We start from the raw sequence: 60948 nt of genomic DNA on the forward strand, positions 1-60948 counted from the left end.
AACAGCAGCCAGATTAGTCTATGCGAAATCTTGGAAAGATAAAACTATACCACCAGAGGGAATATTAATAAACAAAATTCTAGAATGTGCAGAAATGTCTAAATTAATGAGTGAGTTAAATAACGATGAGAAATCTAAACATCACGAAGTATGGGGAAAGTGGTATGAATGGTTAAGTAACAGGATAAAAGCATGATGTCAGGATACGGTTACCTTTAGTAATGTAAGATTGAACTACATCTGATGTATAATGTGGAAGCACAATAAGGAAGTTAAGTCGAAGTATATCTGACGTATATTTTGTAAATATGTATAAACACCACACCTCCGAATGTTGTAATGATTTGTTATATTTTGTAAAGGAAAAAAAATAATAAAGTAATAATAAAAAAAAAGAGAAGTGAAACATCTTCAAAAAAACAAACAAACACCAGAAAGTCCAGTTGCCTCTTGAAAACACATCTTTGGGACAACCATGACCTGGATGACTGAAAATCTCCATAACATCTAATTGTATTAGAAATCAAGTAAGGGATGTCCATTATAGGGTTTTTTTTTTAATTTCTAAGTTTAGGGGTCTCCTTATAGAAACACAATTTGAATGTAACATACATAAAACTATAAAAAGATCTAAAATATTTACCAATATTGTAATCTGTGAGTTCAGGTCTTTCGTGAACTGCGAATGTGCTTGTTTTACTACAGGCTAGTATTGGTGTTGTTGGAGGTAGAACACAATAGAAAGAATGGCTGGTGAAAGAATGGCTGGTTTCACACACACACACACACACACAAACTCAACACAAACTCACATCATACAAACATTTCACAAGATAACAGTATTTTTCCAAAGAATTTCTTGTCCAGCATGAGGATTATAAATTTATGAATTTATTTTATAGTTATACATTAATCAAACCAGAAATTATTTCTTCATTTACTTCATACTTTTTATCCATCATTCCATTTACATTGAAATCATTTTAGAGAGAAATTATCTGAAAATGCACAAACTAAACAAATGCACAAGAATTGCTAAAGACAATAACCACATACCTAGCTTAGGTCATGTTTGATCTATGACCATATATTTTAATAAACAGAACTAACTTGGGTTATGCTTCCACCCTTTCAGTACAATTCAATACAAATTATATCACATCACAATTTCCCAATGTTCTGAGTGCAGTAAAATGGCTAAGAGCTAAGATCTGAGCTATTGTTCAGTAAATGAATATCTTGATTCTCTCATATATAAAATCTATGCAACAAGGAGAAATGATGACTGCTTCCATTCTACACTTATTTGAAAGCATGTGTTTGGCAATACTTTTAAAACAAGAACAACTATAATGATTAAATAGCTTATGCTTTTCAACAATTTCCTCTTAAGAGAGCTAATCCCAAACTCATTTCTTAGAGGCTAGTACACATTTATACAACTGTTTATCTCATGGTGGCTGGCTTATAAATATTTTTCATTACTGGCAGCTCTGTTTGATGATATTTTTCCTCTCATACAATTCTATTATTAAAGACACTAAATTTAGCATGTTTGTATTGGAATTGTCCAAATCTGAAATTCTGCATGTGAGCCAATACTGAAACACTGTTTAATATGGTCTCATGTGTCTATAAGCTCATTGATTATATTAAATGTGGGTAATGATTATAACCTAATGATCATTATTATAGCAAATATATGAAAGCTGTAAACATTTGATTCAGAAAGTCAACTGCATGTTGATTTTAACAAAGTGCCAACTCTAATCAGCTTGTCAAATCATTTGTAAACAACAAATTAAGTTGAATTCTCATTCATCTAATTCAGAGTGATTTGAATCAATTTGACAGCTCATAGCTGAGTAGGGCAGGTTTTGTTGTATCATGGTTATTTTGTAAGGCATGATGATCTTCTAGCCAATGAATTGGATTTACTTGTTAAATTCTATACCTAGTAGAGCTCTCTGGAGTTGGAAAGTGATAATTTTTGTTTTCTATATGCAGAGTTTGACCTCACACTCCAATTGCTTTATATAGGCAGCACGAGAAGAAGTGAGAGTAGTCAGTGGTTCTCTCCGCCTTGTAAACATGTCTGTTCATGGGTATACCCCTGTCTACCTTTCCCCCAAATAGGTCTTTGATTGACCTATTTACCTATCAGTTTTTCTGTCTCTATGCAGAGTATCTCAAACATTCATTCATTCCCATTTATTTTCCTCATTCCTCCCTATTTTTCTTTTAAACTTTATGCTTCATTATTTTATTTATTTATGCAGTGCTGTATTCCAACTAATTCCAGGCTATTTGTAAGAATAATACATACAACAAACAGAATAAAAGCCATTAAAAAATCTCACCAATTCACATTCATTTATACCTACTGTAGTGACTAAAAACTGGAAACAGATCTGACTCCCCCCCACCCCCATCTCTCTCTAGATTTTGCCTTTTTATATGGAAGGAAGACTTCTATTTGTCCTGGTGTGCTAATAAGCTTTTGTACATACATGGCTACCTTCCAGAAAGAGAAGAAATATGACAGTAAGTTCTCATACACAGTTTGATGCTCTTTGGCACTGACTAATATAACAGCACCTAATGCTCCATGCAGATTATTCCAAAGTTATCTTGAAATTGCTGTAGAACCTGCCATTCTTCTAATTTGCAGAAGAATCAGTTCTTTGGCTTCTCTTTTCCTAAGTCATGTCTCTTTTTTTAATTGACAGGGTAAAGGTAAAGGTTCCTCTCGCACATACAGTATGTGCTAGTCGTTCCCAACTCTAGGGGATGGTGCTCATCTCTGTTTCTAAGCCAAAGAGCCAGCGCTGTCTGATGACAATTCTGTGGTCATGTGGCCGGCATTACTAAATGCTGAAGGTGCATGGAACGCTGTTACCTTCCCACCAAGGTGGTCCCTATTTTCCTACTTTATATATTTTTACATGCTTTCGAACTGCTAGGTTGGCAGAAGCTGGGGCAAGTAACGGGAGCTCAGTTGATTCGAACCACTGAACTGCCAACCTTTCTGATTGACAAGCTCAGCATCTTAGCCACTGAGCCACCACATCCCCTTATAGGCAGAGTATTTTTCCTATAAAAGAAGCCATATACAAACCTGTTTCTTTTTTAGTTCTTTTAAAACATTCTTGAAACCTAGGCAGCTGTAGCTGATCAGACCTGGATGTTGCCAGTTAGAAAGCTCGCTAGGCATATTTAATAGGAATTCTGGGATTTGTAATCACAACACATCTTGAGATACTTTTTGAAGTCTGACTATAATCACCAATCATTAAAATGCCCATTACCAACTGCTGTTCCTGGAGGATGAAAACTGCTGGAACCTTTTGTGGGCTTGGCTTGGGGACTATTATAATAAGGAGCACCCCCATTTCAAAATTTATCATTTCATGGGGTGATTGCAGTAATAGAAGGGAAAGCAGCTTAATGAGAATAAATAAAAAAGGGGGAGCACAATAGTTTATTCCTAAAGAGGCTGACGCTAAGCTAGCTGGCTTGGAGAGAGAATATTTTAGACTGTTACATTTGTGTTTCTTTTAAAGAAGTTTAGAAGACATCAGTAGCAGTTCCAAAGTTAGTGATGAAATTATTATTATCTTCCCATACTTTCTTGATCCAGGCAGTTATTGTATTATACATTTTATTCAGCAAAGTAGCACAATTTTAACAGTTCTATATAGATTGACTTGGAATTCACAGAAAAGTCCAGAGTTACCTGACCAGGGTTAACAGTTAACAATAAATGCCTGGCAGATATACTGTATGATAATAGTTTTATGGATTTATTGTCTTCTCAGAATCATTATACTATTAATGCTTCAGGTACAATGGACTGAATCCAAAACTTCTATTAAATGTGGAACAGAAATGTTAAGGGGGAAAATAACCAATTTACAATTTAGTCACACAATTTACAATCTTATATGTATCTACTTAGTATTATAAGAACTACAACTTTTATGTTACATTAAATTCAGTGTTTAGTTAGTCCTTTAGAAAAATCGAATAAACAAAAATTAATATGGTTGCCTGACCCAATTCAGCAAGAATTCCACAGGTAATAGAATATCCATTATTCTATTTATGTTATTTTAAATACGCTAACAAATACCGCTGTTTCCTATTTATTTAAAAATATTTCTCATGAAACCATGAAAAGTCAAAGTCTTGCAAGAAATGTCATGATGATTTTACAAAAGTCATATGGAATTCATGTCCTCACAAGATTTTAGATGCTGGGAACAGGTCATTTAAACCATTGAAAAAAAATGATAGGCTCCATATCCAGAAAAAGTTGTGATCTGTTGTCTATTTGAATTATAACCGCAGTTCAAGAGGAAAGGCATTTCATTCTTTCTTTCTTTCTCTGTTGCAATATCACATTCCAGCACATCACAAGAAATTTTCCTTTTTTCCTTTGCCCTTCTTATTTCATAAGTGCAGACCTTCATCGAGATTTCAGAAAGGGACAAAAATATTAAAAGTCTTCTTTTTTTCCCTGTTTATTTTTAGATTAAAAATACATATTACCATCACACAAGGCTGGCCACTCTATGTTTAATGAAATATGAGCTCCCAAGTGACTGAATCATTCTGGGGCCTTTCTTTCTTTTTGGGTATTGCTTTATGAGCCTGTAATATTTCTTAAGAAGCTGGGGAATAAAATATTTTGCTTAATTTTGTAGTTTATTTCAGCTCTGGCATTTTCTTGCATGGGCATACATAATTCCTTTTCATCATTCTTCCCCTAGTTAGTTTGTAACAGTTTGCAAATTGTAGATGACTTTTAGTTTGGCTAGAGAAATTTTGTATTTCTTCAGTATCCTGGAATGTACAGTATCATTGAACAAATCATTTTTTCTTAAATATCTTTGTTCTTCTTTGGCAGTAAAAAAAAAATGGATGTGTGGGAGGTAGATGAAAGAAGGTTCTCCAAGCTTCTAACCTGGCTGCACCCTTTCTTCTCACTTTGGTCAGCTTTGTTTTTAGCACCGAGATTCTCCTTCCAAGCTTCTCTTCTTTCCCAGCCTTTTTGTGCATTCAATACATAAACTGGTTTCATGGTATTCTACTATGTTTGTCTTTTCTTTGTTTTCCTAACTCTGTTGTTAGACAACGTTGCTGAATGAGCTGCTTCAGTGATGATGTGGAACTTCTCGCTCCTTAAATATGTTGCTTTTTTTTCACTGCTGTTTTTTGCAAAAAAAAGAAAAGAAAAGAAATCTTATCCTTGGCTGGGCGCAGTCTGTGTGTGGGCCTCAATGGATTTCCATAGTTTGTATGGCTGTCAAGATACTAGAGACACCAATAATATATGTTAAACTGGGCAAGAGCTTTCCAAGTTCCTTATGAGTTTAGTGTAGATCAGGAGCTTCAGAACATGACAGCTCCAAGATCCAAATGAGTTCTGAACAGTAAATTGATTTTATGAACTGAAACTAATCACCAATGCATGAATCATTCACCCATTATGGCTTAACTAACAACACATCTGCATTTGCCATGATTTAATTATATTTGTCCATTGAATTGCCAGCCACCAATGTATGAACTAGCTCAATGTGGTCAGGCCCCAATCCAGACAGCTACTTTACATATGCATTAATATGGCAGTTCTAATTTTATTACCTTGGTCTCTGTGCCATGTTGCCAGTCCAAACTTATGTGAATTTCAAAAGTATTTTACTAGACAGTGGGCCATTGTTCAATAAACTAATGTGACATGTGGAAGGAATTGTGCATGGAGACATCACTAAATTGGTTGCTGGTTTCTCTGTATTGTTCTCTTCTGCCTGGGTTTATTTTTAGCAAAAATGATGGAAAACCTCCATTTATCAATCCCTATTTCTATTATGTGCAACTGTCTTTAATATAAAGGAGTTTTATATTCTGCTATCCCTGATATGCAGAAGATAATCCACAACTGTTCCCTATGTACAATTCAAAAAAATAAATCTATATCTAACATGCAGTTTCTAAAAACAGAATTTATCAAAGATCAACTTTTATCAAAAATAATTATAACCTTCTCTCTCCCCCCTCAGGTTAGTTAAGCGGCTAATCTAAAAAGCAAGAGATCAAGAGTTCAAGTTCACCTTAGGCATGAAAGCTGGCTGGGTGACTTTGGGCTAGTCACTCTCTCTGCCCAACCCACCTGCCAGAATTGTTGTGAGGAAAAGAGGCGGAGGGAGGACTGTTATCACTTCGATTTGACCAAGTTTTGTTTTTAAAAATGGGACAAAAAGTATCATCATCTATCTGGTGACTAGGAGTTGAAAATGACTTGATTGCATATCATAATCATTATCATACAACTTTTTTGAGATCACTAGCTTGATTAACTGAAAACTGAGTCATCCAACATTTCATTATTTTTGTTTTGCTTTCTGGTTTGTTGCTCCTATCTTTTGCTTGTGTCTAGATACGTATATTACATATACTGTATTTTTCAGAATATAGGACGCACCTTAGTTTTTGGGGAGGAAAATAAGAAAAATGCTGATTGGTGGGTAGATCAGCCTCCTGGAATATCCCCAATCAGCTGTTTCCAGAGGTGAATTTTAGCAACAGGTTCATTGCTTTGTGAGCTCTGTGCCTTGCTTTTTTTTCTGCCTCTGAAACTTCTGAAACTCTGTTTCAGAAAAAACTTTTTTTTCTGCCTCTGAAACTTCTGAAACTGTTTCAGAAAAAACTTTTTTTTCTGCCTCTGAAAGCCTCCGAAACAGAGCTTCAGAAAAAAAGGCTTTTTTTTCTAAAGCTTCTTTCAGAGGCTTTTATTCTGAAGGACTATCTGTACTCTGTTGAATCTCCTTTCTTTGGTACTGGTATGTAGATTAACATCTTCTGATCTGTTGGGTTTTGTGTCATTCTCCAGATTTGTTAACATAGTTTGGTTAGAACCTTTACTGATTCCTCTTTTGTTGCTTGCCATATTATTTTAAATAAAAGCCTTTCAGAGGCTTTTTTTTCTGAAGCTTCTTTTAGAGGCTTCTTTCAGCCTCTGAAATCTCCATTTGCGAGCTGGGTGGGGCTACATTCGGAGTATAAGATGCATCCAGATTTTCACTCTCTTTTTGGGGGGAAAAAGGTCTGTTTTATACTCTGAAAAATACGGTAATTGCATGGATTATATTTCAGTTTTACCATGGATGCTTATTGCTATTGTTATATAGAAAATAAATAAAATAACATAAATTTCTACTTATCTGTGGCAAAGTTGCATCTGTTTCAGTAAAGCATGTTAATTTAGTCCACTGAAGGTTGTGATGGATTTCTTTGAGATCCCTAGGTTTGTACTGATGTGTATTAACAGCTCTTATGCAATTGTAAAAAATTCTCATTAAATCCTTTTTGACATCATCTCAATTAGTGTTACAGGCCTATTTCTAGATTTTCCTATCTCTATTTTTAGCTTTTCCTACCCATTCATAAAATATAAATAATGTAATCTTACCTGCTTCATTTTATACCACTGACTGCAATGGGACTAAAACAGGAGACATTATCCATTCTGTGCAGTTTTTAGAACTGACATTCAGCTCTGTTGAACATATTTCATAATGGTTTCTAATTCTTTTTTGAGAAAAGAGCATGTGAAGCAGCCTTGGCTACCTAATAGGTGCAATAAGCAAGAAATATTGACATATGGAGGCCAATGAAAAATTAGCATAAAGGTATATTATAGAGGAAAACTGAAGGAAAATTCTTCTGATCCCATAATCTGCCAAATATGATTAGAAAAAAATGAAACCAAAGTTTGGGTTTCTAACAAAACATAATCCCAGTTAAACTGAAAACATCATAGTTTCACCTAAAATAACATTTGAGCAAAGAGGCAATTTCAACTATACATCCATGACTTTTTGCTAAGAGTGAAAGTTGTAAAGGAAGTGATGATACATGAAATGATACACAATGGAGAAATCCAACTGGCTTGTCTTTCTCTTCTAATATCTTATTATTATTTATTCTTTCTTTAATTATTATTCTAATAATTAAAGGAATTCCATATAGAGCTTTACCTTTCAACATAAACCTCATTTTAATGAATGAACTGGGAAATCTCTCCAGGTTTTCCTCCTTTTCAAAGAACTATCCATTGGGAGAATGTGTGCTATACCTGTATATTTTTATTACATATAAAAAGAAATATATATATTCATACCGATTCAAAGCTCCAGTTTTGTTATTGGAAAAAATCTTGGCCTTTACAAATTTTAGACATGCAGCTTTTCCCAAAGTGATGCCCTTCAAGTATGTTATACTGCAAGTCCTACAATTTCAAGTATATTTTGACATGCTAGTTGGTAATTTTAGCATTTGTGATCTAACACATCTGGACAGCACCTGGTTGGGGAAAGGAAAGTTATACCATTGTTGCAAAATGTTCTGAAAGAAAGAATCAATGGATAAATTTTCAAAATTGGCATCTTCAATTCAAGAGCCACATAATAAGAATGAATTGTTGGGATTAGAAATCTGGATAATTGCTGCTAGTCAGAGCAGATAATACTAAGGCTCACAGGATCTATTCTGTATAGCACTCAAAATTCAAGGTCCACTAATCATAGTGACTACAAAATAATGGCTTACTTTTGCTGATTGATTCAGAGTGCAACTTACATTCTAGAATATAAAGTATGTAATACCTTTTTCTTGTGATCCCAGAGCAGGATGGAGCCCATTAAATGGCTTGTGAGATCTGCTGTCCCTAGGGCAGGTGGTGGGAGGTGGAGGGTTATTTTGTTATATTGTGCTATATTAATTTATTTGATTCTTTCTGTTAGTTTTTACTGTTTTAAATGTGGTTTTATATTGTGTAAGCCGCCACGGGCGAATAGGCGGCAATATAAATTCAATAACTAAATAAATAAAGGTAAAGGTAAAAGTTCCCCTTGCACATATGTGCTAGTCTTTCCCAACTCTAGGGGTGGTGCTCATCTCCATTTCAAAGCCGAAGAGCCAATGCTGTCTGAAGACGTCTCCGTGGTCATGTGGCCAGCATGACTAAATGCCAAAGGCGCACAGAATGCTGTTACCTTCCCACCAAAGGTGGTCCCTATTTTCCTACTTGCATTTTTAACGTGCTTTCGAACTGCTAGGTTGGCAGAAGCTAGGACAAGTAACGGGAGCTCACCCCATTATGCGGCACTAGGGATTCGAACTACTGACCTTTAAATCAACAAACTCAGCATCTTAGCCATTGAGCCACCACATCCCTTAAATAAATACATGTTGGCTTTTTCAAATATTTGGACATAAATGACTTGATTGTACTGCTAATTCCATCCGGATTGGAGTTAAACATTCCTTGGAGATTTGGAGTCAGAAACATAAAATACATAAGGAGTTGCAGATTTGTAGATGGTATGGTTAGCAGAAAATTTAGAAATTGGAGAACTGAGAACCTCAGGATTTACTGTTACATGTATTTTATTTTATAGGAAGGAGACTGAAATTCCACTATTTAAAGCATGTGTTTCAGATTCCAGGCTAAATTCTCCAGTTACTTAAACATGAGTTGCTGTGTTTATTTGCTTGTATTTACATTGAAATCAGATATGCATATACATGTGCAAAACAATATGTTAATATGTTATCAGATACAGGTTCTCTCTGGGGGCATACAGTTTTGTGCATAACACAACTGTACAACACATCAGCTATGCTCATTTTTCAATGGACAGATTGTTGGGGTTTTTTGTATCATTCCAAGTGGATTCTCTTAAACTCAAAATATCCAAAGTTTTCTGCAATAAAGATCTGTACAATCCAACCACAATATATTTATTTGAACATTCCAGATTTAAACCAGAGTGTTAAAATAAAATGTAGTTTTAAAAATGTGAAAGGAAAATAGATGCGGGATTGCAGCAGAGGATTTTCAGTATCCTGTCATTCAGTATGCATTTGGCAGAAAATGTAACTCCTTAAAGGATAAAATATTTTTGCCCTGTTAACTTTCCAATGTTAGGGAAAAAGAGGAAAAGAGAGAAAGAATATGAATTTCAACTATATTCAAATGATAAAGCGTTCAAAAATTAGATGACCAAAATGTATGTGGAGTAGTCACATTCTTCTATGTGCATGGATAACTTTTCCACCGCCACCCAAAAACAAGTTATCAGAAAATTGGTATTTTTCATTAGTGCAGTCCTAAATATTAATGGCTTATTTCTCTCTTATCAATTGCATGTATTTTTCCTCAGCCAATGAAGCCGTTCCCTATCAAATAAATAAAATTAAACCAAGAGATTTTTTATTATTTTCAGAATGCAGTTATTTAAGGAAGACATTTTTAATTTTGTTTCCAAAATATTGCACCTGTCTATTTTGTAAATCAGGTCAGAGTCTCCATTCTTGGTAGAATAATTTATAGAAAGCCAAGCAAAGGTTGATTGGGAACAGAGCAAACAAAAGGAAATTATGTGTGTGGGAGGGAGGGGATAGCTGAACTGTGCATGCACAATGCAATTATTCTGGCAGTGGTGCACATGTTCATTAATTTATAACAACATTAGACCAATGGGTGATCATAGAATTACAGAGTTGGAAAGGTCTATTAAGGATTCTGATTCTAACTACTTGTTTTATGAAAAAAAAAATCCAAATTAAAGACCTAATGCAGGTAATGATTGACTTATGACAGCAATTCAGGCCAGAATTTCCATTGCTAAGCAATGTAATCATAAAGTGTGACTGTATCCAGGGCCGGATTTTCCTATAGGCTAACTGGGCTTCAGCCTAGGGCCTCAAGATCAAGAGGGGCCTACACAGTGGTGGGATTCTGGGGGCGGGGGGGGGCGGGGGAGCCAGCAATTTAACAAAGGGTTCAGTGGTTGTTTTTTTTTGTAATTTTATTGGCCCCCGGAGCTTCAGCATAGGCTAATTGGCCTCCCGGCTTTCAGCTGATTTGTCTCGGCTGTTTTGCTCAGGGCTCTTCTGCTTCCTTGCAAAGAAACGAAACTGAAACTGCTTTGCTGTTGCTGCAAGGTTGGAAAATTAGGCAGGCAGAATTCTTTTCTTTTTCCTCACCAAAAAAGGTACGTGCAAACAATGGGAAATTTAGGGAAAAAGAGGAGAGTTCAGGATTTTAAAACACAAAAGAAAAAAAGGAATTGTAATAATTGAGATACTATTAATTGTATATTGTGTTGAAAGCAGAAATAGTTAAGTTGTGGTTTGGAGGAATATCTGGGGGAAATTATTTGGTTTATTATTATTGGTAAATATAATTAATTGATTTGTAAGAAATTGGATTGCATGGAAATAATTGGAATATTCATGTTCATATTGATTAATATACAAAAAAGGTAGTTATATAACTAATTGATTTATATTAAAATGTTGAATTTATATTAAACAACTAATATTACATAATTAACCAATGTGAGGATGGATATAAAAATAGATGACAATGGGAAGGGGTATAATATAGAATAGAAGGGAAAAATTGAATTTGATTAAGATTAGAGATGAGGATGAAGGGTAATATTGGTTTTTTACAAAAATAGATGAGGAATAAATATGGCAAAAAGGAAATATAGAAATTGTAAATTTAATTGAAATGACTAAAAACTGTTTAAATTTGTGAACCGGCCAAATACTCTGTTCAAAGAAAATACATTGTATGTTTGTATGTGTGTTTCTAATTATTGTTATTTATTCATATTTGTTCTCTTGTATTCTTTAAAGTTTAACAATTCATTCTTTATCTTAATATCTTTATATTTGTTTGGGGTTGGCTTTCTTCCCTTTCATCTTTTTTATTGTACAGCAATCTTTCTCCTCAAACCTACCACCTCTCTCTTTTCTTTCCTTCTTACTTTCTCTTCCCCCCACCCTCTTCTTCTCCTCCCTATTTCCTCTTCCTTTCTCCTTCTCCTCCTCTCTTCCTCCCTCTCTTACCCTCACTCCTACTCTAATTTCCCTTCCCTTCCTTCATCCCTCTCTATTGTTGTATCCTTTTATGCATATGGACTACTCAGAGGGCTGAAAAAGTTATTTCTGACTGGTCCTCGCACTTTTGACTAGTCCTCGAACTTACGACTGTCCTCACATTTTACGTTTTTGCCCTATCTTGTCACCATGGTGAAGAGAAGCAGTTGTGAAATGAGTGACATGGTTGTTAAGAAAGCTGCACGGGCATAAATGTGAGGATGGTCATAAGTGTGAGGACCGGTCAAAAGTGCGAGGCCCAGTCAGAAATGACTTTTTTCAGCCCTCTGAGTAGTCCCTATGCACATAGCCACGCCCACCCAGTCACATGACGAGCTACCCACGCCTACACAGTCATGTGACCAGCTAGCCACGCCCACCCAGTCACATGATTGCCAAGCCACACCCCCAACTAAGCCACGCCCACAGAACCTGTTGTTAAAAAAATTGAATCCCACCACTGGTGAAAGGGCCTCATAAGTGGAATAGCCTAGGGCCTCTTTTCATCTAAATCTGGCCCTGACTGTATCACTTAGCAACAGCAGTCCTTGCAGTCATGGTTGCTGTCATTAACTGAATACCATAGTTGTTAGCTGATGCAAATTCTTTTGTGGCTTCCCATAACTAAAGTAAGTGAGGAAGCTGGCAAATCCCAGGGCCACAGGCAGAGAAATGGCTACACCAGGCAGGGAATGTTGCAAAGGGATGTGTGGGAATGCAAAAGGTCAGGGAAGGTGTATGAGAGTGAGGGTGTACAAGCAATGATGCATAGGTATGGGAGGTGTGCATGAAGGTTTCATGTGAGTTGGGAGGATGTGAGGAGGTGTGCAAGAGGTGCCATGGAATTGGCAATGGTGTGCAGTGGTGTATAAGCGGGCAATGTGGCACAAGCGCAGAGGGTCTGGGAAGAGTGCATGGGTGGGGAAGACTCATCCCAGCAACTTGCAATCTTCCCTGCCAGCTTTCCCTTGACTTCCTGGGAAGTTGCCTGGCACTTGGAAAGTGGATGTAACTGTGAATGAGTTGTCAAGCACCCAGCATGTGATCACATGACTTCAGGGATGCTGGGACAGCTGGAGCTCCAAACAATAGTCATAACCATCCTTTGTTCAGCACTGTCATAATTTGGAATGGTTACTACGCTGACTATTGGGGATGAGATCTTACCCCCCTCAGAGAGGGCTCGCAACTTGGGCGTCCTCCTGGACTCATGGCTGTCTTTGGATGATCATATGACGGCTGTGGCCAGGGGAGCCTTTTATCAGGTTTGCATGATTTCCCAGTTGCGCCCCTTTCTGGATCGGGACGCCTTGCGCACAGTCACTCATGCCCTCGTCACTTCCCGTCTGGACTATTGTAACGCTCTCTACATGGGGCTCCCCTTGAGGAGCACCCGGAGGCTCCAACTGGTCCAGAATGCGGCCGCGCAAATAATAATGGGGGTGACCTGTCGCTCCCATGTAACACCCCTCTTGCGTGAGCTGCACTAGCTCCCGGTGGTCTTCCAGGTGCACTTCAAGGTGTTGGTTGCCATCTTTAAAGCACTCCATGGCTTAGGACCTAGCTATCTACAAGACCACATTCTGCCGATTGCCTCCCGACCGGTACGCTCACACAGAGAGGGCCTCCTCAGGGTGCCGTCAGCCAAACAATGTAGACTGGCGACCCCCAGGGGGAAAGGCCTTCTCTGTGGGGGGCCCTGCCCTCTGGAATGAATTACCCCCGGACATACGAAGGATCCCGGACCTCCGCGCCTTCCGTCATACAGTGAAGACCCTGTTATTCCAGCAAGCCGCTCTGATGGGATAAATGATTTTAATTTCATTTTAATGGGGTTTTAAAATTGGTTTTAAAATGAGAGTTTTAAATTCGGCCTATGATTTAATTATTTTAATCTGCTTTTAAATTCTATTTTGTACATTGTTTTTATTATGGCTGTTCACCACCCTGAGTCCTTCGGTAGAAGGGCGGTATATAAATTAAATTAAATAAATAAATAAATAAATAAATAAATAAATGGTCATAAGTTGACTTAAATTTATTCAACCTTTGTTTAAAAACATCTATCTTAAAAATGCTGAGCAAAGAAATTTTCCCATATCACTTATTGCTATCCTTGACATAGAAAGTACTGCTTACTTTCTATGTCAAGGATAAACTTACTTTCAAATATGGTACTTTTCTACTACTACATACACTGGTTCTTCATATTGCCTCTAAATTTTGAGCACACATGTTTGATTCTGATATGTAATGATACGTAGAAATGGCTTTGTGTGGCAGGGGAAAGAGCTGTAGCCATGGGATGGTCAGATAAGAATCAGCTTAGCCCACAAAAGAAATGTGGATATGGCAAACGTCTCAGAAGGGATTCTCCATAGTTTCTGACTGAGGCTGTAAAGGCCACATGGAAGAAATGTACTTTCATATTTTCAAGAGTCTATTAATGTAACTTTACAATAAGGTATGGAATTAGTTCATACAGGTCTGCTTCATACAGCTCATAAGGCTGGCACGATGGGACCAGGAACAGAGTAATGAGTTTGATTCTAAATGCTCTAAAGAAGGAATTCATACTTATTTCCCTTCTGAAATGAAGATTTAAAATTTCTTGAACAAAGGGATAAGTCTGATAGGACTTTCCTTTTTTGGAACAGCTGTGAGTCATCCTAACTAACCTTTGTTTCAGAAAAAAGGGATACTTGGGTGGGAGACCACCAGCAAATTTCAGAGCTGTAGGGTAGATTGGGAATCTAGCAAAATAATTTTGGAACCAAGGGTACCATGGTTTAAAAAAATTATTATGCAGCTTTGGAGATGAACATGCCAAAACAATACAACATCACCATTATATATTACCACCATTATATTGTTACTTGACTCAGGCAAGTTGTATAAATTGCATTTGCTCCCAATTTGGCTATGAACCACCAAAAAGCCCTCAGTTCTCAAAAGCCTGCATGATGCAGATGAACATCCATAAACACTGGTATTTACTGTTGCATATAATAATCAACATTTGTTGCAACCATAAATATCATGAATGTAAAGAGCAGATGCATTTAAATTACCTCTATTTTCAACCTCAGCAATGTCTTCTCACCGTTAAATCTGATTGAACACAGTGGTGCTCAATTCTGAGTAAATATGCTTTGGATTGCTATGAATATTATATTATTCAGTATATGATCATTGATATGGTGGAATTGTTTATGTCACTATTTCCAGAAGTATGAAGAGACAAAATAAGAAACATTCTCAGGACTGATAAAATGTTTACATATCCACATCAATGTTACTCCCTAATATTGTTACTTTTTAGTCCCCAAAACAAGAAAATTTAAAAATATTTGTACATTTCTAATTTAAATACACTATTTAAAATTCTAATTCTTCCCACCAGACATTTTGTTCATGATTTGTTTTCAACATATGTCCAGACATTATTATTCTTCAGCTATAAAATTATAATTTGTCACATTATTATTATTACTATTATGACAGTATACACAGCAAACGAGATGACCATGCTGGATTTCGTATCCCAAATCACTAGTCAAACACTTCCCAAGCGTTTAGGACTGCATGATGTATTGGCAGATTATGTGACCAGATCTCAGTAAGGTGGCCTTCTGCAGCTGACCAATGGTGATCTTGTCATCACCAATTGTTTTTAAGTGCTTGCCTAGGTCTTTAGGCACAGCATCCAGTGTGCCGAGTACCACTGGAACCACCTGCACTGGTTTATGCCAGAGTCTCTGCAGTTCGATTCTCAAATCCTGATATCTGGTGACTTTTTCAAGTTGTTTCTCATCAATTCTGCTGTCACCAGGTATGGCAATGTCACCGATCCACACTTTTTTCTTCTCCATAATCATAATATCCAATTGTTATTACTATTTTTTACTATTTACTATATTATTATTATTATTATTATTATTATTATTATTATTATTATTAGTTAATCTTTTTTATTAATATTATTATTATTATCTTTTATTCTCTTTTATTCATTAAAAATGAAACTCAGTCAACTGGACATTTAAAAATGTGTCACAAATACCATTGACTGGTGCTAATGGTTGATACGGGTTGCTACCAGCATCCTAGGTATCAACCAAGTACCTTCTTAAAATTATTATTGTTGTTGTTGTTGTTGTTGTACTTTTATGATTTTTCACCTTTCAGTCACACATATGTTTTCCCTGGTGAAAATTATAATACCCAATTTGCTTTAAAAGTATCCATCTTGTCTATTAGTAGTTGAAATATTTTGTAACTTCATTTACATTGCTAGATCAGTGCCTTATTTGTCTGATATATTTTGCTTCTACCCAAGAATCTAGTTCAAATATCATGCCATATTGATTTTTTTTAATTGTAAGAAGCATCCAAAGATAAAAAGGGCTAAAAAGAGAAATGAAACTTTTAAAAGCATAATTGAATGTTTTTAACTTTAGCTAGATAGCATCAAGTGAGATTCATCTCCTGATGAGGGCAATTGTCTTCCATTTCTCTTTGTCCCAGTGCACAATCCAAAGCTCTTCTAGCAACTTTCTGTGAAATTCATCATTCTGTCCTTATCTCTTGACTTCCTCTTTTTTCTACCCTCAATCACACAAAACATAATTTATTAATTTTTTCTAGTCACATGCCCGTTCAATTACATGCACTTCTGTTTGCTAATCCCTTCAAGAGAAGGGCTATTTTTCTTCTAAAACTGACCAATCCTTTTCCAATCCATGGTCATTTTAGTAACCATCTCCAATCCATCATTTTAAGGCAGGTATCTTCTTTTTCTGTCTCTTTCTTAATTTATTAAATAATTGGGAATGCCATGATTTTAAGAATCCTAACCTTGTTGTCAAAGGCATATGTTTATCTTTTGTGATCTTGTTTGTGTATGTCATTGTCTTTGTCTCCAGAATTAATCTCCTTTTATCTCATGGTCCAAGACAGCAAAACTGTCTACCATCTGTGTCATTAGTTTCACTAAGCATGCTGCTTGACATTATCTCATTAGCTCAATTTTTTTAATTTTAATTTTTTTCTTTTTATAATGAGTTCTTTGAATTCTTTACTTTCAGCCAACAAATTGACTTGTTTAACTAAGTCAACTTCTTTATTTTCAATTAACAAAGTGTGTCATATACATGCATTAAATTATTAGCATTCTGAACTGCAATTGTTATTTTCATTGTTATTTCTTGCAGTTCTGCCATTCTTATTATTTGCATACCAGATATGGAAACAGTATGTATTGTTATCTCATTTCCTTCCCTATTTTGAACCACTTTGTTGCTCCAACATCAGATCTTACATCAATTTCTTATTATTTTTTTAAATAATATTTATTCCAAAAATCAAGAAAGGAGAACTATACATTAGAATATGTTGTACGTATCTTCTAAAAAGTATTAATATTTCTTCTATGCAACAAGAAAAGACTAAAAGGGGGAATAAATAATGGGGGGAAAGAGAAATAGGCATATATTATTCAGCTAACTTTTGTATTAAATCATTAAACCTGGACTACTTGAAATCATATTGATAAGTCTTTTCATTTTATCAATAGAGTTCCAGTTCAAAGAAAGTTAGCAAATGGTTATATTCCTCTATATAATTCTGTCTTCCCAATACTTTTTGCTATGCTTCATGCATGATATAATTCTAATTCTTTGTATGATGATATTCCATTTATTGACCACATCATTTAGGAGTTTTTTTGAACAACAATATAGTAATCTTGCAACACTTTTAATTATTTTGTGAATGTTTTACCAAAATGAAAGATTAACCAGTCTTGGACTGGATAAGTAAGTGTTACCTCATCCATACTGCACTTGCAAAACTTCTTTTGTTTGCAACAGCTTGTCCCCGCCACCCACCCAAAAAAACCGGAAATGTTCTGGCATGGCACAGGACGTTATCTGAGAAACCTTCTGTCTTGATTTTGCTCATCTTTATAATCAGACAGAGTTGGCGTAGTCTATGTCCCATAAATTAAATGATAATATCTGATGGGACCCTGGAAGTGGCCTTCTCTATCATAGTCCTGGAACAACTTCCTCTCAAAGATTTATATGGCCCCTATGGAACCTTGTCCAAACAATCCTTTAAAAGATGGGTTTTCTTCCAGACTTTAGACTAATGTATGTTCAGGTTTCTTATGGGAATATGAATGTTAAGATGTATGTTTTTTTCCCTTTGTCTAGGTGTTATTGTTCTTTTTCTTCATTATACTATTTTGATACTGTTTTTAATGTTGCATGTTATCCAGGATTACTATGAAATAAATAAATAAATACCTAAGTTTTATAAATAAATAAATCTTTATATGTTCCACATTCTGGTATTCTGATCTACAAAGAATTTATGTAGTCAATTAAAATAACTCTTAAAATTCTCTTATTTTTTATATGGGCTGTTTGATATTGTGTCCCTTTGCCTTTTCCAAAACTGCCTATTAATTTGACATTTTTCTTTCTATATTCAGCTCTATTGTTTGTAAGATTTTAAACATAACTTTGCTGCTCTAAAGAATTAATTTAATAGTTTAGTAATTGACACATTCTTTATATGTTCATTCTTCAACATGGAAAGAAAGAGAGAAAAAAATAAGGACACATATATCACGTATATCAATCACTAGACCTGTTCTATAGACTTGTTCTATATTTGTTGTCGCGCAGCTGTTAGCACTATAATTTCCTTTTATCTGCAACTTAAACAGTTAAATTAGTATTTCATCTGTGCTTGATATATGTATAATTGGGGGTGGTGGTGTGATGGCTGGCTTACTGTCTCCCGTGTCTCACTTTCTGGTGAGATTGGCTCCTTAAAACAATCAGATTTTTCTGCCTTTCCATGTTTTTATTTATAAGGTTTTGGTATGGCCTTTTCATCTTCTGTGTACTTCATTGGCTTCATTTATGTGTCCCATCATCACCCTTGAAATGTTATAATTTAGCTCTAAATTGTCCTGTGATTTATATGATCATCTGACAATACATTTGTTATTTTTCTTTTCTTATTATTTTTATCCATTAACATTTTAATAGAGATATCTTATCATATTCTTTTTCAACTGACAATGGAATTCCGCCTTTAGTTGTCATATATTCTTTTTTATTGTCCAAAGCTTCCCAGCCCCTGTGTCTTGCTGCATATCATCATAGTTTGTTGAGAAAAGTCAATTGGTTTTGCTTTTCTATTTTCTTTTTTTGAAAGTTAGGGAGTATTCTTTATATATCAGTTTTATTTATTTATTATTAATTTTGTATGCCACTTGGCACCCTAAACCAACACTTCCCAATGCATTAAAAAGAAAACAACCACAATCACTAGGTTTCAGCTTCACCTTATCCCAGTTCCTGGAGGCAAAATCAAATTTTTAACATATTCTGGAAAACTAGACTATTTCTTATTTCATCCCACAGCTCTTCATATTCTTTTTTCATATAAATTAGGCATTCTGTTTCTTCAGTTAATCTTAGAGCCTGACTGTATGTCTTCCAGACCAAATTTTGCTCACAAACCTATTGTCTTTAATTTTCTAAATTTAATCCACACATTTGACACCAATAATTCATGGTCTGTTCCACAATCTGCATATGGAAGAGCCCTTCTAACTGGATTGTATTTTCCATCTTCTATTCATTATTATGTAGCCAATCTGATTCCATTTTTTTCCATCTGGTAATGTCCAGGTGCAGAGTCTGCATGGTTTATATTGCTTGACAAGTGTTGACAATGAGCAAAGAATTTTCATTGTTCTTCACAAAACTCTATTAATCTATCTCTTGCATTATTGAATTTATTCAGTCCAATTTATTTACGTTTCTTTATTTTTCTAACTGGCATGCTAATCACCCACTATAAGTATTATACCCTATATAGATATTATGGTGATAAGTAAATAGTTTGCTATTGTGTTCTTTCAGTTTTAATTTTGAAGTTCCTTGTCCTGGATACATTGGTTTTCCTCTTGCCTGCGAAATAGCATAGGCCTTACCCTGCTTCAATTATTCTAAACATCACCCCTTCCCTTTTGACCTTTGGGCAAGTGTAAGATGATCACAAGGCTACTGGCATTTTCCTTCAACCCAATGCAACTACTGAGGTTAATAGAATTATAAATCAAGTTCTAATCATCTTGAATGTAAGAATAGTAGTATAATCCAGCAAAGAATCCCAAATATTTGTAAGAACATCAGAAGCAAGCAGACTTTTACTACATCTATTAAATCTGGGCTGGGTCAGATAACTACTAGATAGAGAGAGAGATACCAATTTCTGCCAGTTTGTGGTAATTTAGATTTGTGCGACCTAAATCCTGTTTTGTCTGTCTGTCTGTCTGTCGGTCTATCTTTCATTTAATTTCATTTAATTATATACAGTATATATATAATCTACATTGGGAAGTTATCTTAGTCTTCTTCTTGATTTGTTGAAGTTTTTATTGTAGATTGGAGAGTCTAGAAAGAGACTTTTTGCAATAATCTAGGATGGTTTTAACCATCTTAATAATTGCTTCAAAATAATATCATGGTTGATGGTATCGAAAACCACTGCTAAATCCAGAAGAAACAACCAGATTGCATTTCTCTGTGGCTCTCCCAGTGTAAGCCTTTTCACTAGATTTAGGAAAAATATAAAACTATCCTCTTTATACATTTAACCCTACATTTAGAAGCTTGCTTACAACAGAACATGCCAAGATTAATTCATTTATTACAGACAAGTATGAAATAATAACCAGAAGACTGCTACTGCAGTACACACAAAAAACACAAATGGTAGGTCTTCTCCGGAATTTCACGTCTAATGTTTTTCTTCTTTCCTTCATGTCAATGGAAATTCTTTCCACATATTCCAGATTAAAGGACATATATTCATTGATTATATAACACCAACATCTCATTTAGGAATTGCTGGTTCCATTCATATTAGCTTCAATTCTTATACTTGAGAAAGATCATCCAACAGAGCAAAAAAAAAAAAAAATTAAGTGCAGAAACCGGGCTTAAATGTGGATTGAAATGTATCTAGAAAATTGTTTCATCCATGAGTACCTGGATCTGATTAGCTACCACATTGTCAAGTGCCATGCCCAATAATTATAACATAAAATGATGATAGATGGAGAGGAGAATCAATAGGATTGCTGTGTATGAACAGAGTCTTCTGCATAGGTATCTTATATAAAATCAAATATTTCATATATCTATTGTACGGTAGTTCTGTTCTGTTTACAATGACAGAATAACATTTTCAGTTCATCTCTTCCTGACCTATCTGGAAATGCCAGAAATTGAACTTGCAGCCTTGTTTCTGAACCCTAGCCCTCAGAATAGTGACGATGTAGTGAAGCTCAGAGAAAAACAGCAAGTTCAGGGCATTTTATTCCACCCTACAGTGCAATAAATCTGTATCACCATTTTTCAGATTCAAAGGATAAGTTCTCAGCTTTATGAAAGCCTCGGATGGAACAATCAACAAGAGCCTTTTAACAAACCAATCAAATTCTTCATGAGGACTGATAGGACTAACTCCAAATGGTCTTTAAACGACCTGCTGCAAGTGAAGGATTGCCTGGATGGGTTCTTGTATGGTTGTTCTGTTCACGATCAACAAGAAACCTGTTTTTAAAAACCCTATACCTAAATGGTATATTTAAGAAATGAAAAACATAATGGATTGCTTTGTCCCCACGTGCAATGATCTAGATCCAGATCAGGACCCTAAATTATTACAAGTATGTAACTCAAATCAAAAATAAGAGGATGACTCACAATTTATGGACCATTCACCAAGCCTTCAGTTAACATCATATGTTTTCCGTTTTCACCACTTCTCAGAATTGATACATACTGTAAGAAAAATAGCATGGATAGCCAAATATCTGTTATTTTCTCTACAGCAGCTTCCACTGTCAACAACATAAGCCACTATTTAATTTTAAAATGTCTTTGTCTTTGACAGGGAAAACTGAAGCAAGGGAAATAAGACATTTTTTAGAGATGGAAAAATCTTTTGTGAGATGGAAGAACTGGGTTGGTTGACACAAGCTTCCTCATAACGATTTAGGGAAACTACTTCTCTATTTTAGACAATTTTTCTTTTTGTTCTTAGGTCCTCATGCAGTCCTGTACTCATGTACAATGACAACCTGATTATCTGGTGTCATCAGACTTTTATTTAATGAAACACTTTAGCTCTTCTTGAAACACTTCAGATCTATTTGAAAGATCTGTCCACCTTCCATCCCAAAAGCAAGACAGGTTATGACATATGACTTGTTATCCCTAATCTCCATTTGGCAGTTTCAAGATTCCAACACACATATATACAGAACCAATCTAAGGTTGTTTGTCAAAAGTGGTGGTAGGCTAATTATATACATCCCATTAAACAATGAGTGTTTATTGATTAGCCTTGTCATTTGCATTTTTCCATTCAAAGTCATATTAGAAGTTCTCTAAAGCCAAGGCATTAATAATATATCACTTTGGTGTGAAATATAACAGAATTACAGAGTTTGAAGGTCCTTTGAGGATCCCCCTGCTCAGGCAGGAAATCTAATACCATTTCAGACAAATGATTGAATCTCTTTTTAAAAACATCCAGTGTTGGAGCACCTACAACTTCTGGAGGCAAGTTGGTCCACTTATTAATTGTTCTGTCAGTAATTTTTTTCTTAGTTCTAGGTTGATTTTCTCCTTGATTAGTTTCTATCCATTGCTTCTTGTCCTGCCTTCAGGTGCTTTGACCTTCACTTAGCTCTAAGAACTAAGTTGTGACAATGCACCAAGTTGATTATTCATCCTAGCAATATGAGTTAAGTTGATCAGATTACGGTAATTTAGTAAAATTAAATAAGATCATTACTGATTTAAGGAGCATCATTAATATATGCATTAAATTTACATTGTGGCTTTTTCATGAAGAGTTCAAGACTTTATATTTTCTTCTCTAATTTACTCTACAGCAACTTATTGTGATAGATAAAGCTGAAAAATGGTGAGAATGAGCTAGAAATAACAACCTACCATTTCCAATCACTGAAGTCTTGAGATTGGCAACTATATAAATTGCAAAACTAAATAAATAACTTGCTGAGAATTGACTTGAGTTGACATCATGCCTAATCTAGTCCAATGGCATAACTAATAAATTATGTTGCCCTTGCCTCAGTTTTGGAGCCTGTCTGGACTCCTGGGACCCTACCCCATCCTTTTTATTGGGCAGTTTAACCAATTTACATTCTGGATCAGTTACAGGATAAGAGAATCCACTGTGAATATTGTAGATAGAAACGCTGGAGTTTAGTGTTACAAGATTAGCTGCGGTTAGATAAAAGATGGATTGGAGTGAAAGTGTTCCTTTGGGTTTTGTAAATAGAAATGATGGTAGTATAGAGGCAGACTCTGTTGTTTGCATAAAAGAAATCAATGTGTAGCAAGCTTCATCTACTTAGTATGTACGGGTTTTTTCCCCCCGTAACTAATATTAAAACACCGAACATTTATATTTCCCTTTATTTTTCTAGCCAGTGTAAAGTACAGAATAAACATTTAGAAGGAAAAGCTTATTTTTTAAAAAAGCCTGTTTTATCTGCAGAAGCAGGTTTAGCAATCATCATCATCATCCTTTTCTCTCTCTCTCTCTTTCTCTCCCCTACAGAGATGCATCCCCCCTCCCTTCCAGCCAATTTAATATTAAAGGAGAAGATATTTAAATGCCCCTTTTTTGACATCAGATTACTCTGGAATTTGCCCTACCCTGGGAGAACCATTTGTATACATTTTAAAGATCTTCACCATATCCAGAAAGTCACAATGCATGAAATATTTGTGTGAATTTAGTTATGGAGACCACGCACCCACTGAAATAAACAACACTTCAGCAAGAGCATCAAAGTAACTAATTTGAAACTTTCAGCTTGGCATTGTAGTCCCAATCCAGATGGATGAGACAATCCACAAGTGGTTTGGCAACCTGGCCATGTGCATTAGCATGTACTAAAGCCAGAAGTCTTTTTCCTTGCTAATACCAAACACAGATGTTTCTCTACTTCTTTGCCATGTGCTTTGGCTCGTATAAAAGTGACATTCAGAAAGTTAGAAAAGTGCAGAGAGGGAAATTAGCCTTCCTAGCAAAACATGTCATCTAATTAAGGATGATATTTGAGGATGTCTCATATAAAGGCAACTTCTGCACCTCTGGAACTTTTTTCTTCCTTTTTTGCACATAGTTCAGAGAAATATCTCAAATCAAGTATGCTCCATTGGCGCATCAAGGTATATATTAGTAAGATTCTCATCAGCCTTCTGTGCCATTGAAGGGAAACTAGTACCTACTCGTCAAAAAAAATAATATATTATTTTAATAAAATTAAAAATCTCAAATATGTATTTCTAGAGGCTAAAATCCAATTTCTACTATTTATTAAGATGTGGCATATGTCATTTCTTTCAAGACTATATTAGGTTTCCTAATATTTGAAGCACAGGAGTAGCATTTTAATAGTTCTTTGTTTCAAGCAGTAAATTCACTCATAAACCACATATGACAGAGCAGAATGGATTTATTTATTTAAGTGACTGAGAAGCTCACAGAATGATGGTGAAGGAAATTATATTTTACTTGCATGGGCTATCAAGATGGTTGACACAATTACCTTTGACTATACCTTTCATTAGAACACTTCTGTTGTCTGGTTTATCTTTCAATTGTTTTATTATCTTCACACATTTTTGTTGCTATTATTTTTCTCTGTGTTGTATTTCCTTCCTATTAATTGGCTTTTTGTTTCCTTTTGTTTTGCTCTGTTGTTTTAATAATTGTTGGACTGTTTGGTTTCTTCCAAGCATACACATTCTTTAACAACAAATGCCACATTCCCACTGAGCAATATCGTTTATGAGCTCTAAAATGTTTATTTCTTCAGCATTGTTTTAATAGCATAGATTTATCTGAGGAGCTTTATGGGCACAATTGGCTTTAGAATAAACCAGAGGAGATTACACTTTTTCCCAATCTTATTTATTTATTTTTTCTTTAATGTTCCAAGTCAACAAGTTAATTCCACTCGGCTATATTTCTTTGACACTAGCCATATAAAACACAATTTAAATAAGGATACTTTCATCATTTTCAAAAAAAAAAAAAATCAAAGCTCAGGTTTTGAGTTGTCCAACAAAACCAAATGCCAAATTAATAGGCAGGCATTCCCACCCACCCACCCCCATTGGTCTTTGTAAACCAATACAGAGTCATTTCACATGTGATGAATGTTCTAAATCCACATGTGTCAATTTTGCAATGCTTTGATTTGTTTAAAAAATCTTGCATGTTAAATTCAAACGTATGTTAAACATAGCACAATTTATTAGCAGGATTCTTAAATCTTGTTCCAAGACAGCAGCAATAACTATACAGAAAATACAGCATATTAGCAATAGTTCTGAAATGTCTTTCCTCTTTCACCATGGTAATGGTAGAAAAGTTTTAAACAAGTTTATTGAATTGAACTGAACGTTAAATGGGTGCAATCTGCATGCATGCTTATGTCATGAACCAGAAGTCACCAACTAGAAATCAGCTCAGAATAAAATGGAAAATGTTACACTTTAAAAGGAAACATGGTCTACTGGAGACTATTGGAAAGAACTTGGCCTCGTCGTCATCCTATTTCCACTGAAACTAACAGAAACGTTTAGCTAGAATTGAAGCATGGTTCTATTATTATTATAGCTGAAGCCTAATGTCAAATACATTTCATAATCTGTGTTCCATTAGTAAGGTTAGATGAATATCAGGTGAAAAATTGTTCTCTAGAATCTCATCTCCTATATTGTGCTAGAAGGGGTGGGGGACAACTGTATTTTATTGTATCTGGATCTCGTTCATTTTAAAGGTGATACTGAGTCTGCCTGCACAATCACACCACGGGAAACAGAATGGCTTTTATAATTATGGTTGTTCTTCAAAAGCATTGTACTATTTCCTCCTCTTCTAAATGTTTGCACCAAAGCTCTGTAAGGTAATTCACATTTACTGAGAAAATAACCTGTCTCCTAAATGTTATATGTTCTCTTGCTTTTGCTTTAGAGATGAATTCTGCTTCTAAGACAATATGTCTAACAACCAGCTCATTAATTAATGCTATTAACATAAACTATTAGTACAGTGAAGTTACATAATTTTTCAACTGTAGTATAATTAACAGATTTTATAGCATGGTTTAAATATACTGTATTTACCCAAATGTATAAATTAGTTTTATCATTGAGAATTATACATGACATCAGATAACATAATTTTAAAATCTATAAATATATGTTTTCAAAGGTGATGGTGAGATTACTGATTGATTGATTAACTGAGTGATTGATTGATTGATTATATGCCATCAACTCATTTTCAACTTCTAGTGATCACATAAATAGATTTTCTCCATGATGATCTATGATCCTTAACCTATTCTTAGGTGTCTTTTCAAACAACAAAGTTCAACAGCATCAATATTCTTCCTATTCTATTTCTTTAAAGTCCAACTTTCTCTTCCATAGGGTGTTTCAGGGAATACCATGGGTTACATGCAGGGGTGCTATTCAGTAGGTTTTGACAGGTTCTGGAGAATCGGTAGCGGAAATTTTGAGTAGTTTGGAGAACTGGCAAATACCACCTCTGGCTGGCCCCAGAGTGGGGTGGAAATGGAGATTTTGCAGTATCCTTCCCCTGAAGTAGGGAGGGAATGGAGATTTTTGCAGTATCCTTCTCCTGCCACGCCCACCAAGCCAGAACCAGTAGTAAAAAAAAGTAGTAAAAAAAAATTGAATTCCACCACTGGCTGCATGATTCTGATTTTTGTAAATATACTGTAGGCAGAAGGTACCCAGCACTTCAATAGCTTCGATACCTTCACTGTCTAGTTTAAGTCTGGTTGTTCTTCCGGTAATTGTTAGTTTGTTCTCACTGGTGATCTTTGACTTTTAGCACCAGCACTGCAGATCCTTTGCTTTGTCAGCTATCAGGTTAGCGTCATAAATATAGCAAAAGTTATTGAAGTTTCTTCCTCCAGTTTTAAAACATGCTCATCTTTTTCCAATCCAGGTTTCCTTATTATAAATTCAGCCTGTAGATTGAATAAATAAGGGGTGAGTATGCAATCTTATCACGTTCCTTGGTCCACCTGGAGTCAGTTGCTTTGCCATGTTCTAACCATAGCGTGTCTTCTTGACCTATATATAAATTTCTCATAAGGTCAATAAGATGTTCTGGGATTTCTATGTTTCCAAGCAGCTTCCATAGCTTGACCTGATCAGCACAATTACATTTTTTTTCTTTTTTTCTTTTTTTGTAGGGGGGAAAATCCTTTGTATTTATGCTCCCCAATTTCTGTTCTTTCAGCTGGAGCTCAAATACTTGTGGCTTACAAAATTGCTTTTGGTTCCTTTGCACTTTATACAAGGAGGGGCAAATGTAAGCACGGGTTGCTAAGTTAGCATTTTGAACTCACTGGTCTGTGCACTCCAGAGAACTGTTTGCATTAGTTGCTGATGCTTTGAAGTTGAATGATGTGATTTATTCTGAGTTGCATTCAAGAAGATTTCCTTTGTGAAGCGATTCCAAATTAACAAGCACGCGAGTCAGAAACGCATCCTTTTCTCGTGTTCTTCAAAGGAGGTTATGATGTGTTTGTTTTTCATTTTCAAATGTTAGCATCTAAAGTTCATATGGAATGACTTTTCCTGTCTTTCTCCTGCCACTCTCTGCTTCGTGCTATCAAGCAATGTGGATGTCTCATTACTTACTTGCTGTCTTAGTCCGGAAGTAAGCATTTATGAGTAACATGAGGCAGCTGCCAAAAGCTGCTGGTTCCATTCTTTCTACTTCTGCCTCTGGTAATGCTTAAAGAAAGCAAAGCTGTGCTTAGGAAGTGAGAGAAAGATTTTTCTTTATTAAATATTGCCAGAACCAAGACTAGCTGAACATACAGGGAAAACAACCTTTATCCATATCTGGACTTCATATTGTTGAGGAAAAACTCTATTGATAGGTCTTGCTCCATTGTGGTAACAAGAAGAGATTGTTTTTCTTTAGGAACTCTGGATTGGCAATATATGGTCATTGTTAGGTTTCCAAAACTTTGATTTGAATCCTGCTTGAAATGATCATTTTGTGTTTCATATTTTTCTTGACAGATTTAATTTAAAATCTAGCCACCAGTAAATGCAGATATTGTCATTTCCCTGATCAAAAAAGTCCATCTTGGCAAGTTCCACCATTTTTATCAGCCATTTCTCCACTGACACTGTTAACATTTCTGAAGATAAAGCTTTCATTTTATTGTTATTAAAAATAGTGAATTTTAATCTAACAGAAGGGAGAAAAGACAGTAAATTTCTGACAAAGAGATTACTGTCTGGATTCCTTGGTACTCTCTGAGTTTGACTGTCAGAGAATATCAAGGATTCCACAGTTTAACTCAGAGCTACATATAAGTAAAAATCAGAATAAGCTTTATTTCCATTTTATTGATGTCATCAAAACAATATCTCAAATTTACAGAAACTTTAAAACAGACCTTTATCATCATTCTTTGTTGTGCTTCCCAAATGATGGGGCCAATCAACTCTAATAGTAATAAATATTGCAAAGATTCCATTTAAAGGCAAGAATAAAGTGTTGTTGTTGTTACTTAAATTTAATATAGGTGCCCACACCAGTGGATTCTGAATGTTTTATAAAATATACAGGTAGTAGTTGAAAAAAACAATTAAAACATAAACAAAATAAAACAGTCTATATTAAAAACAACCATTAAAACAAACAGCCTCCTTCCTCCCTTCTCCTGCAAAATGCATTAACCCCAGACCTGGGATCAAAGCCAGATCTTAAGGGCTTTCTGGAAGCTCTGGAGAAAGGGTACCATCCATATCTCTGGGGAAATGCTGTTCCAGACGATGGTGGCAATGACAGAAAATGCTTCTTCCATGATGACTATCTTAAATAGAAGTGACTCAAAACATACCCACTCTGCCCAGCATACCAGGCCAAAAAAAAAAAAAAAAGTCCCTTCGGTAACCAGATCCTATGTCACCAGATTTTAAATTAAATCAGCCAAGTAAAATCTGAAACAAAAACATGATCATTTCAAGCAGGATTCAAATCAAAGATTTGGAAACCTAACAAGGATTATCAATGGTGTTAATATGTTAATAATATACAGAGAAGGGTTTTAAAAAGTGAAAATGGCAGCCATGACCACACAGTCAAAACTTCATCTCTTTTTTTATGTGTGCCACACATGCAAGGTATGTGTGTGTGTGAGAGAGAGGGGGGGAGAGGGAGAGGGAGAGAGGGTTTCAATAATGAAGTTATGACCATTACCTTAATTTATTTGAATCCCTTCTCTATAGATATCCTATTCATATTTTTCTAGGCATCCTGGCTTTCTCTTTGGAAAAACTCTCAAGGCAGTACTGATGGCTAAAACCACACACAGTTGCAAAAGAATGTGGAGGCCTGTGGAGCAAGCATTTTGCAGATGAACTTCACTTTTATTTTATTTATTCGCTCAGAAAATATATATGCCACGCAGTCCCTTTGGCTCTGGGTAGCTTTCAAAGATCAGTAAAAATGACTTTTAAAAACTATACCATAACAGAGTAAACCTACTAAAATAAGTACTTTAAAACATAATACACTAACAGTGCAGTGGTGGGTTGGCCCCGGTTAGGACCGGTTTGCAAGAACCGGTAGTAAAACCGGTTGGAGGCTCTGCCCACTGACCCAGACGTCATCATAGCAGTGCAATTATAATTACTGTTAACATGAACATGGACTGGAAGTTTCATGGAATGTAACTTGAAAATATAAGACCTGCAGAAGGCATCTTTGAATAGAAAGGTAGAAACAGATAGACAGGAAACTTAGAAAATAGAGAGATAGAAAGCCAGAGAGATAGAAAGATACTTTTTCTAAGTTCTCTTGTCTCCTCCTTGCTTATTATCAGGTTCCCCAACAGCAGACCTTGTTAATCCAGGTGACATGACTTTCTCATTTATGTCTTGGTTCTCGATTTTCTTATTGATAGGCCCCAATATGTGTGAGTTGGGACTAATATTTCTAACACCATTTTCTGAGTGCAGATTCACCTCAGGTCTGTTTCCTAAGTCGACTGTTGTTCACCCTACATGTTCAACATGTAGACCCATGACTGTTGTGCTGGGTTTACCATCAACCATATTGTGAAGCATGATAATGATACAACAATAGTGGGCCTTATTTAAGATGACAGTGAGGATACTTACCACAAACAGGTTTAGTGAACTGGTGTAACAAAAACAGCCTCATTTTCAATGTAGGAAAAACTAAAGAGATCACTGTTGATTTCAGAAAAGGCAGGCACAGCCACACACCTCTACATATTAATGATTCACCTGTGGAGATGTTAGCATCATCACGTTTCTGGGTGTGCAGCTAACAAGTAGGCTAGCTTGATCACTCAACAGTGAGACACTGGTCAAGCTGGCACAGCAGTGCCAGCATTTTCTGTGTTGCATTAGAAAAGTTCACCTTTCTTTCCTGTCCTTACCACTTTCTATAGAAGGATGATCGAGAGCATCCTGTCATATTGCATGACTATCTGGTTTTGAAGCATTATTGCTTTAGACAGGGAGACGGTACAGAGAGTGGTGAGGATGGCAGAAAAGTTCATTGGAAGTTCACTTCCTTCTATCCAGGACATAGCATATAAGCAATGCTTGAGCAGAGTCCACAGGATTGTCTGGGACACTACATATCCTTTTCATGACCTGTTTGCTTTATTACCTTCTGGGGAGAAGCTTTGTGGTATCTGAAGCAGAACATCTAGATTCAGTCACAATTTTGTTCCATATAGCATCAACCTAGTGAACTCTCAAGTTTCCTCTTTCCGCTACACATTCAAAATGGACAGTGATTAATGTGTGTGTGTGTGTGTATATATATATGATGTATATGTATATGTATATATGTATATGTATGTATATATATATATATATATATATATATATATATATATATATATGCGATATTTTTGCAATCAGGGTTTTTTCCTATGTTGAAAGATGTTAAAATGGCCATGGTGGGATGAAATCTCTATTCATCACTTTCAGACCTGTCAGAAATTTTATGTTGTTTCTTCTGTGACTTATGGGAGACTGGGATAGCACTATTTCGGCCTTCTTGGACCTCTTCAGCCAGACACACCCATATTTTGTGACTCCTCCCTGTAGAGGTCAAATATTTATTTCTTTTGATTCATAGGTATAAATGTGCGATATTTTTGCAATCAGGGTTTTTTCCTATGTTGAAAGATGTTAAAATGGCCATGGTGGGATGAAATCTCTATTCATCACTTTCAGACCTGTCAGAAATTTTATGTTGTTTCTTCTGTGACTTATGGGAGACTGGGATAGCACTATTTCGGCCTTTTTAGGCCTCTTCAGCCAGACACACCCATATTTTGTGACTCCTCCCTGTGTGTGGGAGTGTGTCTGGCTGAAGAGGTCTAAAAAGGCCGAAATAGTGCTATCCCAGTCTCCCATAAGTCACAGAAGAAACAACATAAAATTTCTGACAGGTCTGAAAGTGATGAATAGAGATTTCATCCCACCATGGCCATTTTAACATCTTTCAACATAGGAAAAAACCCTGATTGCAAAAATATCGCACATTTATACCTATGAATCAAAACAAATATATATATATATATATATATATATATATATATATATATATATATATATATATATATTGTCAGATGTAAATGCCTTATTCTCTAATGTGTAAATAGTATATGAACGGGGTATCAGGGGTTAACTTATTCTTCACTTGTTAATGTATTCATAATTCACCACTCCCACATATAGCTCCACCCATTGTATATATAAGGAGCTACATGCACCCTTTTCCTTGCTTCTATCTGTGAATATTCAGTGAATATAGAATGCCTATTGTAAATAAAAGGAAATATATTTAAACCTTTAATTCTTACTAATCTTATTGAGTCTGATCCTGAAAATATTGCAACAAGCTGGTAGCAGAGGATGGTTAATTGACTCAATAAAAACTTAAAAATGTCTAAGAAAGATAGGCCCAACACCAGGGCCTACAGCAAAGAAATGGAAACAGAACAAGAAATAATCAACGAATCCACAAACGCAATTTCGAGAGAATCCGAAGAATACACCACTGAAGACGAAGAAATAATAGATGAAAATGATGACCAGGAGGAAATCAAGATAGAGAATAACGAACTCAGGTCAGAGATATTAAAATTATTAAAGAGCCAGAAGAATGATGAAAGCCTCATCGCGAACCTCCAAGATATGCTGAAGAACAGCGGAGCAGCGAGAGAGAAAAACATCACTAATGAAAAGTCTAAAGACCCGAAAATAGTGAATGATATGACTGCAGAGAAAATCATTGCGAAGAAGAAAAACGGTGATCCTGCGCGAAATTTTGAATGGCAGCCATCTTGGTTTCAACAGGCCTCTAAGATGAGCGAAGCAGAGCCAATCAAAAAGCTCAATTCAAAATTTCTGGCGCGAAAAACATTACCAGACAACGAAAATGAAAAAGAAGATTCAAACACCTCAGAAGAATCAGAATCAGAAAGTGAAGGTGATTCAACAAACTACCAAATAAAATCAGCAATGAAAACGCTTTTTGCCGCATTTGGGCCAAAACTAAAAATTACTAAAAAGCTAACGAAGAAGCGAGCGAGCAAGCCAATGCCTCAAGACCTGCCCGCTCCCATCCTGACTACGAGAGCGCTGACGCCCGAACCCAGAGAGCCCTGCCGATACCGCCCTACGCCACAGACCGAAGCAAGCACCAACGCCCTCAAAAGAAGAGGAAGAACAGCCGCCGTCGTCAGGACTCCCAAAATCGAACCAGAGACTGATTCGTCCGAGGAGGAGCAGAACGAGCGAGCCGCAATGGGGAGAACCTTCCACGATGACTCCAAAGAAGAAATGGACAACGCGCATGCGCAAGACTACACAGACGGCCCGGGAAGACATGAACTGACGAGAAGACCGCGCAGACTCGTTGCGAGCATCCCCACGCCGTTTTGCAATTTTCTGCATTTACGAGACCACGGACTACCTCAGGTTGTAAGTAATGGACCCAATAATGTCGGAAATTTACCCAGTGACTTCCCAAAGCTAAGGGTTGATGGCATTAATTTGCAAGAATGGTATCAACAGCTCCAGGTTGTCTTTATGAAGGAAAGCTTACTGTTTTTTATCACTAGTCCCCCAAAAAGACCTTGGACTCTAAAAATAGATTGTTTACACCATAGAGCATTTTTCTTAATAATATCTAGTGTGTCTCCTGCAATGTATCACAGCATTAAGCCAAATCTGACTGTTTCAGAAATTATTCAATGCATGTTTAATTTGTTTTACAGTGATAGTGTAGCTACCACCACAAGGATGTCTAAAGATTTCTTTTCATCTAGGATAAAACCAGGGGTTTCCATAAGTGAGCATTTAATATCTTTAAACAAAATAAGAGCTGAGCTGCATTTGAGGGGGGAGGTGATTTCAGACCAAACAATGAAAAGTGTTATTATCAACTCACTTGATCCATCATGGGACAATTTTATGTCACATTTAGACACAATCAATCTAGGATACTTATCCATAGAAAGTCTATCCAATAAATTGATAGCAGAAGACAATTCAAGAAGAAATCGTTCTAACAATCACACAGAACACAAATCATATAGGAAAGTAGCTTTCCAAGAAAAATATAATGAAACATTTAAATGTCACAATTGTGGATCCAGGGAACACAATAGAAGAGATTGCCCCAAAATTTCAAAGGAAAGACATAGGTCAGAATATAGAAACAAATACAATTATAGACAGTCTTCCATAGATAGACATAGATATAGAAGCCCACCAAATTACAAAGAGAATAGAGGGGGCAGAGATAATTCAAAGGATAGAAAATCTGGCTCACTGAATGGGTTAAATAAACAAGACAACACTAACATACAGCAAAATGAGAACAATAATTGGCTTATTGATTCTGGAGCAACTAATCACACCACTAATAACAAAAATATATTGTCTTCATTTACAGAAGATAAATTTGTAATAAAGGTAGCTAACCAAGAAAAGGTTCAAGTATTAGGTAGAGGGAATGTAACCCTGCCTAGTCTAGGAAAAATAGAGGGGGTATTGCTAATACCTGAAATACCTCATAACATACTAAGTGCCATAAAACTAAGTAGAGATTCTGACATTAACATTGTTTTTTCAAAAGGAAAAGCGACTTTGGAGAAGAATAAAATAAATATAGGCACTGTGATGATTAAAGGAGGCCTACCTTATCTGATAACAAAGGAAAAATGGTTGCATAACATTGATTCAAATATGGGAGATTGTATTGAAGTAGATGATGAAAATATTAGCAACAGTGATAATGATGAATGTAAAATATCTCATGATCACATAGATGCACACAATGAAAAAAAACCAAAAATAGGTAAGCCAATTCATGATGAGTGTGCTCACATCTTACATAGGAAGTTAGGACATGCCAGTTTTCCTGTAGTACAAAAAATGACTGAACACGCAGAAGGTGTTAAAATAAAAAATTGTGAAAACTATTTGGAATGCTCAGTATGTAAATCTACAAAACTAAAAACTAGTCCCAGGCCAAGAAAATCTACTAGATCAACTAACAAAATTTTTGATTTAGTACACATGGACTTAGTTGGTCCATTAACTCCATCAATCACTTATAGAAAACGTTACTTCTTGACAATAGTAGACGATTATAGCCGCTATGGATTTGTTTATACATTAAAACACAAAGATGAAACCTTTCAAAAATTTAAAGAATTTTACAAACGCATAGAAACACAACACAATATCAAAATAAAACAAATCATGACAGATAGGGGATGTGAATTCATGTCTAAAGAATTCTCCCAATGGTTAAAAGACAAAGGAATGTTACATTACACATCTAGTCCATTTTCTGCGTTCCAGAACGGGATTGTAGAGAGGAAGAATTCAACATTACAAACCATGATTAGATGCACATTGGAAGATGCTGGCTTAAGCAAACAATTCTGGTCAGAAGCCTTACATTATTCAAATTACACACAAAATAGAACCTGGTCCAGCATTGTAAATAAGACACCATATGAAGTGATGTATAATAGGAAACCAAAATTAGCACACATGCACATATTCGGAGTCACTGCAGACGTACACATACCTAAGCAATTAAGAAGAAAGGGAGAAAACGTATCCAGAAGACTCAGATTTATGGGATATGAGACTGGCACTAAAGGGTACAGATTCATTGATAATAATAACAAATTTATAGTCTCCAGAACAGCTGTGTTCCATGAACAGGCCAACTGGTCTAAATTACATCTTAATGAAATATTTCCAAATAAATACAAAGATACAAAATCTCATGAGAAAGGGACCATAGAAAAGCAAAATATCAACAAATATAAAAACAAAACCAAAACTTGGACAAATAGCCAACACAAAATAAAGACAGACACACTAACAAAAAAGGAAGCAAGATATTTGCATGATAACGATAGTAAACCTGAAAAAACTATTAGAAACACCAGAAATCAAATGCCAAATAAATACAAGGATTATATAATGCACATGGATGGTGAGCCAACAACACCTAATACATATGAGGAAGTGTTAAAACTCCCTCGTGAAGAAAAAGAAAAATGGGAATTAGCGATGAAAAAGGAGATGGAAAGTTTACAAGGATTAAATGTATTTACACCTGCAATTGCACCTAAAGATAAAACAATTATTGGTACCAGGTGGATATATAAAATTAAGAACTTAGAGGGAGGCAATACTCTATACAAAGCTAGACTAGTTGCACAAGGTTATGCACAGAAATATCCGGAGGACTATACTGACACGTATTCCCCCACAGTAAGAACAGAGAGTGTCAAAACAGCTCTAGTGGTAGCATCAGCACTCAATCTTGATGTATTTCAATATGACATACAGACTGCGTATCTACACGCAAAACTAGATAAGGAAATATACGTAAGAGCACCTCACAGTCAATACACAAACAAAAATGAGATTTGGTTGTTAAACAAGAGTTTATACGGGTTAAAACAATCTGGTAAACGATGGTATGATTGTTTAGTAAAAGTACTTAAAACCATGGACTTCAACGCTACCACTGCTGATAACTGTTTCTTTGTCAAAAAGGGTGATGATTACATTGAATTTGTATTGATTTATGTGGATGACATTTTATACATAGGAAAACATAAAGAGAGAAGAGAAACTTTTGTAACTAAGCTAAATGAACATTTCTCGTTAAAATCCCTAGGCAAAGTAAACAAATATCTTGGTGTTCAAATTAATAAGACTAGAAGGGGATTCAAACTTACTCAGAGAGATAAGATCATAGAACTTTTAAATAAATGCAATTTAAACAATGCCAAACCTTGTGATACTCCTATGCAAACTGATTTTCTAAGAAATACTGATGAATCTTCCCCCGAATTCAAGGATAACACATTTTATAGATCAATCATAGGTTCACTTCTTTATATATCTAATTGGACAAGGCCAGATATCGCCTTACCACTCAATTTATTATCCAGACATGTCAGCAAACCGACAATGTATCACTGGGAAGCTGTTAAAAGAATTTTAAGATATCTGAAAAGTACACTAGACTTTTGTTTAATGTTAGAACCTAATGACAATAAAGAACCAAAGCTTACATGTTATGCAGATGCGGACTGGGCTGGAGACACCTCATGTAGAAAAAGTACATCTGGTTATATATTCCTCTTAAATGACTGTCCAGTTTACTGGTACACTGGTAAACAGGAACTAGTGGCTACTTCAACGACAGAAGTGGAATATGTTTGTTTATCCAAAGCTGCAAATAACCTTGTATGGTTTAATGATTTAATTTCAGATGTTTGGAAAAAACCTGCTTTGCCTTTTGTTATGCATGAAGACAATAAAGCAGCCATTGAAATATCTAGATCTGATGCTATTGGACAAAGGTCCAGACACATAGATATAAAATTTAAACATGTGAGACAATTATCTCAGGATGGATTTATCAAAGCAGTGCATTGTGATACTTCAGAACAATTAGCTGACATATTGACAAAGCCTTTACCTTCTAAGCAACATAAATATTTAACTTCTAAGTTGTATGTTTTGTATTGTCCTGAATCTGAATGTAATTGGTGTTGCATAACGAATCGGCATTTAGAGGGGGATTTGTCAGATGTAAATGCCTTATTCTCTAATGTGTAAATAGTATATGAACGGGGTATCAGGGGTTAACTTATTCTTCACTTGTTAATGTATTCATAATTCACCACTCCCACATATAGCTCCACCCATTGTATATATAAGGAGCTACATGCACCCTTTTCCTTGCTTCTATCTGTGAATATTCAGTGAATATAGAATGCCTATTGTAAATAAAAGGAAATATATTTAAACCTTTAATTCTTACTAATCTTATTGAGTCTGATCCTGAAAATATTGCAACATATATATATATATATATATATATATATATATATATATATATATATATATATATATATGTAAGTTTTCACGGGTATGTATGTGTGTATAGTTAATATTTCGGGTTTCTTCCTTTTAGGGATATATCCACAATTACACGGGAAGAAATCCGAAATATTAACTATACACACATTTATATATATATATATATATATATATATATATATATATATATATATATATATGTATGTATGTATGTATGTATGTATGTATGTATGGGGCATACATATTTATGCATTTGTATGCAGGTATATATTTATGTATGGGTATAGCATGTGTATATGTGTGTTATGTATGTGTTTGGGTAAATATACATTTTCTCTTGAAGACCAAGCAACAGAATTTCATTTTTAATGTAACCAGTGTGCTCAGAGTAAACAAAATGACAATAACAGTTACCTTATCTTATCTTATAGGTAGGCAGGTGAAGCATTAGGGTGATATTTGCTCAATAATATCTACTGGCAAGATAAGTGCCAGCTAGGTATTGAACCCTCTTCTCCACCATCAAAGAACAGAGCTTTAACCACCACAGTATCCAGTTGCAAATTATGTGGAAGGTAAAGGCCAAAGTGCTCCAGGGGGGCTGAACACTCAGGGCCATGACTCATAAACTGGGAGAGTGGCTCCATCCCAGGAACAATATAATTGCTCTCTGTTTAGAAGGGTGAAACATTAGAAACAGCCAAGATACTATGCAGAATCTTCAAATTCCCAGCCACTGGTAGGAACCCGAGATCAAGGAAGACCAAATACCATCCATAGGGGTGAGAAGGGAATTTTTAAATTTTATATGCACACATACCCGTGTTTTCCTAAAAATAAGACCTACCCTGAAAATAAGCCCTAGGCTGATTTTTAACCATGTGCCTAATATAGGCCCTACCCCAAAAAATAAGCTCTAGTGAAGATCGTCATCAGCCTGGGGAGGATTGTGGCCAGAGGCAATGAGGATGCAGGGTTGACGGTGTCTGACAGTAGCACAACCTGCACCGCACAGATGAATTGAATACCTGTCCAAGCAACAGGCATAGGCAGAAGCTGGGGGGAGGCAGGTGATTCAGACATGCCACACAGACCACGGAAAAGCCAAGAGTCGGTAGGCTGGAACAAGCAGGCGGCCACGGGAGGCTCGTCTTTGTGTGGCAGCAATGGCAGCTGATGGAGGCAGAGGCGCAGGAGGCAAGGCAGGCGATCCCAACATTCCGCAGCCACCCACCCACTCTTTTCCACCATCTCTTGGGTTGTCTGGGACAAGTGCCATGTCCAGATCACTTGCCTCCATCTGCTGCCATTCCTGCTGCACAAAGACAATCCTCCCATGGCTGTCTGCCACTCCATCCCAAAGTCTCTTGGTTTGCCTGCTCCATTGCACTCAAAATAAAGGAGAAGGAAGAAACAGAATATTTTTTAACATGGGACTTGTTTTATCAATGGTTAGTTAATAGAAACAGAAGTTAGAAACCCAAAAGTTTAAGAGAATGATTCATTATACAATGAAAGTTTATTAGTATGGATAAGCAAATATTATTATTATTATTATGTGATTATTATCAATGCTATAAATATTATTGTTATTATTACTATTATTACTTTTCAACTGTACCTAGAAAACACAATGTTTGTGTAGATATGGAGTTTTTATGTTTTCTAAAGAAATATATATAAATAATATATATATATAAAAAGAAGTGGGCTGACAGCCATGTGGGGTCTGGCAGGACGGATTTGCCGGACTCTCATGTCAGGGCATGCATGGCCTAGCTGCAAGGCCCTGAGGTAAGCCAGTGTGGGGCGTGTGGGGCATCTCTACCTCCCTGCCTCATGGCGGAGGCACTGGCACACCACATGGCCTCCAGCCCCATTACGGCCATGAGCAAGCAGAAAAGTGAGCCTCACGTACATGGGGAAAAATAAGACATCTCCTGAAAATAAGCCCTACTGTTTATTTTGGAGCCCAAATATAAGACCGGGTCTTATTTTCAGGAAAACATGGTACACATAGCTTTACATAAAGAATTATGCTTTTTTCCCTTCCCCTCATTATCAATGTCTTTTATGTAGCCTTGAATGTTTGGCTCTATTTTTAGAATGAGCAGCTGTCATCAGTGACTAATTTTTGCTGTTTACAAATTCCACTCCGCCTTTCTAAAATATATTTCATAGAGCCATAGAAGTCTTTCCAAAGAGGTGCTGTGGAGCACATATTTAAAATTCTTTTTTCTAGAGCATTAAAGCAGCTGTGCCTTTTCTGAAATTTGCATTTTCTGAAATTTTGAAATTTGAAATTTCTGGCTGTTTCAGAAACTTATCCAACTTCTCCCATGTATCACATAAAGACAGCCAAGGAAATCTTCAGAAGCCAGATGAATATGTTTTTTAAAAGTTGTTATAATGATTCAAAAAGAGCTGTCCCTATTGATTCCAATGGACTTTTTAAAGGATTTTCATAGTCTAGTAATTAAATGTTTTTTAACCCACTGCTAAAGAGGAGGGGAGAAGTTTGCTGACATTTTATCTGAAATATGTTCTAACTGAGAGTACTATTGGCTGTGGAAGAGACATAGTTCAGGCAAGAAAAATGTACTTTCACACATATATTTCACCTAGCTGTAAACCCACAAACTGCTCTGTTCACACATACTACAACATAGAATCTAAAACTATAATGACTGTTTGATAATGGATTGTAAGCAGACATTGGATTTAAATTGTGAGAAAGTGTTCCTTAAAAAGTAAATGGTTTGAAAATTGCTGTGATCCATCTCTGTTATTGCATTCTTAGATGTTTTAACAGTGTTGCACTTCTAGCATAGGGAAAATGCAATGCATTATCCATACAATGGTACTGCTTTGCAAAAACCATCTGTGCAAGCTAAATGTTGGCTGCTTCCCTTAAACATGGAGTTATTAAATCATTTGGGCTATGGGATTTTAGAAATTATTCCAGTAAAAAAGAAATTATTGGATATACAGTTGGTCCACACCGACAGCTCAGTAGTTTTCAAGCTATGCTCCAAGAATTCCTTAGTGATTTAGCAGACAGCCACCACTATAATGGTAATTACAGTCAAATTTCATAAAAAATAAAGTTTGCTGGCTCATTTATTTTGTTAAGTGTTGTTACTGTATATCTTGCCATTCAGGAGTTCAGAATGGTTATACACAGCATTATTTTACCTGATTGTATTTCTAGAACAAAGGGAGGTATGGGCTGAGACAGAATATTTGACCCAAAGTCATCCAATAAGCATCCATGATAAAGAGCAGTCTTGAACTTACAGAAGAAAATATTTGTACCTCAGGATTGAACTGTGGAGTCATCAGTGCTTCTGAGCTTGATTGTTTTCTTGCAGACGTTTCTGGTGATGTTACCTAGTTAGATAATGAAATATCTGCAAGAACACAACGAAGCTTAAAGATCCCCGAGGACCCCACAGATTTGAATTTTCATCTCCCTGAACTCAACCCTGCCCTTTTAACCTGAAACCACACTAGCTGTGCCCCTTCCTCAGCTGTGCTAGAAGAATGATATAAGACTCCTTGAGTGTACCGTTTGTGTCCTTGTGTTGAGGCCTAGTGGAAATGATTGAAAATGTATTTATTACAGAGACATTTTCAGTGCTCTTATTCACACATTATTCATAAAGATACTATGCTGTTGTGACCAACAGCTATGCCCATTAATTACATCTCAGCAATACCTCTTCCATTTCTTGCAACAGCATACAAAATAAAGCAGAACCTGACAGCCAGTAACACTAACTCTGCTACAAATATTCTATATTGCTATTTTAAATGATGCATTCTCCAGAAGAAAGTAAACCAGAACACTTTTGATCATTCCCTGAATTAGTTTCTTAGTGTATTGACCCCAACTTCACACAGCACATATATTTGCCAATAAATGGAAGTGAAACTCAGAAAGTGTTTGTATTTTTATTTGTATTTTATTTTTTAACTGGAAGGTCGCTATTTTATAACATATAGAATATAATGGTATATACTGTACGTATATAGTAGTATACAGTAATATAATAGCCCAGAGTTGCTTTAACAGTGACAAGGGAAGAATATTAATTAAATAAGGAAACTCTTCCCTGAATTGCAGAATAGAATAATAAAGCTAGTTCTTTTGTTCTTCCTTCTGAGTATGGTAAATGGGTGAAAATGTGATCAAACAAAAGGGTGCTTGAATTAATTCAGAAACATCTTTCACATGTATTTAAACTCACCTGGGAATATATAAACATAACAGATTTTCTATGATACTGCAATCCTACTTGAAAAGGCAGGAATTTGCTATTCTGGTGTAAATAATACTGTTATATAGGCTACAGCAGATAGTGTGGACTATTCAAAAATGACTGATGTTTTTGATATCCTTAAAAGTGGCTTTTCTGTAGCCTGTAGTCTTCTTAAATTTTTAGTTTTAAGCTTGCCTTCTACTATTATTAAACAGAACCATGGAAAAGTAAAATCCGTTCTGTGGAATCCATAAACATTTTGCAATCTCAGCAATACATATATAAAAAATTGTAGAAGCAGAGATGAGGCAGGCATTTTTCAAAAATTATATTTTAAGGAGAACTGTGCAAATTTCCTGATATATATTTTCTTATTAAAATGGGATTTTTGACAAGCTTGGTTATAGATGGTTAGTTGAGAGTGTAAGGGAGCATATTTCACATATAAAGTAATTGCAGGGAGGGCTCTGTTTTTGTAGCTTTGTGTATAATTTAAATCAAGTTGATTTTATGTTGCATTTGTATGTAATAACCCACAAGCCAAGCTATTTCTGATTCCTGAATAAGTCACTTGTAGTTAGACTTGATGTGGCATATTCATGCTTCAGGGTGAATTACTCTTTCAAGATTTGTAACATAGGTAGGGGAAAGGAGAGAATATAATATCTTCCAAGTAAATTGCACATATACAAAGTAAATAATAGCTTAATAATATGTGCAAAATGCCATTATTTTAAAAGATGGTCATTTTTTGTGCCTCCATGAAGAGTTTAAATGTTACCAAGAGAGAAAACTGATGTTTATGTTCCAAATTTTAAAATCTTTTCTTGCTTATTTTATAATAGATAGAGAAAGGATCACCGAAAATGAAGCAGGAAGGAATCATTTTTATAGATATTGTTTAAGTTAACATTTGTATACCGACTGAATCTTGGTCAATAAGAACATCCAACTGGATGGCTGATCCTTTTGAGGAAGACAGCTGTCAGAAAGATGAAAAAAAGTGAATTATTAAACATGTTTTTCTTTTACATTCCTATCAGGCTAGGCAAATGAAGAGCCGTTGAGAAAAAATGAGTATAATAGCACCTTTCCTTTCTGTATCCTTATAGCTAACAGCAGAATTACACATCTGGCATTCCAAAGGCTCTTTGAACATCGTTCTTTCAGATGTATTCATCTATGTCAATCTGCACAACACAGAAAAAAGAAAATGGAAAGAAAACAAATTAATAAATTCCATTAAAAAGGTGGAGGTGGGACAAATGTTATTTCTGGTTTAGGGTGCTCCGTATTAGAAGGGAGCTGCAGGAAAGAATGCAATGTTTATAGACACATTCTTTCCTGGTGAGACATATCTTAGAAAAGACATGCCAGTAAAGGCATGTAAATATGAACAATAAAGATTGGGCAAGGCAGTAAGGATTATATTATCACAGTCCCCAAAAACTTTTTAAAGTATAACAGAACAAGAATTGGACAATAAAAGAAGCTGATATTCAAATATTAATCTAATTAAAGATAGTGTGAATCTTGTTCTCACCATTCAAATAGATCCATAATTACACATTATTACTAATTTTAGGCTAATTTTATTCTTTTGTGCCACAAAATGGCCACCTGAACAAATGCTTTTGGTAACTATACTGTAAAAAATTTAGAGAAAAATTGAAATACCAGCTGATTAAGGTAGCCGAGTTAACGAGATGATTTTTAACAAGGCATTTATCCAGATTGTCTGATCTTCAGAATAGTTAATATGATTATTTCAAATTACTTTCCTTAACAAAGAAACTTGAATGTGGATCTTTGAATTATTATAATATGATATTATAAAAAGAAATGTCTATTGAAAATTATCAGCTAAAACCCATAATCCACTAATAAAACTAATTATCTTTTAAGAACAAGAGTTTTAGAATTTTTACCCACGAGAGGATTTGCACATCCTCTTCAATTCGACTCAATTTCTCATTTGAGAAATAGGAAGTTTTTTTAAAAAAAATAAATCATGTATTTGTTTGAATTTATTAGCTGTCCAACTCCAATTGTGTTTTTAGGCTTGCTCCTACTCAGAAGGCGCATTACATAAAATTGAAACAAATATTCTTTCTTCAAAGCCTATCTTCTTTTTCGCCATCTTTCTTTTTCTAGCCTTTTCTTTTCTCTTTTTCTATTCATCTTCCTTATTCTATATAGAATTTTAGGAACTCTTCTAGCTGAGAACTAAAGAAACTTGCTATGGGAAACTAGAAAATGAATTGCAGCTCTTTCAAGACAGTTGAGGTGATTTGTCTCATGTGCTTATCTAAAGAATTTTGCTCACTGGAGGCATATATAAATGAGAAAGCTGCTCAGTATTATAGAGTAAAAGACAATGAGCTCATGGAATGTACAAAGAAAAAGTCATTACCACAGGAGCTAAAAGGAGAAGAAGATTTCAAAGAAAGCAAAGGCTATTAATTGGATATAATTGCAAAATCTTTTTAATAGGAATGAAACCTTAAAAGACTATGAATATTTTGTGACATTTAGTGCTCATTAATCTCTACAAGCATTTCATAATCTTCACAACATACCTATAAAATGCATCCTTAAATAAATTTGCATTTGAGGTAATATAAATATTGCAGGCCTATTAACATTTTATCGTTCTTATTGCTTTGAAATACTGGACTATGTCCTCCATGTTGATTATAGCACCATTTAAAAAGCCCTAGGAAGCATAATAACTTTACAGGAAGACCCCTGGAATTTATTTTTTCTATATCATTATAATTCATTAAAGATTCCCAGTAGTTTATGCTAATATTAAAAAATGTTTAAATATACATGATATGTTATGACAAAAAAAACTTCTATTGCAAAATTAATAATAAATAGTCAACAGATGACACATAATCAACTCCAAATGTATGACCAGGTTGTCATATGTCAACCTGGTCACTACTTTCAGCCTGGATTACCTTATCTCCATCTATTAAACTATTTTTGAAAGAGCTTGGTTTTAACCATTTTTGGGAATCATCATGGAGGGGGTCATTACTCTGGCAACTTCCATATTTCAGAAACACAGAAATTTGTTGCTTTTCTTAGGATGAAAAGTCAGCCAAGACAGTTCTAACTTGGTTCTAAGCCAAGCTTGGCTTTATAGGTCAACACAATTACACCAGGAAACTTTTGGAAGCCTATGCAGGACATGTGGCATATTTGTAATGTTCTATTGGTGGGTCAGCTAATTGGTACTTGGGCCATTTATTCCTGAATCAAATGCAGTTTCTGGTTAAGTTACCTTATTTTAAAAGGTAACCCTGTGAAGACAGTACAAAATAATAAAAACAAGGAGAAATAGGCTGAAAAACAGCTTCTATCCCAGAACAGTAACTATATTGAATTCTACTGTATAGTGTAATATTAATGCAATATCAGGGGTTTTTAATTCAATTGTATAGAATGTGAAGGATGTGTGCTTTTGTTTTATTTTTTATGTATAATGTACACTGAAGATGACATTTCATTTCGTTGTACGAGGTACACTGACATAAAGTAAAGTAAAGTAAAGTAAAGTAAAGTAAAGTAAAGTAAACTATGAAGGACAGTTAGGACATACCATATTACTGAAATCCAGAAAAGAAGTGATAAGCACATGTGTTACTGTAACTCTGCTCCAGATGGGGCTTTAATTGGCATGATATCCTCACCTGGGCCTCCATTTGCTGCTTTGGTAGGAGCTATGAGTCCAGGTTAACTCCAAAATTATAGATTTACTCCATGAATGGTACTTTTGCCCACTAGGATAAAACACTGGGACTAGGGGGTTTGGGGAAGAAACTACAGAGTCAGGTAGTACATTCCAGGCATTGACTACTCTGTTACTGAAGTTATATTTTCTGCAATCGAGTTTGGAGTGGTTTACCTTGAGTTTGTATCTATTATTTGCTCGTGTATTGTTGTGGTTGAAGCTGAAGCAGTCATTGACAGGTAGGACATTGTAGGTACTATACTTAGGTCAGACCAAAGTCGGCGTAGTTCTACAGTATCTAAGCCCAAAATTTGAAGACTGGTGGCATAAGATATTTTATTGCGGGGAGAGGAATGGAGGACTCTTCTCGTAAAATATCTCTGGACTCTCTCAATTGTATTTATGTCCGATATGCAGTGCGGGTTCCAGACAGATGAGCTGTGTTTATAAGTGCACAGCCAAAGGTCCAGGTATCAGAATGTCCAAGTAGCAGTTTTTTTTTTAAATTAACCTAGTTTTTTAACACAGAAATATTTGTATCATTTGGACAGAAAATAATTTTTAGATACAGGGTAAAGGTTAACACATCCACATGCCCATACAAATCCCAATCCCATAGCTTTGTTGAGTCATCTCAAGGGACACCAAATATGTGTGAGCTTTTGAAATCTCCATATTTCTAATATGTAACCCGGTGAAGAAATCTGAATATCTTAGAAGGCACAAAATCTTAGATGGACTTTTTAAAAACGTTGCTTTAACATGGATTTTTTTTTCACGGCATGAAGTCACATTTGCTTTTAATTCTATTTTTTTCTGTTCCAGATATGGTAACTGGAGGAATAATCACGTCTATCTTTGGGTTTGGAACAGTGTTGATTTCTGAGTTCTTGTGATATTCACTTGTGATATTATATATTTGAGGCCCAAGGATAAATTAAAATCTATATGGAATTGGTCAAGAAAACCATGTATTGTAAAAAAGGGAGAAATTGAAATGCAAACAGCAATGTTAAACAGGATGTTATGACATACTGAATTAATATTACATACCAATACTGGACTGTGAAAAAGTAAATTCACTTTTACTTTTTCCTCAGCTGAGATAATTTTTCCCTAAGGTTATTTTCTCACGTCAATATTTATTTATTCAAGCTATTATAATGAAAAAAATATCTTCTATATAACAAAACCTAAATTGATACAGTTGTACTGCCAGGCAGACTACTTTTATTCCCAGTGTTTATTCCCAGCGTTTTAATCTATGATGCTTTATCTCTGGGAGGCTTTTCATTGCCCTTTTAAATTTTGAATCCAACTGTTTTTTATCTATTTTTTTACTCATTCAAAATTCATTCTGGTTTGTTTGGGGTTTTTTTTTCAAAAAAATATTTGTTACTGTACTTACAATTATGAATTATAAACCATATAGGTTTACATATTTTACATTTTTTTACACATTTTAAGAGCTGTTGTAAATTACTACCATTATGTAATGATATGCTTACATCTGCAAATCAAGTTAATTTACAAGTATAGGAATAGGATCCAGTTTTTAAAAACTTGATAATTTTCCATTGGAAGGCAATTACATCGAAACAATAGCGATGCAAGTCTATGGTCAACATGCCCTCACAGAGAAGTCATCTAAAATATTTGTTCAGATGATCACAAGATTTGGATTTTTCTGCCTCGTACCACTGAGGTATAGGTGGAGGGTACAAATTATCTTCCATGCTCCTTCTCTGTAATTTGATAATCTTCTAAAATCCTGCTTTTCATGAAGAGATATCCCTCTTACTTTTGATTCAACTTGAGACAATTAACAAGGACAAATTACATATTTTTAATTTGTGAAACAGATTATAAAGTCTCATTGAACTTAATGGGTTTCTTGAAGCACAAATTATTATCTGTAGCTTTCACGGAGAGACATTTTTTCCTCAGACATGATGCAGGAAGGGATGGTTAACACTGTCTTTGCCATCATAATCACAATTCCAATTCCAATACTCATTTGCAAGGGCACTTAAAACTAAACATACAACCACAATGAAAGTGACTTGCTTTGTATCTGAGTCACTCTGTGAATAAGATTAGCTGAGAGAAAGAGAGAGGGAGGGAGAGGGAGGGAGGGAGAGGGAGAGGGAGGGAGGCAGGGAGGGAAAGGGAGAGGGAGAGGGAGAATCTGGTTCTAGGTGGAACCTATAGCCCCACAATCAACCTGTGCATTGATAGTAAGTTTCTTTGATTATATTCATAGTTTCTTTTCCCGCATCACTGACCCACCATAGTTATGCATGCCTATTAAGTAAAAACATAAACATATCTTACTGTATTGGGCGTATCTATTTTAAGTCTTTTCTCACAGTGGCTAAATAATAGATGGAAGAGCTTCCAAATCAAGAGGAGGAGGGAAGGGGAGAAAGAGGAGGAGGAGATGCATTTGTCTTATGGATACTGAATTTGAAAAAAACAAAAAACCTAAGATTTCTCTGTTAGTTCTCGCTCCAATTTAATACAATAGTATTTGGTGGGACACGGTGGCTCAGTGGCTAAGATGCTGAGCTTGTCAATCGAAAGCTCGGCAGTTCAGTGGTTCGAATCTCTAGTGCTGCGTAATGGGGTGAGTTCCCGTTACTTGTCCCAGATTCTGCCAACCTAGTAGTTCGAAAGCACGTAAAAAATGCAAGTAGAAAAATAGGGACCACCTTTGGTGGGAAGGAAACAATGTTCTGTGCACCTTTGGCATTTAGTCATGGAGGCCACATGACCATGGAGACATCTTTGAAACAAAGCACCGTCCCCTAGGGTCAGGAATGTCTAGCACATATGTGTGAAGGGAACCTTTACCTTATTTGGAAACGGCCTTGAGAAACATGAAGAGCCACAGACTGGACAACTGTCATGTTAAAGATATTTCAGTCCACAGAAGAAGATGTAGGAAACATTTCAGAAGAAGCCCTCCCTGGCTTTTCAGAAAATTATGGGGAAGGAAGGGAGAAATGCTGTCTGTCTTGCAAGATTCTGTTAATATAACCTTTCATTAAAGTTAGAACTAGTTCTCATAGTTGTGTCTCTTGTCTGGACTATCTAGAAATGCTAACATCAATTCCAGAAAACAAGGAAGGTCCCTTCAAAACACTTTCTTTGACCCCCACTTCTATGACCAAGACATCTCTTATATAACAGTGTTCAACCTGTGGCTCTTCCTCCTGTCTGCCAGGCATTCCCAGACACCATTACATGCAATGACTCAATAATTTATACTCTGGGACAAGAAAGCAGCAATCCCACCCCACCCCCCCAGTATTATTGGTATTATTAATATTTTTACTAGTATTTTTTCTATATTTTTACTAGCATTTTGCATTTTGATATATATCTACCACTTCCTGTTAAATAGGTCAGTAAAAATTACAAAAAATAAACGTGCAAACAAAAATGTTGGCAAGTTTGGAGACCCCTGTCCTAGAGCAAATAATTCTGAAGTATTTGTTCAGAAGAAACTAAGCAACTAAGTACTTTTGACAGGGAAATGACAAATGATTTCGATCAGAAGTTATTGCTGAAGTTTAAAAGAACCCTTCATCTCTATCTTTATTTTCATTCCAACCCTTGAAAAATTGTTTAGATCACTTTTTGTGTGGAGGAGAGGGATATTAGGAGTGAGGGATTCCCTAAAGACAACCTTAGGCCAGACCAATTCTTAATCCACCCATCCTCAAATGATCTGAAAGTGCAACATGGCAATTCAATTCTTTTTCTGCCAAATTTCAACAGCAGGATTTCAGGGAGTGACTGGGAGATGCTGAGCTACCTTTGTGATATGCAGTTTTTCTTACATTTTCTGCAAATACCTGAAAAAGATAATTCAGTCTAGGTGACTAAAACATGTTTCAAGTAGATCTGGAAACATATTAATTACATTATTTTGGCTTCACACAATGAGATAAACCAAAATGTGGTGTGTTTTGTTTAATTTAACTCATTTTATGAACTCAAGCATTGTTTTTTTTTCTAAAATGTGGTTTATGGCTTACCATAGTATGGAAACCCAGACAACTGTGGTTTATTAAACAAACTATAGTTAATTAAATTGTGGCTTTTCACTATGCCTTCCACTAATCTAGAGAGAAATAACTTTGTGTTTTATGTAGTAACAACTTTTGGGGACTGAAAGCTCTGTCTGAGGTAAGCAGCAATTTTGGTGGTTCCTATCAATGTTTAATCTGTATATTTATAAACAAACATAAATATTACAATATGACATAAGTCAACACTGACCTTCTTCCAAAGGAAATAAAACATGCATAACTATTGTATTGCTGGGATTTCTTGTTACTCAAACAAGCAATCTGAAGATGATGGTATAACTGAATACTATAAATCCCAAAAGTGCTATTCAAAAGGCAACTGGATTTTGTTTTGTTTTTCCTTGAAGCTGTTTCGCTTCTCATCTAAAAAGCTTCTTTAGAACTTATTTAGAAGTGATACATCTTCAAGGGGAAAAAAAAGAAAGTCCAGTTGCCTTTTGAGTAAAACTTTTGGGACAGTGGTGGGTTTCAATTTTTTTACTACTGGTTCTGTGGGCATGGCTTGGTGGGCATGGTGTGGCTTGGTGGGCGTGGCATGGTGGTCATGTCATGGGAAGGATATTGTAAAATCTCCATTCCCACCCCACTCCAGGAGAAGGTTACTGCAAAATCCCCATTTCCTCCCGATCAGCTGGGAGTCAGGAGGCAGAGAACAGATGGGGGCAGGGCCAGTCAGAATTTTTACTACCGGTTCACTGAACTACTCAAAATTTCCACTACTGGTTCTCCAGAACTGGTCAGAACCTGCTGAAACCCACCTCTGCTTTGGGACAACCATGACCTGGATGACTGAGAATCTTCATAGACATGTATACTGTAAACTTTTGTGCATAGAATTCACTTTATCAAATGCATGGAAAAGACTCAGTTGGCACCAAATTATGTGCAAATTGTAATTAAGGGCATGCCCAGGGATGGTGTCAAAAATCAAGATGGCAGTTGCAACAGTTGCAGGCCTACCTTTTTTTATTATTTCACTTTGATTGTGCTATTACAGCTGCCATCTTGACTTTTCATGCCTGGAACAAAGGTTGAGGCTTTGATTATACAATTGTGGATGCAAGATTGATTTTTTTTCACTCCACCCTACATCTGTCTTCTTTAAATTGTATGAAATAATGGCAAATCATGTGTTAATATGAGCTTTTTTTCTCTCCTTTTCAGCCTAACTTCTCATTATATTTTATAATTATATACTTCAGAAAGATTACCGTATTTCATTACTTAAAGGGCCTATATATACATCCCATCTGGAAAACAAAATCTTTGCATAATTCCTTCAGGGAAAAGAAAGAGCTAAAGCAGGCATATTACCAATAAAGGTAATTATACAGCATGGTATATCTTCAAAGCACTGTGTAAGTTTTTAATAATTTAAATACTAGTGAAATGATTCATTGCAAATTAATTATCCATTAAATTTCTACCTTTTTTCAGTCTCCAAGATATTTGGGAATCACTCCCATTTAGACTACGTGTATTCTATGTTCAAAACAGGGCATTTATTTGCCAGATTGATTGCCTAACTAATGTTTAGCCTACATTCTACACTGAACTTTTAGTTCTGACAGTTTTGAATTTGTTATTCATTGTTGTCTCCTACAACACATGTTTCTGGTCCTCTAACAGAGCGGCTAAAGCCTTTGGCAAGGGGAAGCATGAAAGACAAATAACATCTATCAGGCAAAAGCGATGATGCACACAAATACCTTTTTCATGATGAGAAGTTATTCAGCAGAGCTCAAGTAGCTTATCCATATGGCTGTGACTAAAACCATGTTCACATGAGCTCAACATTTTGCCTGAAATGGTGCAGCCTGGAAAGGAATTCCTTCTGAACTACAAGGATTTTGGCTGGTTAGAATGTCTGTAAAAAGGACAAGATGGGGGTGTTACTATTTTGTCATTGTTCAGTCCTCTAAACTAAACCTTTCCTTCAGACAAGGATGGTTTTTCAAAAGTAGCCAAACTACAGTTTCTAATCCATTACAGGTACTCCTTGACTTACAATCATAATGGAGCCTCCCATCATGATCATAAATTGTGATGGTTATAAAACGGATCGGTGACAAGACCAACCTGATATTATGACCATTTTTGCGATGGCCATTAAGTGAATGTGGTAGTCAATGCCATGGTCATTAAGCAAACATCATGGTTATTAAGTGAATGGTTTTTAGCAAATCTGTTGTAAAATACAATCATCTTTACAATTGTGTTGCTAAATGCCCAAAGTTTGGTCACATGGCCACAAGGGTGGATGACCATCAAAACTTTGAATTTGGGTCATAAAAAGTCTCAGGGTAGGTCCGTTATAACTGAACATTCATTAAGTGAACCAGTTATAGGTTGAGTATTAGCTGTAGTATTGAAGAATGTGAGAACTATATCCACAACATTTGGAATGCCACATATGGCACTCCTCATTGCTCTTTTCAAATAACACTGTTTTCTAACAATATATTCCAACAGAGTGCTCTGCTACACACATGTGAATATGGTTACATATTCTTTCACTATTTATCTTTTTTTCTGTTTTGCTTCTCCCTTTCTTACTGTACTTCCTCTTATAGAGCCTGTCCTCCTCTTCTTTGTAAAATGAATGTTCTGAAGTCAGAGATGGGTCTCCATTAATTTATTTCATATGCTTAAAATACTTCTGTTTTACCATCTTCTGCGAAAACTCCACTGACACCACTGTTAATTTCAAAAAAGAAGTCACAAATCCAGAAAAGCCAATGGTAGGTATCCTCACCTTAGCACTTTCTAGATATGTGAATTATAACTCCCTTGATCCCTACTCTACTTGCCTGATGGTTATAGGCACACTGCAGCTGCACACAGCTAGAGATGCCAGGTTGTCAAAAGCTTCCTCGTGATAAGAAGGGCTCCTTTTGTTGTATGTGCCTGATTGCTAACACTAGAACTGAATTAAACCAAAGTTACTCATTCCTTTTCTCTACTCACCAAAAGCATAGTCAGGTAAAAGATATTGTTATACACAAGATGATTCAAACATAGCTAAAGTATTATCACTTGGATACCATCCCAATGTTTCAGACTACAATTTCCATAATTTCATTTAGCATTGCCAAAGATTGGGAATTGTCAGTAGTGGTTGGAATACACTGGGTTATATAGAGGCTTGGACTCTCGATCAAGCAGCTCCACAACTGGCTGGACAGAGGTGCCTATATACAGTATTTGTCTTTCTAAAGCACAATGGCCATTCACTTCTTGCTAGTAATCTTGCTCTTGCTATAACAAACTGACCATCATTTTTTTTTAGGAACTAAACTTTCCTGTCTACAATCAATTACATCAGAAATCAAGGATTCTTCTTCTTTTTTATGTATTGTATTTGTATGTGTAAGCATGATTTTTTTCCCCATTCAGGTAAAATGCATACATTTTCATCAAGAGTTCCATGAGGATTTAATTTATTTTTTTATAAAAACACCAAAAAGCAATAGATCTCTCATTCTACCTCATGCAGAGCTTTTTAAGCTTTACCAGGTATTAACATCACAACAAAATAGTATACATAGATAAGTACCATAGTAGTTTGTTCTCAGGCTTCCCAGAAGCAATAAGGGGCTTATTGACTGATTGTAGAAGGGAGGGAGAAGTGAATTGGAGGTTGATCTTTATTTTGATGCTTACCAGCTAAGGTCATCCATGATAGAAGGTGACATGTATTTGCTTGAAGTTAATAGCCCTTTCTCTTACAATTTCTTCTTTATTAGTTCCAATAGGAAAAAATTATTTAAGATGATGCAGCTAGTGCGTTTCAATGCAAAACTGAGAAGAATGCTTCAGCTTGAAACTTCACTATTGAAGCAGATTAGTTAATGGAAGTAGGACCTTGGGCTTCATTTATTCATTCATTTAAAATGTGGATAGTTTTAACCCTAACTTTGCTCTGTCCTATCCTAACTAAATGTTACATTTCCTAATCCTGCTAACACAGGTTGGAAATCAGCTTTGCTCCCAACTTTTTCACTATGGACTTTAATTGATCTTGGTTTCACAATCTGCATGAACATGAAAGGTATAATTGCTTGATGGTGAGTGAATAGATGGCAGATTTGCATTTAACAAATACTGTCTTATTTATTTTTAAGAACAGGACTGGAAAAAAACATCCATGTCATTTACTCTGGCTAGCCTATTTGTCAGGAGTTGCCTATTTCTGTCAAATTGTATCTCACAATGCCATCCTGCTTCTGTTGCCTGACAGTTAATTACAAAGGACTGTTGCCAGCAAGATACAATCTTGATAAATTGAGTCCAACCAGAGATTAGGGAAGTCTTTCCAGGAGGGACCATGTTTGACAACTAGCTATGAAACTTTCTTGGTATCCAAGAAACTCCAGTGAATAGAGGTAATAATTACCTTATCCCAGAAGGACAAATTCATGATAATTCTTCTGGTTCCTGTCCAGAAGATGCCCAGTTTGGTTAGTATACTATGTCCATCCTAAAATCAGTGATGAGGAGTCCTTAATAAGGGGGAGGGGCGGGTCATACTTGTCAACCTAGCTGGTATACCATAAAAAGAGAGAACAAGTATGCCAAAAGTAAGTGGAAAAATAATTTATTTCCAATAGTATTTTTGAATGTATATTCTTTTAAACTGGAGTTAGATATTAATTTTTAGCATCTTCTATAAAGCCTCCTTATGAGATAACTTGGAGATTGTTGCTTTGTTCTTTCCTCATCACTACTATCTTTATCCTAAAAGAAGTGAGTGACTATATTTCAAAACTTGCAATAGAACCTTGAAGGCAGGGCCGGATTTTCCTATAGGCTAACTAGGCTTCAGCCTAGGGCCTCAAGATCAAGAGGGGCCTACACAGTGGTGGGATTCTGGGGGTTCTAGGGGGTTCGGCCGAACCCTTAAATTGCTGGCTCGCCCGCCCCTCGCCTCCCACCCACGCGGCGCCAACCTACCGTAGCCAGGGGTAGGCAATTGTGGCTCTTTTACAACCTGTGGACTTCAACTTCCAGAATTCCTGAGACAGCTTGGCTGTCTCAGGAATTCTGGGAGTTGAAGGCCACAGGTTGTAAAAGAGCCACAATTGCCCACCCCTTCCCTAGCCTGAGTTCCGCTGCCTGGGATCCATGTGGGCTGCCACGTGGTTTCCCACCGGCTCTGGATGCAAGAGAGCAGGATGGAGAAAGCAGCTTCCACGCCTTCACTCACCCTCACTCTCTGCTCTGTTGGATCGCCGGCCGTTCGCTTGCCCCGCCCACTCCCCATCTATTGCTGCCTCCGGAGTCGCAGCTGATGGCTAGAGGAAAAAAAACTTCAAATTCTTGCCGCGGGGCTTCAAAGGGTCGCCCTAGAGCCAGTGGTGCAGCCGAACCCTTTGTTAAATTGCTGGCTTGCCCCGCCTCTCCGCACCACTATTTATTGGTGGGCGAGGGGCGGGGGAGCCAGCAATTTAACAAAGGGTTCAGTGTTTTTTTTGTAATTTTATTGGCCCCTGGAGCTTCAGCATAGGCTAATTAGCCCTTGCTTTGATCGGCTCCCGACCCCCAGCTGATTTGCTCTCAGCTGTTTTGCTCAGTGCTCTTTTGCTTGCTTGGAAAGAGTGCAGATTTTTTTTCCCCTAGCTATTCTGAAAAACAAAAGAGAAAGTAAAGCAGGCTGTTGGCTTTGCACGTTGGAAAATTAGGCAGGCAGATTTCTTTTCTTTTTCCTCACCAAAAAAGGTAGGTGCAAACAACTAGAAATTTAGGGAAAAAGATGAGATTTTAAAACACAAAATTAAAAAAGCTCTATTTAACTAGGGAATTGTAATAATTGAGATACTATTAATTGTATATTTCTGAAAGCAGAAATGGTTAAGTTGTGGTTTGGAGGAATATATGGGGGAAATTATTTGGTTTATTATTATTGGTAAATATAATTAATGGATTTGTAAGAAATTGGATTGCATGGAAATAATTGGAATATTCATGTTCATATTGATTAATATACAAAAAAGGTAGTTATATAACTAATTGATTTATATTAAAATGTTGAATTTATATTAAACAACTAATATAACATAATTAACCAATGTGAGGATGGATATAAAAATAGATGACAATGGGAAGGGGTATAATATAGAATAGAAGGGAAAAATTGAATTTGATTAAGATTAGAGATGAGGATGAGGGTAATATTGGTTTTTTACAAAAATAGATGAGGAATAAATATGGCAAAAAGGAAATATAGAAATTGTAAATTTAATTGAAATGACTAAACATTGTTTAAATTTGTGAACCGGCCAAATACTCTGTTCAAAGAAAATACATTGTATGTTTGTATGTGTGTTTCTAATTATTGTTATTTATTCATATTTGTTCTCTTTTATTTTTTAAAGTTTAACAATTCATTCTTTATCTTAATATCTTTATATTTGTTTGGGGTTGGCTTTCTTCCCTTTCATCTTTTTTATTGTACAGCAATCTTTCTCCTCAAACCTACCACCTCTCTTTTCTTTCCTTCTTACTTTCTCTTCCTCCCCCTCTTCTTCTCCTCACTACTTCCTCTTCCTTTCTCCTTCTCCTCGTCTCTTCCTCCCTCTCTCTCTTACTCTAATTTCCCTTCCCTTCCTTCATCCCTCTCTATTGCTGTATCCTTTTATGCATATGGACTACTCAGAGGGCTGAAAAAGTTATTTCTGACTGATCCTCGCACTTTCGACCAGTCCTCGAACTTACGACTGTCCTCACATTTTACATTTTTGCCCTATCTTGTCACCATGGTGAAGAGAAGCAGTTGTGAAATGAGTGACATGGTTGTTAAGAAAGCTGCACGGGCATAAATGTGAGGATGGTCATAAGTGCGAGGACCGGTCAAAAGTGCGAGGCCCAGTCAGAAATGACTTTTTTCAGCCCTCTGGGTAGTCCATTTGTGCATATGGACTACTCAGAGGGCTGAAAAAGTTATTTTTGACTGGTCCTCGCGCTTTTGACCAGTCCTCGAACTTATGACTGTCCTCACATTTTACGTTTTTGCCCTATCTTGTCACCATGGTGAAGAAAAGCAGTTGTGAAATGAGTGACATGGTTGTTAAGAAAGCTGCACGGTCATAAATGTGAGGATGGTCATAAGTGTGAGGACCGGTCAAAAGTGTGAGGCCCAGTCAGAAATGACTTTTTTCAGCCCTCTGAAAAAAGTCTATGCACATAGCCACGCCCACCCGGTCACATGACGAGCTACCCACGTCTACACAGTCACGTGACCAGCTAGCCACGCCCACCCAGTCACATGATTGCCAAGCCACACCCCAACTAAGCCACGCCCACAGAACCTGTTGTTAAAAAATTGAATCCCACCACTGGTGAAAGGGCCTCATAAGTGGAATAGCCTAGGGCCTCTTTCAATCTAAATCCGGCCCTGCTTGAAGGTATCTAGCTAAAACTTGGCATCATTAATATCCTCTAAAAGCTCCCACTATGATCCAAAACAAGCAGTTTTTGGCATTTTAAAGTATTCATATATAGATGACTGGACAATTATTTTTAATTGAAAGTCAACTCTTAAAATGGCTTTAGTTTAGTTATATTCAAATCGTTTCATGCCATTTTTGAACTTCCAAATCAAACTAAAGCAGGACTTTGATGCACTCAGGATTGATGACCCCAATCTGTTCCACTTACAACAATTCATCCAATGCCATAGTTGAGAAATGCCTACTCTACTCTCCACCCACTCACAAAGGATATACCCCTTATGTTTTCCAGTGATATGATCTTGAAGTAAGGGAATACATGATATAACAACCATGGCCAGGGTTAGTTTGCCTTGCCTTTACAAAAGGATGCAAGATGAGCACTGATTAATCAGACTTTTGCCAGAAAATCATATTCAATGGTATTCTGTTCCTAGTCCTAAGAGTTATTTGTAACTATCAAATGTGTAAGCAGACGAGAAATCTTTAGAAGGCTTTAGATGACCTGTTTCATGAATTTTCTTTCAAATCTTCATGCAGAGAAATGTTGCTGTATTTCCCAGGAGGAGAGTTCTCTAATAATTTCTCAAGAATAGTGTTCCACTTAGGGATGACAAGAATATTGTTATTCTCCTTCTTGTCCTTCTCTTCCTCCTTCTGATGGGATTTCCTGAGATTTAAATTGAATCCTAGAAAGTCAGGAAACCACAAACCTGTAGAAAGAGTGGGCATTTGCACACACTTCTTGGCCACTTATAACTTAGTAACTTAATAAATGCAACAGATCCAGATATCACTTGTGAGAATTCATCCAAAATAGACTTTAAATTATGTTCTATTAGAACAGAAAGATTGACATCTGATAGAATAAAAAGCAGGGAAAAAATCTTCCTGTCATTAAAAATAGATCTTTGAGCAGATATTTCTTTAAGCATCCTAGAAGAACTGGGGCAAAAGAATTTTCTTTTCTCTATAAAATATGTAGGAGTAAGCATAAATGTTAAATCAACAGGGTAAATTGAATAACAATGGATATGTTTTTACAAACTAATCTGGCAGCAGAATCCACATTTTCTTCATGCACTCCAGAAAGTCTGGAAAGGATAAACGATCAGAGTAAAGATCCAGACATCGTTTATAAACTGGCACATCTACTTTGAATCTAGATGGCAAGATATCAGCTACTTAATTGTAGGGTTATGATAGTAAAACATATGTTTCTTTAATCTTACAGTGAAATGGCATATAATTATACTATGACAATTTTGCTTTACTGTCAGATAAGCTATATGCACTTGTTAGCTATTGCTAAAAATATTTCAGGGTTTTAGCTTTAGAGAGAACAGTTTAAATGAACACTGTCTTACTAATTATTTTTCTGTCTGGCAGTTACCTAAACTTCTAAAACTTACTGAAAGGTGTCCATTAAAAAAATCCATTAAAAAAACTAGAAAAGGAAAAGTGTATCTTGCAAATATATATTATGCATTTTTCAGTTTATATTACATGAATATTTCTCTTTTTACACCTTGATCTCTTTTTGATCCAGTATAATAACACTAATGTGACTGGACACACAGTTAAATTGCAACTCTTAGATATACAGTAAATCAGGTTAATCTCATCTTTGTTTCCAGTAGTCTTGAAAATAGCCTTCCTCATCCTGTTGTTTTTGGTAGGCACTGTACTACAATTTCCACCATTACCATTCAGAAGAGCCATAGAATGAAGTGAGAATTGAAGTGGAATTGTGAGGCACAAAAAGAATTAGGACCATGGGTTAAGTTCTAGTTAAGCTGATTTATTGCTCATACCTCTGCACAAGAATCTAGTCAATTTAACAGCACTAAATTGACACTAGATGAAAGTTAATGAAATTAAAAAGATGCTAAATTTGGACCACTTGCCAGAATGTTATGATTCCAGGTTGATTCTTCTCTTGACTCTGCCTCCAATTCTTCTTCCCTTACAGGAGCAGTGATATTCCATATCTCCTGATCAATGTAAAAGGGAAAGCCATACCAAAGTAAAAGGGAAAGCCATAGTCATGATTTTATCACAAATAAGGAATATAAATTCACAAGTCATTGTCCCCTCAACAAAATTTGTAACAGAACTGTTGCACTCCTACCAGTTCAAAGCCATGCAACCATAATCATGTAGAAGAATAAGATTTTAAGATATGAATTCTACAATAGTGGAATTCACTTTTATTTGGGAAGAGTCAAGGCTTTTGAATCCCCCATGTGCTATGTGTAAAAACTGACAAGATTGGTAACTGGAACTTGTTTCAACATAGACAATGCCTACTGTTTTCTGTTATACAATTCACCGCCTTAGACAAGTATGTAATAGCTTGCCACTACTTCCAGCCACATATTTCTCTAACTTGGAGAAGAGGAATCAGGTCTTGGGAAGAACAAAGATAAGTTTTGCTAGCAGCTACCATTATAAAAATACTCTTACAGATGTGTTAAAAATGCTTAATGGTGTCATGGATATGTGGTCCAACAGTTAAATGCTTCTGTTAGGATCACTTGCTTAAAAAATAGAATTGCTTAAGCATTATTAGTTGTCAGCTGTTCACAGTTGGCCTTGCCAGGCCAAAGTGTATTTGACAGCTGTGCTACTTGATATGCTTCACTTTCATTATACTGAAGCCTTTTAGTTAAATATATTAATACTATAAATATTTTTAAGACTATGTACACATGTATCAGTCTCTAACATTCTACCTCACTGTCACCTTCTGAGCTGTCACATAGCTAATATATTTTTTAAAAAACAGAAAACATACTTGCAGGTTTTGGAGAGCATAGGAAAGATTTAGCATATCCATTCATCCAGTTTGAATCATAAGAAAGCAGGAGACAAGTAATCTATTCTTAATGCTTGTATCTCCCTCCCTCATTCTGTTATGGAATATTTGAATAGCCTTCCCCAAGCACAGAACCTTCCTGTCTTGGCAAGAAAAGTTAGAAAAGATTAAATATATACACAAAGTTATATTGTGAAGACTGGTTTTGTGAAAGTTTATAATTTTTCTGCACTTCCATCTCTATATCAAAATTCTGGGCCTATTTTCTCTTAAAGAAAATCTTTCAACATTGCTTCAATTTCATCCCCAAATTTCAAGAATATATTCATAGCCCTGCATGGTATACTCTAATTTCTTCAGTTTCTATCCTGTTCCCTGCCCAACCTCATCAGTCTTCCCTCCTTCCAGCTGGCAAGGTCCTTTGTTAAGAAGTACAAGAGAACCATAATTTGCTGGATTAATTCATTCAGCATGAAAATAATCTGAAACTTCAGATTATGGCATGGACATGCCATGGTAGTACTGATTTTGGTTGGACACAGCTCTTCTTTATGGAAAGATTCAATGCTATTCCAAAGATTATTCAATAAGAATAATCAGGGGCCTGGTGGCTCAGCAGACTGAAAGCATTGTGATTAACACCAGCTGTCTGCAATTACTGTAAATTCGAATCTCACCAGGCTCAAGGTTGACTCAGCCTTCCATCCTTTCTAAGGTAAGTAAATTGAGGACCCAGTTTGTGGGGGCAATAAGATGACTTTGTATAAATATACAAAAAGTATGAAGGCTATTGCTTAATGCATTGGAAGCTGCCCTGAGTCTCCGGAGAAGGGTGGCATATAAATCAAATAATAAAAAAAAAGAACCTATAAAATCTATGCAGCTACCAAAGTTTTGTTCATACAATTCCAAAAAAGCAATTCCAAAAAAACTCCCAAATGATTCAAATTCTACAACCGTTGCTTCTTCATCAATGGACCTTGACTGTATGCTATATACAAAAA

The 60948-nt window shown here is 35.9% G+C and overlaps 1 long non-coding RNA gene across 1 annotated transcript; it reads right to left on the reverse strand.

The window, feature by feature from the left end:
• Window positions 1-41568: 41568 nt before the first annotated feature.
• On the reverse strand, window positions 41569-51540 carry LOC148112607 (uncharacterized). Its single transcript, XR_015729254.1, has 3 exons — window positions 51388-51540; window positions 42929-43029; window positions 41569-42821 (listed from the first exon to the last, which is right to left on the reverse strand). It is a non-coding gene; the product is annotated as an uncharacterized LOC148112607 (long non-coding RNA).
• Window positions 51541-60948: the final 9408 nt, after the last annotated feature.

The sequence above is a fragment of the Pantherophis guttatus genome, chromosome 8 (assembly GCF_059756535.1).
Source record: "Pantherophis guttatus breed Tessera chromosome 8, ASM5975653v1, whole genome shotgun sequence".
Classification (NCBI taxonomy): Eukaryota; Metazoa; Chordata; class Lepidosauria; order Squamata; family Colubridae; genus Pantherophis; species Pantherophis guttatus.